This window comes from Prunus avium, chromosome 5 (assembly GCF_965620075.1).
Source record: "Prunus avium chromosome 5, drPruAviu1.hap1.1, whole genome shotgun sequence".
Taxonomy (NCBI): domain Eukaryota; kingdom Viridiplantae; phylum Streptophyta; class Magnoliopsida; order Rosales; family Rosaceae; genus Prunus; species Prunus avium.
Window position 1 is genome coordinate 15444908 of NC_142288.1, and position 72089 is coordinate 15516996.

The 72089-nt window shown below is 37.7% G+C and overlaps 6 protein-coding genes across 6 annotated transcripts; 1 reads left to right on the plus strand and 5 right to left on the minus strand.

Moving 5' to 3' along the window:
• Positions 1–15011: 15011 nt before the first annotated feature.
• Positions 15012–18812, minus strand: LOC110748601 (phosphatidylinositol-glycan biosynthesis class X-like protein). Its single transcript, XM_021948566.2, has 4 exons — positions 18489–18812; positions 16010–16400; positions 15704–15870; positions 15012–15335 (listed from the first exon to the last, which is right to left on the minus strand). The coding sequence occupies exons 1-4, from the start codon at positions 18597–18599 to the stop codon at positions 15039–15041; spliced, it is 966 nt and encodes a 321-aa protein (XP_021804258.1). The 5' UTR covers positions 18600–18812; the 3' UTR covers positions 15012–15038.
• A 77-nt stretch (positions 18813–18889) lies between these two features.
• SAMBA (valine-tRNA ligase) lies at positions 18890–22254 on the plus strand. The gene is made up of 3 exons (XM_021948575.2): positions 18890–19193; positions 19692–19802; positions 22027–22254. The coding sequence occupies exons 1-3, from the start codon at positions 19031–19033 to the stop codon at positions 22086–22088; spliced, it is 336 nt and encodes a 111-aa protein (XP_021804267.1). The 5' UTR covers positions 18890–19030; the 3' UTR covers positions 22089–22254.
• Positions 22255–23293: 1039 nt separating this feature from the next.
• Positions 23294–24325, minus strand: MKK10 (MAP kinase kinase 10). Its single transcript, XM_021948503.1, has one exon. It carries the CDS (start codon positions 24323–24325, stop codon positions 23294–23296), a length of 1032 nt encoding a protein of 343 aa, XP_021804195.1.
• Positions 24326–33048: 8723 nt separating this feature from the next.
• HSFA1D (heat shock transcription factor A1D) lies at positions 33049–37788 on the minus strand. The gene is made up of 2 exons (XM_021948545.2): positions 37200–37788; positions 33049–34700 (listed from the first exon to the last, which is right to left on the minus strand). The coding sequence occupies exons 1-2, from the start codon at positions 37497–37499 to the stop codon at positions 33441–33443; spliced, it is 1560 nt and encodes a 519-aa protein (XP_021804237.1). The 5' UTR covers positions 37500–37788; the 3' UTR covers positions 33049–33440.
• Positions 37789–38390: 602 nt separating this feature from the next.
• On the minus strand, positions 38391–41329 carry LOC110748656 (signal recognition particle binding protein). Its single transcript, XM_021948612.2, has 6 exons — positions 40901–41329; positions 40720–40802; positions 40017–40103; positions 39657–39805; positions 39267–39398; positions 38391–38887 (listed from the first exon to the last, which is right to left on the minus strand). Exons 1-6 carry the CDS (start codon positions 41076–41078, stop codon positions 38698–38700), a joined length of 819 nt encoding a protein of 272 aa, XP_021804304.1. The 5' UTR covers positions 41079–41329; the 3' UTR covers positions 38391–38697.
• A 29671-nt stretch (positions 41330–71000) lies between these two features.
• On the minus strand, positions 71001–71531 carry LOC148294388 (uncharacterized). Its single transcript, XM_088253735.1, has one exon. It carries the CDS (start codon positions 71529–71531, stop codon positions 71001–71003), a length of 531 nt encoding a protein of 176 aa, XP_088109861.1.
• Between the last annotated feature and the right edge of the window lie 558 nt (positions 71532–72089).

Here is a 72089-nt window from a genome sequence, read left to right on the forward strand (position 1 = left end):
AGATATGCATCTGCTAAACTAGGACCCCACGGTGAGTAGCAATTGTAGCAAGAGCATAGTAAATAAGTTCTAACACTACTGGGTCAAGTGAAACTCTGAACCCTCGCTCCATCAAACTTGCCATATAGAAACATTCTGGCCTTATAGCATTATCAAGGGGCAAGACAAAACGGTTAAGCCAAAAGGCTAAGAAAGCAACCAATTGTCCTTCACGTGAGATGTTCAGGGGAAATTTGCGGTCTTTGGCTTTATGTTTGGGAATTATGTTATTGCTATTCCTAGTAGCACCATATATGGCTTCCCTTCCAAAAAACATGCTCAATCCTTTGATCGTGGAAAACTTGCCATTTCTTATGGAAAACGCATAGTTGAGCATGGATTCTCAAAAGTTCCCCAACAGTTGAAGGATATAAGTCTTCACGGTATAATTCTTCATTCAAAGGGATAAATTCATTATATGTGAGACCCAAAATTGGTAATCTGCTAATAACTTTCAGGTCATATGGGAAATACCCATTTGATCGTTCCCATGATGGAATGTGTTGGATAAAGGCCCCCATAACTCGCAAAATGCTTCCCAAACATTAGGGCAAAAATCATAAGAGTACCAAGAAACGACAACAACTCCATATATATTAGCTTGTCGAAGGACATCACCGAATTCAGTCAAGATAGACTCCGTCCACTCCAGTACAAACGCTTGAAAGTTAGCTTGACGAAAAATCTGAAGTTGCTTTCCCATGAAATTTTGTTGCAAAGCATCCTGTGAATAACTGGATAAAATTCATCTCTAGGAAGACACTGTTTATCCCCTTCTATCTCATTATTTACTTTCATCAAAGAGTGAGCTAGAAAACGTGGACCCTTTGCTTGGGAAATTTGAATAACTCTGTCTTCTTCATGTGAGTTGAGCTTGAGATGTCCACTACTCACATGATCTGTGGTGAACCAAGTTGTTCCACTCTTAGGAGGCACCATAAGCCTGATTGAATTCAAAGGACAATATCTCATGTACCCAAGAGTTCACAAAAGAGATCTCTCACATTTAGTCTACAAAAGCCCGACTATAGAAGAAACAAAAAACGAAAAAGAAGAGTGGCGGCTGGAGAATTGTTGGAGAAAAAGAAAGAAGACTACTCTCTCATTTTTTTAGTCTGAAGGGAAGCAAGAAAGCTTAGGTAATCCATGACATATTTTTCAATATCAGTCCTCAATCTTAAATGAGTATGATTCTTGAACCACAATTCTCTATGGAGCCAAACTCAATGCTCTGCTGAGCGATCTTGAATGTGCAATCCATGATATGGGGTGGCAACCCTTTAAATCAAAGGAATGGATAATAAATCTTTGGAATGGTTCCCGTTCAATAAAGCTCTGTTGAGCAAAAAGAAATCCATGGGTATCATGCCCATTCATGCTTTGCTGAGCAAACAAAAAAAAAGTGATATTCTGGGAGTTAATTCCAAAGGGATGGGCTTTGCCCTTGGTTGAGAAAACCACACCAATTCCTTCTCTATAGCTGCAAATAATAAGAGTTGATGAAAGAAACAAAACCATTGGTGTTTAATCTCATGGTAAATGCAAAATGGGTTTATACCTCTTGAAACTCTCTGACCAACTCTCTGTTAAAAAAAGCACACCAATTTCTTCCCTGTCTGAGCAAATTGCACAGACCCTTCTCTCTCAGTTTGAGTATGCTGCATGGAAAGCAAAGAAAAAAAAAAGGAAATTAGTTGTTGCAAATAAGAATGAAGAAAATATGGTGTTGGGAAGATTGCTTTGTGTTTGTTTGCATATAGACAGAACAAGAAGAAGAGGAGAAGTCAGCAAACAAAAACATTGCATAGCCATTTGTGCTTGAACTCCTCATGTTGTGTTTGTCTACATACAGACAAAACAAAGGAAAGTGGCCTATATACAGCCCCATTTGGAAGTTTGTTTTGTGTTATGTTTGTTTGCATACATACAGAAAAAAAAGAAAAAACATGGAAGTCCACAAAAAGAAAGAAAAAGAAGAGGCATGCGCCTCTTTGGGTCCCTGGGCTGGTTTTCAATTAAAAGTATTGTCTACTTTGACTGAAGAAAAAAAGAAGAGATGCTATTCTTAGACACTCTTGGCTTTGTGGCTTGACAAAGAGAAAGGTCATGCATACCTTTTGTTCTGACAACAAGGATGCTCTCTAAGGCCTGACAGTGAAGCAAAGGAAAATTAGTCCGCGGATCCGTCCTAACAAAGAGGAATTCTTGGCGGTGGTGTAATTATTTTCTAAGTCAATCAACACTACAATTCCTTCACGACTTCAACACCTGGTTTAGCTAAAAAGGATGAGCTTCACACTCATGACCAATCATGGGCCAACTGATAAAAAAATGTCAAAAGAAATAGATTATTGGGTTGTTTGCCCATTAATTCTCAAAAGCCCAAAATATTTAATGGGTGATCCAAATAAACACTCATTAAATTTACAAAGGCTCAAAATGCCTATTATATGGTTAAGGGATCAATTTTAAAATAAAATAAAAATCCTCAAAAACAAATTCAAAATTCGTGGGCCACACTTACCCATTAATTTCTAAATTTTCAGACTACGTTGGTTTGATCCCTTCGAAGGGGTACGTAGGCAATCTATAGACTCAATCTAGATGCAACCGCTCAAATCTTAAATCCAAATAGAATTCCTGGTTTATTCTTAATCAAATTCACCCCAAACACAATTCCATATCGAATTCTTGGTTTATTCAACTAAAACCCGAATTCTTGGTTTATTCAACTAAATTCACTCCACTTTTTCGATCAAATTCATTCAAATCCTCCTTTTTGCAGTGAATCATTTATTCATTGCAATTCTTTGAACTACAAGTAGCTTGATTCCCTCTAGGGATATGTGGGCACCCTGAGGTTGGACTTGGGAGCAGCCGCAAAACCAAACACACATGTTTTATTTCTTTATGATAGAATCAAAGGGTGTTCCCTTGAAGTAATTAAGAGACACCGCGTCCCAATTGGGTTGAACCTAAAATAATAAAACCCCATTATTTAAATAGTGGTGGTGAAATTATGTTGCGAGGTTTACAATTTTCTTCAACACACATGATCAGTGTCCAATTGATAATCATATGATCAAGAACATTTAGGAAATGTTGTGTAAGTATGAGAGGTCTCCATATATCCAATCTCATTGCATATCTCTAATACTATTTCATATTCCAAGGACTTGTTGTTTTACTGTTATGATAATAGACCAAATATCATAGTTGAAAACTCATATCTTAACCATTAGTGATGGTGAAATATCCAGAAAGCAACATCACATGTTTGGCATTAGGTCATATTTCTGATAGACTCGACCCAATTCCTTGCTGGGTTTCTCGAATCAACGCCAAATTTTCCAATGGTTTTTTTGGCGAGAAAACCGATTGTTCGAGGCCCTTAAAGGCCAAATTGATCTTCAATGCAGGTAGAAAACTTGCTCCCCTTAGTGTGCTTGATCTTTTGGTGTAGGTCTTGACCGGCTATATGGAGTTTTCCGATCACCAGAAAAGTACTCAAGCCACCCACCTTCATTGGTGGCGCGTGGGCCACCTAATGGTGACCCATTTTGCCCTATAATTCACCCCACGTCATTTCGAGCACGACAGTATGCTCGGATTGGTGAGATTTCATAGTTTGATCGACGATCGGAGTTTCACCTATTATGTACTATTTGATAAAAAACTATCGGACCGTCAGCTCGATTCCATCTTGGAGTTTGTTGTTCTTCATACCACTAGGATCGTGTAGGAACTTGCGGATCTAGAATCATACTTTTGAATCTTCTAGATCGATGATTCTAGGTTTAGGTTTGTCGATCGTCGTCTGATCGTACAATCGACGATGATTCAACTGTCGAATTCTAACAAAACTATTGGGACATAATTAGTGGAACTAAGTTGACCTATAGGAACTTTTGGATAAAATATTGGAGGTCGTGGGCCCCTCGGGCCCAATTGAACTAATTGGTGTTTGTTTTATAAATGTTTTTTTTTCCTGTTATGATGGCTTCATTAAATGTTTTATGAATGATTTATCTATCGCCTTTACTTCCGAGCACGATGTTTGTGGTTTATATTTGGATATCACTTTGAGAATTTGTTCAAATGATTATGCATCTTATTATTTATTGGATGTCTTGGAAGGAATTTGTGAACATGGTTTTATGGAAAAGGGTTTCATGACATATTTAAGAAAGGATTTCAAACCCACCATAGGTACCTTAGTTGTTGCCTTCGGACATCCCAGTTGCCTTCGGATTAGTCTACGTGCATAAGACATTGCATTCACGAGTATTGGGGACACTCAAAACTGTGTTGTGCTAGGAATTTGCCTATCAAGCCGATTACGTTCGACTTGAGTTGTGCTAGGATTTGCCTCTCGAGTTGGCTTGGTTCTATCTGAGTTGTGCTAAGATGTGCCATACATGTGTAGTGCTAGGAATTGATTGATTATATATGGGGTACACCTAGGTGGAGAGTATTTTAGTTTTGAGATGTTTTATATTGGAATTTGGTGATTTTTACCTTGGTTTGATTCGGATTTAGTTTTATTGTTGTTATTGATTTATCTCTTCACATGAGTATTTATATATGTATATATGAAATCTCTCATTTCCGGTACGAATATATAATGAAAGTTTGAATGGTTTTCAAAACACGGTTTTTAAAATGGTGGGATTAGTATGTTCGTATATTATTTTCGAAAACTTTCTTCCACTCACATTTTTATTGTTTTGCGCCCCGAGGTTATAGATAGATAAGGTCAGCAAATCCATGTCGAGGCATCTTCTCCATTAGCTTAGTGACCTTCAAGCCAGTAACCTTCAAGGGAGGGATTTTCTAGTTGTGTTTTGTTTAAACTTTCGTTTTATTGTTATAATTTGATAATAGATAAAATTGCTCTAATATTGCCCTGGTTGGTTTTTGGTGTAAGGCCTCAGGCCATTTTGGGTTGTTGTTGGTGTGTAAACTACCTTGTGCATGCTGAATGCTTGGGATGTAAATTTGTGTTTTCTTTGCATGTGAATTTTGGGTTTAGAGCCAATTTCAGGGGAGACTTTGCCAATTTTCTGGCAGGAGTCAAATCCCCTTGTTATTTTGAATTAGGGCGAGAAGAGTATTTCGGTTATTTGGGCCTAACACTTATAATGTGTCAGACATGTGCAGGGTTAGTTACATATTCCAAGGTGAAATTTAGGCCGGGTCATGTCAACTAACCCCCCACCACCGTAATTTGAGTAGTTGTTTGATCTAATCGATACTGACGTAACCACCTGTGGAGGATACTTGATCAAAAACTACGTAAGCGAAATCTATGGAGATCTAACTAAAGCAAACTGGGAGTAGTTTGAACTTAGTTACATAATACAACCCACGCACGTCAACTCGGACATGTGTCATCATTTAGCTAGAGCAAGCACTAAATGCATTCCTAATATCCACAAGATTACTTGACTTGGCTGGCTCTCCCAAAACTCGGCACAAAAACCCATACCTAAACATTATTCATAATCATGGTGGCAGCATGAGGTAGACACCACATCAACTTGCTTTTAAGGAGATGTGCCTCCTTGAAGCTACTATAAATACCCCACCCATATATCCAGACAAGGGGAATAACTTCTCTTCTCCTAGAAACTCTGGCCATTTATTCTCTTAAGTACTCTCTTTACTCCCTTCTGAGTTTGGCATCGGAGTGGGTTGACTGGTACCACACTAGTATCCCTTTGGTGACCAGTTCCACCCCGTGTTGCAAATCACACTAGTTGAGAATAGAAGACCGACAACTCAATTATGCCCCGATAGAAGTCTGACTTTGACTTAAAGTCCTTGGTTGACCATCCAAAATCGAGTGTCAACAAAAGATTTACCTCAAATTGCAAATATCTTATGGGAACTGCATAATAATAATTTTTTAAAACTCAATTTTGATTGATCAATTTTACCTCTGGACATGCAACAACATAATTTATTTTACGAGACTCTTCTAGCACTGTATAAAATGATAGGTGTATCCTATTGGTTGCATTATAAAAACTCATGGATCTACCTATTGGTTTCTCTTCTGTTCAGACATAAGATATTCGCCATAATTTTTTTTTAGTCAGAAACAAGTTTCATTGATATAGAAAGCCAGAGCCATTTACATCAAAGTGAACACGAAAAAAGAGCTAAAAGATATGCAACACGAAAAGCATAAAGCATACTATAGTCATAAAACTCATTACAAACATAAATCCTACTAAATGAATAAAGCCCAATAAAGGGATAAACCCCACCAAAGGCCAGGAAAATTCAAACCCTAGTAGACTAACAACAGTGTTGCCATAGTCGTGAAGCTACGGAAATCACCATGGCCAAAATGGATGGGGGAAGTTGCCAACACACCTAAAAATACAACAACACAAACACCAAAAAAACACAATACAATAAAACCACAGCCCATAGATCGGCCAGCAAAACCAAAAAAGCCTCACAAAAAAGAAGCACAAAAGCACAAAAACAACCACAAAATAATCACCAATTTAACCAAAATCGACCTTGCCGAAACATTGAATTGAACACTGCAACCAAGGGAAGACACGACCTGACAGTAACAAGTAAATGAAAGAAGGTGGGGCAAGCACACGAGCTAGAGCAGAAACTATATCTTTACACATCTTTTGAGAGGTACGTAGGAAATTAAGTTTTAGCCTAGTTGCTGCGTCTGAAAGGGAAGGCCAAGTCAAACTAGGGGACATAGATTTTGACTGAGAAAAAGAGAAAAGGGGATTTCGGGAGAGGGAGAAGTGGTTAGGGGAGGATTGGGAAGGAAAAGCACAGATTGAGATTTGGAAATTTGGGGGAAATAAGGGCAACATAGGGAAGGATGGTTTTGTGAGAGATTGGAGAAGCGAAAATAACATGAGGCATCAAGCCTCATATTTTGAGCAAAGTGAAGGCAAGATTGAGTTTTTCATAAATTTAAAAAAAAAAGAAGGTTCATTTAGGCATCTAGACAACAAAAATTTACAAGTTATGTAAAGGAAGACTTTAAGTAAAACCTAGAACCCAAAATCAAAACCTTTCAAAGGATCTCAAAGTTCAAGAGGTTGATGCCCTACATAAAACCATTTTTGCAAAAAATAAAGAGAGAAAGATGGAAAAGAACTCACCCTTGGTGCGTAACTTGAGACCAACCCAAGTATTCCACCAAAGGATTGTGGTAGGATCCACTTTCTCTTCTCCTCCCAGTTACAAAGAAGCAACCTCCATTGTCTCCACACCAAGCTCTTCTTTAGAAAGAAAGATGAGACACAAGGGGCTAGGTGGTGCTCACAACAGCCCCTTAGTGGCCGATTTTAGTTTGCCTAAGGAAGGGAGAGTTTTGAAGATCTCTTCCTCCTTACATCTTTGCAAACTTGAAAACCCTAGGGAGAAATGAGATGAGGAGGTGTTTCCCTATGGCCGGTTCTACAAGGAGTGGGCACCTTGGCCCACTTGGTCCAATTTGACCCATCTTACCCTTCTTAAGTCCCTCTTGCTAAAAGCCAATGGGCCTTGGTTCTCAAACCGATTTCTTAAGGCCCATTTCATTTCTCATGTCTCAACCTAATTAATTAACTCTTTAATTAATTTTCTCTTAAACCAATTAATCTAATTAATTAACTTGACCGTCGATTTTGTCATCTTTCATTATTACCCAAATTACGAGTTTTTGAGTGTGCGATCTATTAGGTTCTAATTAGCGAGGTCATGGGTGATCTCGAACTCTTTCTTTATTGACTGTGAATTAAAATTCCCTTTTAATTCTCTATTTTATGAGGACCTAATTACTGAATATCCTCAGGGCTTCCACAAACTGTGAGTGATGTCTAGCAAAATATCATGGCTACCCAACCTAATATAGAATGCGTTAGGAGAACCCGTTCAATTTTATCCTTCTCTTTTATTAGTGTTCTTGATCTCGTTAATAGGATACAAAATTCATGTCAAATCCCTAACGTGATCATTCTTGGATATATGATTCAATTGAGCACAATTAGATACTCTTTCTCTATTGAGCTTCGACTCCAGTCGGAGATTCCCGAATCATATCTTAGAACATTCTCCCTATACTGGAAGTCAACATCCCTTGTTTTACACTCACATAACTCTATAGACTTGTCAAAGTTCCTGATGATATCTTGGGTTGAACCCAGGGATGAGCTCAACCTTATGATATAGGCAAAGATTGACTATGCATTCATAAGAGAACAATGGTATCTCACGTCTAAGGATTAACTTTGCGTTATTGTAACCAATGAAATCTTGTTTGACATGCAAGTAAAACTTCCATAAAAAATTTCTAGCTTGATCACGTTCAGTGAACTCACTCTCTAGCGAGCACCTACACACTTATCTCAGTGTCACTACACAAATGAATCAAGACTAGTTATTCTCCTGATGGAGTATATATAGTGTGTATTGGTCTTTGCGGTTCGTTATTGCCCAATTGAACGATCCTATGATCGGGAACTTTTAGGGTTTGAGTTACAGGGAGGTCTCTCCACATATTACATCTTTAGATCACTTTCCTTATATAACGAATCCATGGACTTGTCAGGCTAACAATAACTGTCTGGACTGTTACCTGAGTTGACATATTTGCCCTTAAGTGTTAACCTAAATGGTAGGTTTAAGTGAAGTTTCCATGAAAGATTTCATCTAATGATTGGCTTCCAAGGCATATTTCTAACACGAAGCTCGATAAAAAACTCACAAATGGGGGAGGCCACCAACAATCAGCTTCGAACATAACAAATAGAGAAGAGCCTACTGCATGCTCACAAAATTGAAGGAGAATAGGAGAGGGGAGGAGCAGTGATCTCCTCCCCCCTCCTCCTCTAAAGGACATGCGGTGCTGGGTTGGACTAGAGAAAAAGGCGCTAAGGTTGGGCAACGCTTTTAGGTTTAATGCAAATACAGCATTTTGGATATAATTAAAATCAGGAAGCAAATCTTGTAGATAATGAACTTGAAAAGGAAGGACACCATCACTCTCATCTAGAGCTGGGTAACTGGACAAAACCAAGTTGAGACACTGGAGCCAAGAGCTGAACTAAGCACTCCAGTTTCACGTTTTTGAACATCAAAGCCGAACCGCAATTCTTCGGTTTGACATGGTTCGGTGCACTGAGTGTCCGATGCGGTTCGGTTGGTTTTAGGGAGTAACCGAGAGAGAAGAAGAAGATGGGGAAAGAAAGGAGAGAATAAGATAAGAAAAGAAAAGTGAAGAAAGAGAAAGGTTGTGTTGATTAGCAGATTAGGTGTGCAGCTTTTAAAAAAAACATATTGCTAAAGTATGAGAAATTATGAGAGAATATGTGTTGGTATGAATTTTCTGTGTATTCTTCTCCTTGTAGGAGGTTATATTTATAGTGCAATAAAATCTTGAAGGCCAAGGAAAGTAATAACTCCTAATTATATTTATAGTAGGAAATCAAAAATAAAAGGGAAATCAATTACAATTAATATGGGAATCCTTGGTGTGCAAGGAAAGTTAATTAGTCCACAAGTCACGCTAACACTCCCCCTCAAGTTGGTGCATAGATGTCACCAATGCCCAACTGGTCTAGTGAATTGTAGAATGCTCTACTAGAAATTGCCTTTGTTAAAATATCTGCCAATTGATCCTCAGAATTCACAAAAGGAAATTGAATCTCTTTAGCCTCAAGTTTCTATTTGATGAAGTGTCAATTCACCTCAACATGTTTGGTGCGATCATGTTGTACCGGATTCTGTGCAATAACAATTGCAGCCTTGTTGTCCCAAAAGAGATTCATTGTGGATGTAGGTTCATACCCAAGTTCAGGGAGCAACTTCCTTAACTAAAGCAGCTCACAAATTCATTTAGTCATACCTTTGAATTCGGCTTCTACACTAGATAGAGCTACTACCTTCTGTTTTTTGCTCCTCCATGCCACCAAATTACCTCCCACAAATGTGAAGTAACTAGATGTGGATCTTCTATGTGTTACATTACATGCCCAATCTACATCTGAATACCCATCAATATTCAGATGACCATGTTTTGAGAACATAAGTCATTTTCTGAAGAATTGCATTCATGTGGTCTTCATTTGGAGAATGCATAAATTGACTGACGATGCTCACCGCATAAGCAATGTCTGGTCGGGTATGTGACAAGTAGATCAATCTTCCCACTAACCTTTGGTATCTTTCTTTGTTAGTTGGAACTTGATCCGGGTATTCTCCAAGATGATGATTTTGAACAATAAGATAGTCTAATGGTTAGCAATCTAGCATTCATGTGTCTGTCAACAAGTTCAAGACATATTTCGTTTGAGAGAGAAATATGCCTTGCGTTGATTGGGTCATCTCAATCCCCAAGAAATACTTAAGTCCACCTAGATTCTTCATCTCAAATTTAATAGCCAAATAGTCTTGTAGCTGAGATATTTCCTATTTATCATTCCCAGTAATAATCATATCATCAACATAGATTATTAAAGCAGTTGTCTACCCCTTATGATGTTTCAAGAACATAGTATGATCTAAGTTACTCTGCCTGAAACCATTGTCCTTCATCGACATGGTGAACTGTCCAAACCATAAGCACGATGACTATTTCGATCCATACAATGCCTTTCATAATTTGCATATTGTTCCAATCTGAGTAGTATTATATCCAGGAGGAATGTCCATATATGCCTCCTCCATGAGTTCTCCATACAGGAAAGCATTCTTTACATCAAACTAGTGTAGTGGCCAATCCAAATTAGTTGCAAGGGACAATAAGACCATGACGGTGTTTAACTTTGCTACTGGAGCAAAGGTTTCTTCATAGTCTATACCGTAGGTCTGTGTGTATCCTTTTACCACAAGCCTTGCCTTGTATCACTCGATAGATCCATCAGCATTGTGTTTTATAGTAAACACCCATCTCTATCCGATGAATCTTTTCCCTTGTGGCAAAGGTTCTAGTGTCTAACTTTAATTTTTCTCAGGACCTTTCATCTCTTCCTTTATAGCTTCAACCCACTTAGGGTCTTTCAATGCTTCAGCAACCTTGGTTGGGGTATGGATAACAGACAACTTATGCACAAAAGCCTTGAGTGGTTCATACAGTTTCTCAATGGATACATGATTCACAATTGGATACTTTGATGTCTTGCTAATATCTGGTGAATAACGATTTGGTGGCTTCCCACGATTCTACATAAAAGGTAATTGATATCCAATAGATTTATCCTCTAAATTCATAAGTGCAGTAGGAGTAGCTACCTCAAAGATATTCTCAGGATATTGGTCTATTGGTTCTGTTGAGTGAGGGGGGTCTTCAGCTTGTTGCTCTAGGTTGTCTGTAGAAGTGGGACTCAAATTAGAAACAACTTCGCAGGGGTTAACCTTTCGATCATCGAGAATGGATGATTGATCGGTTTCTGGCAGAGAAGAACATTGCGTTCCAAGCTCAGGGCGATCGATCGTCGGTGTTGGACGATCGATTGTTTCTTGGTCAAGATAAGACCCATGCTCCAGACCTCGTGGCGATCGATCGTCAAAGGTAGGACAATTGATTGCTTTTGTGCATACACAAATTTCTTATTTTTCCAAGTTGCTCCAATTCTGCTATTCACTCTGTGTCTCTCTCTGAAGCGTAGAATTGAATGCGGGGTCATGGAAGAACATCTTAGGTTCTAGAAAGGTCACATCTAAAGTGACATAAGTTCGGCGGGTAGAAGGGTGATAATATTGATAGCCTTTCTAATGAGTGGCATATCCCACCAAAATACAACGAAGAGCGCATGGATCAAGCTTGCTACGTTGATTTTTGTGGAGATGAACAAAGGCAACACATCCAAAGATTCGAGGTGTGAGCACCAAAACATAGGGGAGGGAAGTCATGCTTGACAAATTCTCCACCATTGTCTGAGTGAAAAATGTGTATTTGAGCATTGAACTGAGTTTGCATTTGTTTGTGGAAGAACTGAAACAGTGAAAGCACTTCATTTTTATTCTTTATCAAATAAAGCCATGTCAGTTGACTAAAAAAAAAAAAAAATCCATGTCATCCGTGTATAATCATCTATGAATGTGATAAACCATCGAATGCCAGAAGGAATAGTGATAAGGGAGGGTCCCTAGACATCATAGTGAATTAACGTAAACAGAGTAGTACACTTGCTCATACTCAACAGATAGGGCACACGGTGACTCTTGGAAAAAATACATGTGTCATATTTGAAGTCGAAGTCCTTGAAATCTAAGAATAAATTTGGCAGAAGATGCTTCATATAACTAAAAGACGGATGTCCCAATCAATGGTGCCACAACCAGATTTGCTTTTGTTTTCTATTAGAGGGATGCGTCACATTGTTAGCCATGCCAAGACTAAAGTCATCCACATAATAGAGCCCCTCTCACTTAGTACCTTGACCAAGAATCTCCTTAGTGTGAATATCTTGAAGCAAACAAAAACTTGGGTAAATTAGTATACAACAATTCAATTGTTCAGTAATCTGACCAACGAACATCAATTTATTGGACAAAAATGGAACGATTAAAGTATTAGACAATGAGTGAGAGGATAAGAGAGCAACAGTGCCAACCCCTGTCACAAGATAAGTAACTCCATTGGCATTAGTAATACAAATTCTTATGGGTTGGGTAGTATTTAAAAAATCATTAGGATCAAACGTCATATGATCAGTTGCACCAAAATTAATTATCCAGCTTGTGGAATTACTCTTATCTGAAGTATGGAATGCATAGCCAGTACCATTACTAGTAGTGTCGTGTTGTGTTCGATCTTTAAGAGTATCCCACCATTCATGGTAGCCATGCAATTTGAAACAAGGCTCACGAGTGTGTCTTGGATCACCACAGTATGCGCAATCTAGTCCATGTGTCAGGGTAATTAGTCGGGAAGTCGTAATCTTTGCAACAGAAGATGCATAGGATATAGGTTGAGTAGGAATCCATATCAGAATCTGACCCGAAGTTGGGATCTTAGTCTGAGTCGGAGTCAGTATCTAGGTCGGAATCAGAGACAAATTTGGATCTGGGTCTTTCTAGAAATCAATTCTTCAAAGATCGGGGTCGAAATCGGGGTCTTCGTCAGATCTTGAGTCAGGATTGGGTTCGGGGTCTGGTTCTGCAGCCGTAGGAACTAAGCCATCTAAGCACTCAATTCAGCTAGAGTTGGGGTCTGGTTTTGCATCTTTAGGAACTAAGCCATCTGAGCACTTAATTTATGCTAAGGTCAAGTGAGAAGGAGAGGAGGGGTCGATGGTACTACCTCCCTGAGGAATGAAAAAATCATCCTCCTTCATGGCGGCAAGGGTTTGAAACTAGAGTCAGCAATCCCAAGATCGTTGCTCTGATACCATGCTAAAATATGAGAAACTATGAGAGAATATGTGTGTGTGGGAATTTTATGTGTATTCTTCTCCTTGTAGGAGGTCATATTTATAGTACAATAAAACCTTGAAGGCCAATGAAAGTAATAACTCATAATTCTATTTACAATAGGAAATCAGAAATAAAAGGGAAATCAATTACAATTAATATGGTAATCCTTGGTGTGCGAGAAAAGTTAATTAGTCCACAAGTCACGGCAACAAATATCAGCCACTTTTTTAAATATTTTTTCTTACTTTGTTGCACTTGTAAGCACTTCTATAATTTCAATATACACTATTATCACAAATGAAGCAGTGGCATAGTGGTTTGGGGCATAGCACTTCTATAAGTTCAATAAACCCTAAGGGCCAAAAAATTGTTAGAGTTTGTATAGGAAAATACACTTTCACTTAGTTCCACAGTGAAAGTGAGTCATTTCCTTTCATGGTTTATAAGCAACACTTTAGAAATACTAAATAGGGTATGGGCCTTATGGAGGCAAAGTTGGACCTCATCTTGGGTTGGGCTTGGAATATATATATATATATAATTGTCAAAAGATGGGCCTTGGGCTCGGTTAATTTAATTAATATTTCTTTTTATTAATTAGAAATTCGTTTTCAAATAAAATCATTATATAAAATTTGAATCTCTTTAAACAGTTATTATAACTGTTGGATGAAGAGGTATCAAACCTCTATATATTGACAATTCGTCCAAACCAGAAGACATAGAATTTGGAATTGCATTATCATTCTCACACATAAATACTTCCTGAGAGAAAGCATATCACTATTCGCCAAAAATCAAAGCCACAGTGTTTAGGCTTTGATTTGTGATAGTTTAATCCTAGTGGGCAAACTCCTATCGAACTACAAGCACAAGGGTAAAGGAGAAATACTATCTAAAGGACATTGCAACTCTGTAGGACTCTATCATCTATCCAAATCAGTATTTTATTTTGTAATTCATTCTATTGCTGTATTGATTTGATTATATATATATAGAATACATTTCATACTGTTTTTATTCTGTTATTTGGTTATATTCTAATTGTTCTCTAACATAACTTTGAGGTTGGAAGTCAGGTGTATGGCCGAGTTTGGATTGGCCGTTTTTCGGTCTAAAATGTCCAGCTCTACTGGAAATGTACACTCGGTAGAAATATTACGCTAATCTATTGAGATATGATATGCTACAAATGAATATTAGTGACAAGAAATGAATCCTAATTTTAGGATGACTGACCCTTTTAATCCAGTCCATATGATGTCCCTTACAGGAGACAGAGGAAATGCATCCCATCTGTAGGTATGAGAGGATTAATGTCAAGGACAAATGATTGATTTACCTATTCAAAGCAAGACTCTCTCATCTGAATATTTGGTTTTTAAATTTCCCTTCTAGTGTTTGTCTCAAAGTTCTATATGATACACGGAATATTGATCTTTGTATCTTTTATTTTGTCATTGAAAATAAAAACGCTGATGTTGTATGATAGGATTAAAGTGAGAATGGGAAATAAGTCACTCAAAAAATAGATTGAATATGGGAGTTTGGTATTATGAAAACAAAACAACAAAATAAATGCTAACTGTAAAGCAACAAACTTGTTTAATGAATTAAGATTCTTTCAAATGTTTGCTCGAGTTGATGTCTGAATAAAATATGGATGTAGCAGCAATTAAAATAGCTGAAACTAAGGCTGCAACAAAAGTGAAAATGGATACAATTCCAGCATGCACCTTCATCCCAGAAGGTATTTTCCAGACAACTGTACCATATGTTAATTTAGAACCAGTAATCTCTGACACCTTGTATAAACAGCTTTCATCTTGTGACTTTCCCTCAACACTGCAACGCATGAACAAATCAGGTACACCAAACTTGACCTCCGAATAGCCATTTGCATCAAGAGGCTGCACCCAGAAAAGCAAAGGTAAAATGATACAAAATAAAGAATATAGCAGCTGGTTCTCTCTACGCAAAAGAATGATACACCCAATAAAATTTAAAACAAAAACAGTGTCCAACGCACACACAAAGGCTCTTCTCAGATTTCAATCATGAGAAAATGCCAACCGGTCTCTGTATATATACCAGTGGACGTAGTCCTCGTCAAGTATGCATGAATAATAATCTATTTGTTTACATATCCCTATTTCAAACCATATATGCAATGCTGAATGAATATAGGACTAGCATAGATGAAAAAATCTTCCGAACTATAAATAACTAAAGGGAAACCAGACACAGTTACAGTTCCACACATAACCTTTTCACTTACTGGATATCGTGCATGTAATGGAATCTCTACGTAGATGTTAAACTCTTCAGCGTGTCTCAAAAAGAGATTATGACCAATATCCATGTGAACTTCGACAGCAGAACGATTGGAAAGAAATGAAGGAGACTCTAAATTGGTATCTCCAAATACAGCTATATTGCTATATACTGCATTACATGGAAAAATTCAATTACAAGAAACAAAATCAGTGCAATATCCCTGGATAGCAGGTTATGGGTAATATTTTGTTTTCATTTGAGGAGGAAGAGGGGGAAGAATAAGAGGAGAAACAAGAAGGATAGATACCACCACGCTGAAGGAGATGTTGAAGCTCAAATGGATCTGCAAATACCCCAGATGGCAGTCTCTCAATGATTATGACCTCACAATGGTGAGTTGGTAACTCAGATATGGACTCTGGTTTGATATTAACTCTGATGGATGAAGTGAGATGACGATGAGAACCATGGCCTATGAGATTCCGATGCAAAATTGAGAGTTTTACCACAAGATTCAGATCATGGGGAAGCACCTCACACATACCAAAAGGAAGTTCTTGTCCTATAAAATCTTGGAAATCTGAATCTAACAAGTTTTCATATTTTTCATAATAAGATTGCATAATATACTTCTTGAAACTACAAAAGGCACTGATCTTTGAGTCACTATCATCATAGTTTGGATCACAGCTTCCCACCTGAAAAATTAAAAGATATGTGTGACAGATCAAAGTCTTTAAAGTAATCTTACAGAAGGAAGATCAAGTCTGCAATATACGATAGTGTAAACTTTCTGTCAATTATGAAAACAAGTGCTTACTTATCAAAAGAAAAAACATAAACTAACAAAATCAAAAAATTAAATTAAATGAGGGAGAAAAAAAGAATTAGTCTCTCTTTAGGTATTTATAATAGGTATTTCCTGCCAAAGAGGAAAATATGTATTCATCTAGACAAAAATACTTATAAGGTGAAGAAGTTTGTATCACAACCTTAATGAACTTGTTAGACCAAAGTACAATTTCTACTAGTTAGCCTTAAGTGCAGTTTTCATGTTGTTGAACTTTCATTGCTTTTACTTCAACCAATTTCCATTATTCATGACATCCCAGAATTCCATAATATAAATTAGAGTGTTGTTGACATCAAAATTCATGACCTTATTTTATAATTTGTAAAGAGAGTAATTTTCTTTGTCAGACAATTTGGCTTGTTATGTTGTTAGATTGTGAATCAGGGCTGTTGAGTCGGTGGAAACATGCGTGAACATGCAGTCTTGATTCACAATCAAACAACATAACATGCCAGATATCCAGCAAAAAAGATTGTTATTATTATTTAGGATATATCATTGATGATGCAACTGGAAAACAGCTTAAAATGCTTCAGAGTTACAGTTTTAGTAGCATACCTAAGTTCCCAATGATGAGTTCTATGCTAATTTGCTGATATCAATTAGTTGTTCTGGTTATAACAGGACGGTAATTATTCAAATGGGGTTCAGGTTGCATTCAGACTTGGGATCAGGCAGGCTCTGCACACCAAACTATCGTTCATGTACTTTGATTGTGGGAGCCAAACAAGAAACTAGTGAGCTGAATGCACATGCCCTTAACTGATAATCCTAATTGCTAATGCAGAAATGCTATCATTTCAAAGATTTCCAGATCGCAACCAAACACAATCCGCCTTATGCTGATACAAAGGCTCTAACAAACTCTTAAATAGTGGAGCCTTGGAGAGAAGAGAGCTTCCAAATTGATGGCATTGGGCATATGGCAAGTCAGCCACTCTATGCAGAGAAAGAAGCATTCATTGCAAATTATCAGATTGGAGCAGAAGATTATATGGATTAAAGTTGATGAATAGGAGCTTTCATGTAACTATGATGATCGGTGTAAAACAAACTCTAGAAATGGGATTCAAGCTAGGGATTAAAGGTCTACTTTCTTGTCTGAAATTTGAACATACCACCAAAACAAGATGTGGAAGTTCTTTCATTAGTTCATCTTTTGTTTTATATATATATATATATTTTTTTTTTTGGAGTAGTGGATTTAAGTTCATAATGGCTCCGAATCTTAGAGCAGCTGGACAAGAGGCAATGTGAATTGATTTTATCAAGGCTTCCAAATTCTATAACTATGGACCATATCCAGATTATAATTGAGTGACATCCTGTTTTAGGGACAAGAGAAAAAGGAGAAAGAAAAGAAATAAAAGATCAGCATTTCAGCATGCGGGTTATGGATACCATGAAGATCTGTAGCAGTAGTCTCATTGAAACAAGAAATTAGAAGGACTCAAAGTTTCCGCATGAGGGGTTGCACACACACGCACACACAAACCATGAACTATAAGAGGTACTCCCCCAATGCTAACTCAAGCTATGAACCATTGTCAATTGCAATGTTTCTGTCCTACCAAATGGTCTTTCAGCACCCCAACCAAAGAAACAAAAAGGACAAAACAAAAGCATGTTTATTCTATGCATAACTCACCCAAGGCCATAACTCTATGAGACCTGCTAACCACAGAATCAATATCGCGTCATTAGACACCAAAGTGGGATTTCTAAAACTATCAAGAAGCTTTCTAAATATGAGTGGCAAAACAGCCCACAAAATGCGTGGCAGATCATGCTTTGTTTGTACATAATAAGAAAATGACCAATTGCAACCCTTGAACAAGAAAATGGAAACAACTGCAATGAAATTACATCATAGATATTATATTATATACGTATAGGTAAAACTTGAAGGGAAAAAGAAACAAAAAGCTCTGACCTCGCTTGAAACTGCAGAAGAATGGATGCAAAAACCAATGCCAGAGAAGAATACCAAGACAAGTCCAACGAACAAGGAATTGGGCAGGCGAGGAGGCCTCTGAGTTTCCATAACAAATATAGCAAGCAACTCAAAGAGAATGCTCAAAGGTGCAAGCAACGATCTCGAAACAAAATGGTTTTCACTTTCAAGAAGAAACTTTGCATCTATGAATTCATTAACCTAATTTCAATTTCAATTTTCGATTGGGAAAGAAAAATGAATCTGTTAAAGCTTTACTTATGCAGCAGATCTTCTAAGTAATCAATTGGACGACCAAAAAAGGGGGCTTCGGCTGGTTGAAGAAGTAATTAAGGCAAAGTTTTAAGGGCGAAAGTGTAATTTACGAGTCAAACGTTGGATAAAGATTAAAACTTTTGGAAGGGAGCCAAAAACTGATAAACCCAAATTCGAAAGTGTATTGAAATTTAGGAATTTTCCTGGTGTGAGTCTGAGAAAGTGAATTTTCCAGGAAAATAACAATTGAAGAAGGAAGGAGAGAGATGAGCAGTTCATCACCAGCACATTCTTCAATATCAACAACAGCAATAGCTGGAGAAAGAGGAGAACGAAATGGCAGCAGCAATCCTGCTTTGTCTACAGACGACTTCTTCTTCCCCATTGATCTGATTTCTATTCAAGATCGCAAAGAAGAGGCAATGCTTGGTTTGTTTCTTTAACCATTGCTTTTTTTTTTTTGGTGTGATTATTGTTGTTAGTGTGTATCTATGTTCTTGCATTTTTGCATTATTGGTAATGGATAAAAGTGGGTTTCAGAGAGCTTCTAGTGATAATTGTGTGGCTTTGGAGAGATGCTTTTATTCTCTGATGGGTGGCTTAAACTTTTATCAATTAAATTTTTTTATGGCAGGTTTTGGAACGATGGCAAATGTTTTATGAACTTACTTTTCTTTACAGTTTGGTTTTAGGTGTGTAAGTCTTAAAATACATGACTGGGTTAAATTTTCATGTAAAAATCATTTCTTGTTTTGTTCTTGTGAATGCAGTAAGAAATCAATCAACTGAAATAGACCAAGCAAGCACCTATTTTAGACAAACATTAAGATTTGATAAATGAGTACTATAGAATGCCTTTTCTTATGCTTCTGTGGCTACCAATGCATATTCTTGATCTGAAATGAGTGTTTATTTTCTAAATTGCAGTTATAAAATCTGATCTGATGGACGCACTTAACAAGGTGGTTAAATCTCTTGATGAAGATAATTGGATCTTTGAAGGACCACGCCACCGTATCAACCCTATATCAAGAAAAGGTTAGTTTAACCCCCAAACTACCTTTGGTTGAAGATAATTGGATGTTTGGATGTTGAATTTTATCATGCCTTGTTTTCCTGGGTTTGTGTCATTGGTATGAAACTCTTGAACTATTTTGAAGAACAAAATAAAACAATAATGCTCCTTTGTTCTTTTCTTATTGGATCTGTGGTCTATAGTTTTCGGTGCATTTTCTGCCTGCCTGATACGAATGTCATACTCCAAGATGTTTTACACTACATTTCATTCCTGATGCTTCAAACTGCAGTAGGTTTTTATGGTCGGTTTCTGGTGACATGCTAGCACCACAGTAGTTAAGAAGACTCCTGAAACCATAGTTAAGACTAAAGAGTATTGTAGATATCTATATCAGGTTCGTAGGGCTGGTAACTCATGGAAGATCATACTTCTCTTAGTTTCTAAAAGGTTCAAAACTAGAGCTTAAATGTAATGACAACTTGGACAAAAATACAGTTAATTTACACATGCATCGATATTCTTGCCTTAAGCTATGTAGGATTCTATTCCCACTCAGTTTATTGAAGCTTTAGCAAACACGTAAGTATTACAATGTTGATCAGAATATTACTAGTGGAGATTGCACTTCCATCTACCCTGGTGGAGTTTCTTAAATTTGTCACTCTTTATATATTCGGACTGGAGCGGTTTTGTTTGTTTCAGAACCACACAACATTCAACTAACCCACTTGATCACACTCCTAAGTATATAACTGAAACAAACCCATAGGATACTGAGAATCTGAACCAACCTGAGAGACTTCAACACTCCTAAGTCTTTTCCTTCTTGTATTGTTTTGGTGGTTTCCTTATCCTCCTTTTTCTCAATACAATGTCTCTATTAAAATAAAATAAAAGAATCTGAACCAACCTGGTCAGTTGGAACCAGTTATTTGAACACCCCTAGTATAAGGAGTAAAGAATTTGCATTACCTGCATTGGATGATTATGCATGCAGCTTTTGATGAAGAAAATTATCCTAGTATCTGGCTCACTGTTTGCATACAGCATGCCCAGTTAATTTTTTTCTATCGAGTATTATGCCCACATCCACATGCGATATAAATTAATTTGGTAGAAATTTACCTGAATGCATTAGTACCAATTTGTGCTTGTTGATGGAATAAATGTTTTTTATTAAACAAAATGTAAGACATTGTAACGTTTAAGTATTTTGTACCATTTTGTGGTTCATAATGAAATGTTTTATTGAAATTTTTACAAATTACCATGAATCACTACTGTTTTTAATTCTTGGTGTTTCCCATAAACTTAAAAGATGCTTTTAGTATTAGGTTACAGATGCTTTGGATTATATTATTATTTTCTGGTTTTGTATTTCCTGGTTCTGTTATTAGTCTATGCTGGTTAAGTGGTTTCCTCTTTGGTTTCTACTAGTTTTAGGTGAACTGGTTATGCATGTTTCTTGGATTCCCCAAAATTAGGAATTTCCAAGTACAGTCATTTTCACACACAGTTCCTGTTCCTGCGCCAAGTTTGTGCTTCTAAGTCCTAAACAGAATGCTACCTAGGGATAGTTGAAAGGTCTTTGTTCATGCTGTTAGAAGATTTTGCTTCACAACAAAATTTGAAGAGGGGTGGGGGGGGGGGGGGGGGGGGCGGGGAGTTTACGAGCACTTATAAAGCTGACTAGTTACAACTCGAAATAAAATAAATTGAAGATATACTCTCAAATCTTTCCCATCATAGTTTTCTTCACCCTTCTGAGATACTCAAACTAAATAGAAGTTAGATGAGATGGCATCCATTGTTCTGCAAGAAGAGGAGATAATGAAAATCCATAAGACACGGGGTGCCTATTAGCATTTCTTTTGAAATGTGAGCAGGTAGTGAACCACAACAAACCACTTGGGAGAAAGCATGGTATTCCATAAAAGAATGCTTAGTCATAGAAGCATAAGCAAGGCATAAGTCCATACAGTGGTGAAGCTACTGTGTTATATGTCCCCGTGTTAGGAAATTTGGTTGGCTACAATAGCATGTAAATTACAACAGCTTCGACAGAGTTCTTCCTGTGTTTTTATTGATTTGTTTAAATTTTCTTCATAACGGAAATAAATACGTTGCTCGGCCTTCTAACTCATTTGAACTCATGCCATTATCTTCATACTGGTCTCACTTTCGTCAGTATTTGTATTGTGAAATTAAATAGTTGATTAATTGCTGTTATTTTCTCTTACTCAGGTGGTTTTCTCCAGAAGCATATGGAAATTTCAAATAATTGGAATTTAGCCCCACCAAAATGATTTTCAGCTAGGAAGGATAATGTATTTGTATGATGTTATGATGTAGAAGCAGCATGTTGATATGAATTTCTGGATTTGCTGCTTTGGCACAAGATTGACAAGCATTTTGTTCTGTCTCTGTTTGATTTAACATCCATAAAATAGCGTGCATTGCAACTTCTCTCTCTCTCTCCTCCCAAAATATCACTTGTATAAAAATTAAAAAATTAAAAAAAGAAATGTTGTGGCTGAAGGAAAAACTTCATGCATGTTTGGTGGGGTGGTTTCGGACTCAACCCTTCATAGAAGCCCATGGAAAGCAGAGAATTTCTTCAAAGCCTTGGTGTTATATGTAGAAACAGATAGCAGATTTATGAGTGTTGCCGTCGTTTTATGTGAACTAGAGTCTCCTTTAGTAGGTCTTAGGTGGGGCGGTCCCTTGTGCGACGACTCTTGCAAGAAAGGGACCTCTGCATTGATTGTGAGAGTGGTTGCACCCATGATGTGGTCAGACCGCCCCACCCAAAACCTTTGAGCCTTGAGATAACGTTGAGGTTGTCGGGGGAGTCTGCAATCAGAACTCACTCCTCTCTAACTAAATCAAAATAGGCTAGAATGCTTCTATCGATAGAGCTTTCACGTCATATAATCGTGATGGAACTTTGTTTTTGGCCAATCAACAATATATGGAGTGGCTGGCTGAGGTCTGTGTAGTAGATTGTAGACCATCGGTGGAGTGATCTTGTTCGATTAGTCGTATGTCCCAAGATCAACACAAATAACATCATATTAAGTTGAGCAAGTGTATTCTGGACTATGACAATGGCAGTTCAACATGGTGTTCCATAATCTATTGTATTATTTGTTGGAAAAAAAAAAACCTGAACAACAAAAAATAAAAAACTTAGACAATCATGCGAAAAGCAAACAAGCCACAATTTTCTTTTACCTTAATTCCAGGTTCTCCCCCACCTTTAAAAGAAAATTTCAGTGGTGAAAGACATAGTTTTAGTTGTTTCTAAAAATTTACCCTTTTTTTTATTTAAATTTTTTGAACTTTCAAAAGAAGGTAAAAGAGAAGTAGAAAAAAGAAGATAAAAGAGAATGTAGCTCGCTTTTAAAAATAGGATAAAATTATTTAAAACTTTTGAAAATCTAGTGGAAGGAAAGATAAGAGAAGAAAAGAACAATAAGAAGAAAAGGAACTAATAAAGCAAGCAAAGCAATTAAACATAATCAACCAAGTCTTCAGTGGAAGGGCAGCAAGTTTTATTGACAAAAGGGTGGTCAAGAAGCTCATCAACAGTTGCTCTCTTCCTCCAATCCTTCTCCACACATCCCCAAACGAAACTCCGAAACTCCGGGGATGCCGTCTCCGGCATCTCCACCCCCTCTCCGAAGCATATCACACACATTAAAGTTGCCCAATCTGGTTTCTGCTCAGGAGTAATCAGTGGGAAACGACCCATGTGACATTGCAACGCCACCAATCCAAGTGACCACACATCACCGGCAAACCCATTCGCATTATCACCACCCCACCGCTCTGGATCAAACCTTTCGGGGCTCATGTACGCGTAGGTGCCCATGTAGGCGTCGCATGCCTCACGGGCACCTGCCACAACATGGCTCACCCCAAAATCTGCAATTTTCACATGGCCTCTACCATTTATGAGCAGGTTTGAGGGCTTGATGTCCCTATGCACTATCTGCATGGCATGCAGATAGTGCAATCCTTGGAGGACACGCTTTGCCACGCTAGAGATTACGTGCTCAGGCAATCTCTGGCGTGCTCGCAGCACATCGAGCAGCGAGCCTCCTTCCATATACTCCATCACAAAACACAAATCACCCCCACCATCATTGTGATCACTAGTACTACTCATGAAGCCATTGTCAAAAACCCCATGGCATCTAATGACATAGGGCGAGTCCACTAGCTTAAGGATCTCCGCCTCACGCGCTGCTTGTTGCAAGATACCGGTGGCATAGTGGTCGAAACGGAGGACTTTCAACGCGTAAATGGTTGAGGTTTTCTTGTGACACACTTTATAAACAGTGCCGCCATTGCCATGTCCAAGAACTTCCAGTTTCTCAAGGTCAGAGAGGTTTTCGACATTGGCTGGAGAGTCAGGAGTAGAAGTAGGAGTAGTAGTCCTCTGCTGCCTGAAATGATCAGCTGCTACCGGAGTAACATCCGGTGGAGGTGGGGAGAGCCTTAGTGCTTGTTGGTGCCTTCTCTCTCTCACCAATGTCATTTACCGCTGATAATCAATGAGCACACATGCACACACTCTTCCTTGATCCTCCTTTGTTTTACACTGGATGAGAAATAATTAATCATGCTAACAAATCTACTGAAATCAGTCAATCTGACGGTCGTGCGTTTAACTACAATATTTGTTGCTTTCAAACTCATAGCAGGGCTGACAAGTGGCCTAGGCTATCCCAAAATTAACGGGCAGCTGAAGTTTATCTCATCTGCACCTGTAAAACGTGGTTAGTTTTGAGGTGAAATTACTTATATCGACACGTATGCTTTTCTTGTTATACTAGCATCTTGGCACACGCTCACACACGTCCTAATCGCCTTTTTTTTGGTTGTCAAAGACTTTTTTTTTTCTTAATTAATATATATTTTTATAATCTTTTATTCTTTTATATATTGGTGGAGAGGTGGAGGTGACTCCCACATCGTTAGTGAGTTTTGTGTTTGTGTTAATTTTAATTTCTTTTTAATTTTTGTATTTAAATGATAAGTATTTTGCCACTTTACCCTTATTATATTAAATTGTGAATTTTTGTTCACTACTTTAATCCAAGGTATACGTGTACCCTCACCACCCTTCCCAAAAGGTGACACATGTCCATGGGTTTAACTATATTTAACTCTTTATTTTTTATTTGTTTGATGACATTATTATGAGAGAGAAACAATGCTTTAATCTTATTCTAAAAAGAGTGCTGCTATTTCCGCCCCCTTGTCCTATTTTTCCACCCACCTTATCTTCTCACCCACCATGTAAATTTGAAAGAACACAAACTTATCTTTCCACCCACCATTATTCCTAAAATACCCTTTAATTATTAATTCTAGTAAATTCTCTTTCCTAATCATTAGTAATTTATTTATAAAAAAACATTAATTGTATTTTCATATTTTCCTTTACAATTAAAAAATTCTTCAATTAGCCCATCCCCACTTAAGTCTCTCCCTTCCCCCGCAACCCAAACCTCTCTTCCTTAAAAAATATAAACCCTCAAAACCCAAATAGAACCCATTGTATTTTGATTCCCATGATCATGAATGGTTACTTTTCTTCTCTCTCTCTGATATTCAAAATAAACTATTTATTTTATTTTATTTTCAATTATTTCTCTCAATCAGGAATTCCTTTATCTTTTGAGTTCTGACGCTAGATATGGTTGAAGGTTCTATTGTTTTTGAAGGAAGTATATTAGGTTTGATTTGAAAACAAATTAGCCAAGTAGAAAAAACTAAAGATTCTAAATTATAGTCTGGAAGGAAAGGAAAAGGGATTAGATTTCAATATGGCATGAAACTAGACAATAAAAATGGATATTTGAGTTTCAGAGTTTGGGTGGGTTCTGTTCATCCTTTCTGAAGAAAGAAGCGGGACATTAGGTTCCCTTTGTTTTATTTTCCTCAAGTAAAAGTGTTGATGTGTCCTTTTTTTTTTTAACCCTTAGATTGAATTTTAATGATGTGTCAAGCTTATATTAATAAATAGAGAGAGTTTTAAATTTGTCCTTAAAATTCATTTTGCAGAGGGATAAATTTGTTTTTAAAAATTTTAAGATAAGTGGGTGGGAAAATAGGACAGGTGGGTGGAAATAGCAGCACTCTAATTAAAAGGGTATTTTAGGAATATTGGTGGGTGGAAAAATAGGATTGTGTATTTTAAAATTTATATGGTGGGTGGGAAGATAAGGTGGGTGGAAATAGCAGCACTCTTAATTTAATTTAAAAAATAAATCAAAACAATGGAAACTGAAAAGGCAGACGTTCTTATTCCAATAAAAACACAGAAGTCCCTTCAATTGAGAATTTATAGTTTTTAGATTATCCACACTTTGGCATTGCTGTGTTGTGAAAATAATCATTATCAGATTTGCTGTGAAGAGAAATCAGCTGTGAAAGAAAGCAGTTTGACGTTTGATAAACTTTTTGTTAAAATTGTTGTTGGTACTGATTCCCGTATAATCAGAAAATGATTGTTTCATAATCATTAAACTCAACGCCTCTTTGAAACTAATTCCTGCATAATTAGAAAATGAAAGCACCTGATTAGTTGTTTTCCCTTATAGCTTTCTCTCGCAGCAATTTTTAACACCAAGTGATTTTTTCATAGTTTTCCAAACAGAGTGAGCTTCCCAAAATTTTTTAAAAATCACTTATCACCCCAGATAAGCAATGCCAAACAGGCACTTAACAGCTCCAAGAGTGCACTGCCCAATAATTCCAAACTGACTTCCTTTGTTCAAGCAAAAGATAGGTATCATCTATGTTGCTACTTTTTTTTTTTAAAGTACTATGTATTGCTTTTTTATTTTTTATTTTTTATACTTTAGTGATTGCTTTGCTTTATTTAGTTTTCTGAGTGTCAAAGCCAAATTCGAATCTTCGTTAAGATTGGGATGCCAACAGTTTCATGGGAAGTGGAAGAATCTGAATATTAAATTTTTTTTAATAATTCTTTATGGATGTAGCATTCATTGAATATTCTCTCTTTTTTCTTTTGTGCATCATTGAATATCAAGTAATATGATACATATGCAGGCACAAACTGCTAGTGTCCTCATGGACCATTAAGAGGATGAATTTCATGTTACAAATTCTAGTGATGGTGAAGAATCTGTTGATTGTGTACACTTAGATTCTGACTCTGAAAGTCTTGATCCCTTGGATCATACTGAGCAAATTGAAGAGCTCACAAGAAAATTTGGTGACGTTCCAACACTTTGCATGAATTTTGATAATGAACAGGAGGCATATTAATATTACAATTCATATGCTAGAGGTGTTGGATTTAGTGTGAGAAAGCTTAGAGTAAATAAGGACAAGAATGGATACATAAAAGAGAATTTTGTTGTTCTTGTGAATGTTTCTATAGAAAAAAGACAACTTCAAAGAAGAAAATAGAACAAAGAAGATTTGGATGTAAAGCAATGCTTGGGATAAACTTAATCGAGATGGAAAATATGTTGTGAAAAAATTTGTAGCTAAACATAATCATGATCTTCCGTATGGATTTCCAACTGTTTCTAGTGTTCAAGGATTCCAAATCACCCACTTGGATACCAAGCTATACATCCAATGTTGTCCAATTACTCGTTTATACTTCCACAGGTTTGTTATCTTAATTTATTGAATTCACTACACATATAGTTTTCTATATTTTTTTGTTTTAAGTTTCATTGGTATTATTTTTAATTGTTTGATTAATTTACAGGAAAACAATCAACCAAGACCTCAAGGACCAGCTCATCAATTGAGTTTTTCACATCCACCAACATATTAGACCAAGTTTTTGCAGCGTAGAAAAGATAGTAGGAACAACATGAAATTGTTCTTTTTTCGTGTGTCCAATGCTAGGACATAATACATGACATAACTTAGCTCTCTATAATTTTCTTTGGAGTATTTTATTTTAAGAAAACCTTTTGGGCCTAATATAAGATTATCATAATTTTAGAGTATTTTTTCTTTTTCTTTTTTTGTTCTATCAATTTTATTTTTTTTGTTTTTTGTTAAATAATCAAAGTATTTGATTCAGCATATCTATAGGGAAAAGATTGGCCTTGCTGAGTACCTTGCAAGGTGGAGGACTTAGGCCCCATTTGGGATTGCTTTTTTTCTCCAAAAACCCGTTTCACTTTAAAATTAAGCAGTTTAAGGTGTTTGGTAAAAATAAAATATCCCGAATATTTTAAAAGTAGTGGCCTTTTGACGGCAGCTTTTAAAAGCAGGGTCTGGGTTGCTTTTCAAAGCTGCTTTCAAAAGAAGCAGAGATGAACCTTTAATGAATTTTTTTGATTCCCAAAATACAATCATTCATTTTAAAAGCACCACCACATCCACTTCCTCATCCAACTCCACTACTTGCACCACCACATTCACTACCTCCACCGCCACCACCACATCCTCCTCCTCCTCATCCTCCGACACCACCACCTCCTCCACCACCTCCACCACCACCTCCTCCATTTCCACCACCACCACCACAACCACCACCACCACCACCATCCCCACCACCACCACCACCACCATAACCACCAACTCCACATTCATCACCACCACCACCTCCACTCCATCACTACCACTACCACCACATGATTAGTACATAACACTTTTAACATCATGTTTATTTTAGTCATTATTCACAGTTACAACAATTTTATATTAAAATTTACCAAACGGTTTTGACACTACTTTTTGTACTAACAGCACTTTAAAAATATTGTTTATCAAACATGGAGCTGCTTTACTTTACAGCTAATTATTTTCAAAGCACAGTATAAGCAACTTTTTTTTAAAAGTGACAGCAATCCCAAACTGGGCCTTAGGCATTTGCTATTTTGATAATGCTCATGTGTGGGCAAATGATGCTCTAGTTGATGACCTTTTAGGGGTCTCTCGTTAGTCAGATTTCCCTTGCTAAAGTGTAGTTGTTTGTTGGGGTTTATCACCCCCATTTCATAAAATTAAAAAAAATTAAAAAAGTATTTGATTTAGTTAGGTTCAATTCGGATTAAAGTCTCCTATTAATCAAAGGATTAAAGCCTCCTATTAATCATAGGATTAAAGCCTCTTAGTAATTGATTTATTTTTTTTTGGGTTATGGACTCTTAGTATTTGATTTGATTTTTGTCAAAGTGTTCAGCAGTGTTGAATGAATCAATTATTTTTTGAGTAATGATCGTCCTGCTGTTGTTAATTATTTGGGTTGTTATTTGCTTCATTGGTAATTAATAGAAAAGTGGAAAGTTTGTTGGGTTAATTAATAGAATAAGGGTAAATCAGGAAAAATCTTAGAGCACTTCCACCCCAAAGGGCAAGGGCAAGGGCAAGGGCAAGACAAAGGCAAGGCAATGTTTATCACTATTCATGTGAATAGTGGCAGCCCTTGCCTTTTTTTTTTTCCACCCCAAAGGGCAAGGACAAAGGCAATTACTATTCACTTTAATTTATTTTCTATTTTTTATACTTAAACCATTAATTTTGATAAGATTTTCGGTTGCCACGCGTAACTATTTATTCTAAAATTCTCACCTAAAATTTCAAATAACATTTTCGGATAACATTTTAGGATAAAATTTTAGGATAAAATTTTCGGTTGTCACGTGTCCATATTTTGTTATAACATTCAGATCTCAAATTTCAGATAAGATTTTTGGATAAGATTCTCGGTTGCCACGCGTTGATATTTATTATAAAATTCTAATATTAGATTTTAGATAATATTTTCAGCTTCTAAAATTGCACCACGTGTCATCTCTATCTTCTAAATTCCTCTATATAACTACACCCCAACTCAGACCTCTCACACCATATCTTCTCTATCCTTTCATTTCTCAGTTTTACAAAACACATTCTACTCTCAATATCTAACTTGAGGAGAGTGTTGGAGAGGCAACAGCGAGAAGATGAAGAAATCAGGCCCAGACGTGCTGAAGAAGATCGTGAGTTGGATAAAGAGGAGGAAGAAGTTGTTTTAGCGGTGGGTATGCTCAATCAATCAAGGCAACACCATCGTGGTTGTGCCCCGAATGTGGACAGACATAGGCACTCTCGGTGTAAGAATCTCTTGGAAGATTACTTTATCCCAAATTCTTTGTATTCTATTTTTGATTTTTGAGGGAGATATAGAATGCAGCCCCATTTGTTCCAAAAAAATCATGCATGATGTTTGCAATTATGACACATACTTCGTTCAGAAGTACGATGCTCTTGGGGTTTTGGGTCTTCTTCAAAAGCAAAAACTTACAGCTGCTTTGTGGATGCTTGCTTATGAGGCATCTGCAGACCAGGTGGATGAGATTGCTAGGATGGGAAATCAACTATCTTAGAGTGATTGGTCAGATTTTGTGATGCAATCGAAACTCTCTACACGAGAGATTACCTCCGCAAACCTATGCCTAGGGACCTCTGAAGGCTTCTATGAAAAGCCTAGGCTCAAGGTTTTCCAGGCATGATTGGAAGCATCGACTGCATGCACTGGCAGTGGAAGAATTGCCCAACTGCTTGGCAAGGAGATTATGGGAATAGGAAGGGCCAAAAAAGTATAATTCTGGAGGTCGTTGCATCATTCGATACCTAGGTTTGGCATGCTTTTTTCGGAGTTGCTAGATCTCAAAACGACCTCAACGAGCTTGGTCAATCCCTGGTATTCAATGATGTCTTGAGAGGTCATTCCCCCCAGATCACGTATCAAATCAACAATACTGTATACTCGAGTGGGTACTACCTAGCCAACGAAATTTATCTGAGGTGGACGACATTCGTCAGAACAATTCTGAATCCCCAATTGGAGAAGGAAAAAAGCTTTACTGCCCATCAAGAGGGTTATAAGAAAGATGTGGAAAGGTGTTTTGGTATTCTGCAAGCTTGTTGGGCAATTATTAGGGGTGCTGCTCGTATGTTTGATGAAGAAGTGCTTCAAAGCATTATGATGACTTGCATCATCCTCCATAATATGATTGTGGAGGATGAGTATGATTATAATGCCCCAGAGATGTTTGAACTCGATCCCATGAACGAGGCATTGACAAGAATTTATGAACGGCCCGTGGGTGCAAATGGACAACCACTGGAGCACGAACCGTTGATTAGGGATGGTCGATACAACAACCCTATGATTGACCGTTATCAGAAAATGCAATCTTCTTATATTCACGAGAGACGTCAAGTTGATTTGATCAAGCACTTATGGGCGATGAAAAGCAATCATGGTGGATGAAGTCAAGTTTGATGCTTTGTTTTTTAATTATGCTTTGTTTTGTGTGTGGTTTGTAATGAGTTAAGGTTTGTTTTGATGTATGAAATGTTTTTAATAAATAGCTATATTATTTAATGCTTTCTTTATTCAATAAAAGAGAAACAATACAACAAATTAATAGATATGGCAACTCTTTCAAAACAACCTAATGGTTTTGATCATTTAACCAATCCATGTTGCTAGGTCCATCGTCATGGAAAAGCTTTATTCTCATAACATCCCTTCGTTTTAGCTTCTAATAGGACTTTGTTTCAGTTGACATATGACTCGTATCCATGGCCATGATTTTTATCTCTCTGTCCTCCATGTCTTGTTCTTGTGCTTGCTGCCTTTCAATTGCATATGCTTCATATCGTGCCTTGTCATTTTCTTCTCTTTTCAAGTCTCTCAATTCTCAGTGCGCTGTTCTTAGCAATTTGCTCCAAAAATTTTACACATTCAGTGTTCGAAGTGCTCCCTCTCTTGGCATTTGTCGTCTTTCTCCCAATAGGCCTCGGCTCACGTTGGATTGGTGAGTCTTGATTCATTGGGGCGTCCAATGGTGAATCGTGGAGCGGTGTCTCATTCAACACAACCGTCGGACCCGTGCAAATAATTTTGAATCTCGAAAAATTCTTCACAACATCCCAACATTGGTGATAGTTAAAACATTTTTTGCCTTTCCCAATGGCACTGAACCACAATTGTGCTTGAATAATCTATTAAAAAAAAAAATGGAAATGCACTAATATTAAATTGAATAAAATGGCAATTAGAAATTTGTTACCTTGTTGCTAAGATTTTGACCTCTTCGAACTTCTCCCTCGCTTTTGCTAAAGCATCTCTCAATTTCTCTAACTCTTTATTTAAAATTTTCCACCTACTAGCCAAGACCATTTCCGTCCAAGGCGAACCTGATCTTTCACAAAATTCTCCATGAATTTTTCTCCACATATGAGAGAACTTCATCTCATTGCTCGTGATCGGGCAATGACCAACTTTTACCCAATACTCACACAACTAAATATCTTCCTGAGTTGTCCACGCGCCTCCGACTTCGATGGAAGAGGCCATTTGTTTTTTGATACAAATGGAAAGTAGTAGAAATATTTGAGTGGAAAGTAAAAAATATTGGAAGGAGAAGAATTTGTATGAAGATTTGGTGTGGAAAGTGAATAATATTGTTAGGTATTTATAGGGAAAAAAATCCAGAATTTTTTGATATTTTTTTATAAAAAATTTCAAAAATTTTTGCAATGTTTTTAGCCAAAAAAAATCACATTCGTCGGATTTCTCAAAAAAATTTGATCCGAGCGTTCGGGAAGCGCCACATGGCTTCTTTTCATTGAAGCTTGTCAGGGCATGACGTCAGCGAGCGGAAATTTTTTTACCATTGGCTCATGGATTACACGTGCCAACGGTAAAAACATTTGATTTCAACACTGCTGACATCAGCAGCCCTCAAGTGCAAGGGCGGGCTTCTCTTGCCAGTGGGCTTGCCTGGGTTGGACTTGGCACGTTGGAGTTGCATTTTGGCCCTTGGGCCCCCTCCTGCCTGGGTAAACCCTGCGCGGTGGAAGTGGTCTTATTAAAGCATTATATCCCTCTCATAATAATGTCATCAAACAAATAGAAAATAAAGAGTCAACTATAGTTAAACCCATGGACATGTGTCACCTAGAAAGGGTGGTGAGAGTACACCTTGAGTTAAAGTGGTAAGCAAAAATGCTTCATACAAAGCAGAGAGACAAGGGCATATGGTAGCGGGATCTCTAGACATCAAGTTTTCAAGATCAGATGGATCCAATATGGAAGGGAAAGCCATGGACTACTAATCCATTATTTTATGGCCGACACGCGATTAACGGTTTATCTACCTACAAATCAAATTTAAATTTCTCATCCAAGGCTGCTAAACACAATTAAGGAAAGGATGCGATAATAATTTCTAGGAAAGGAAAAAGCATGTGAGAATTTGAGTAAATGTATAAAAGGGGGAAATTAGTATAAAGCTTTTAAGAAACAAGCATCCATTAGGAAGCAATTCTTTCAGATCAAAGGCTGTCTCTAACTCTAACTGCAGCAGGACATCAACCTGTACAAACCATCTTTGTCCTTTTTGGAGTTCATTCAACACTGACAAGCAGAGAAAAATCAAAACCAAAAGGGAGGTAGAACTAAAATTGAAACTAAACCTCAGGTCCCCTTCCATATGTGCAAAATAAAGCCAATTTAAACTGATACAGAAGTTATAGCTGCTCTGCTTAAGGGGACATGAGATTAATATGATCATTAGTAGTATGTCTCTGTCTCCGTCTCCAGGGTTCGGGGTTTAGCTTCAAGTGTGAGACTAATGTACATTAGGTAAACAAGATCAAACCCCTTTGGTATCTGATGTAAGAAGTCCCATTTTTTCAGTAAGGTTATCCATATTATGCTGGGTTTTGTTCCATCCATTCCCTGTTGACGGCTGCTCTTCATTTCCCATGGGCACTCCTCCTTCTGCAGAAGTAGAATCCATTTCATCTGGTTCTGGACTTTGTAAAAATTGATCCCAATTCTTTAGCAATGCTTCTATGTCAGGATCAGGAGGAATACTATCAATGTCTATGGGCATTGACCCATCCAATCCCAATATGTCGCCGATAAATCCATCACCTGCGTCAGATGCCATGTTTTCAATAAATCCAACACCCGCATCAGGTGCCATGTTTTCTTCAGGAAAATCAACTAAACTTTCAGGTACCATTTCCGGTATTTGAGAAAGCTCAGGGATGATTACACCTGCCTGAGAAATAGGGATTGATTGTGCCTCTTGTGCTCCAACGAGGGCATTTATATCTGAGAATGGAGCTCCTGTAACTGTTCCAGAGTTTGCAGCCCGTAGAGAAGATTGTACTTCTGAAATTGCAGATGACGAACCAGGCCCTGAAATCAGTGGGACCTCTTGAAGGGTCACTCCTGACGCACGGCTTGAAGAGCTCCCACTGTCTATTAAACTGGATGATGATGATGAGCCATTGCCAATCAGGAAGTTATCAGGGCTGTCATTAAAAGATTCCAGCTGGGAAGAAGAAGTATCTGTTGTCATAATCTGCCTGAGCATTGCCTTTGCTGCTTCATTCACCGGAGGCTGATACTTCACAATCTGTCCATCAGGAGTACCAGAGTGCCCGCCCTCATCCTGCTTGAGCCTCCGTTTTTTGTTGACTTCAATTATGCGCCTATTGCTCTCATTCTGCTGCTGTACAAACTGAGTCAAGAAACTTGGGCTCTGCACAGCCTTTGCAAGGAATGACATCATCTGTTGCTGCCGCTGTTCCATACCCTGAAGACGTTGCACCATTGCTTGCAGCTGGTTATCAGTAGACTGTTGCTGCTGCCTCAACTTGATAAGTTCCTGCATAAGCACATTCTTGTCCCTTTTTAGCCTCTCAACCTCTTCCTCAAGGCCAAACTTCCCAACCTCTACACACGCAGCCACTGAATTCTGTCCTTGTGATGGCTGTGGCTGTTGATGACTATGTCCATGCGCAGGTTTTCGCCGGTTGATACTCTTAAGGAGATGCTTCTGACCCCTCAAAAAGCCCTCATTTGCAAATTCCCAGCGGTCTGGGTCAACCTTCCTAAATCCCTGTTTGAACCAAAATGAAGGAGGGGTTCAATCAACATAATGAAAATTAAAGGAAAAAATGCATGATTCAGCAAAACAATGAAAGAAACAAAAACAATATCAGGACAAGCAGGCAGGAAAACATTGATGAAGAAAAATGGATCAATTATCTACCCACTTATAAGAAAAACGACTACATAGTTGATCAATGGAGTTCAAGAGACTTATCTTAAGCCAATTAACGTATTCCCAACAACAACAAAAAAGTAAGCACATTCAGAAAGGTTCACAACCTAGCTCACCAAGAAACTGCAGGGACTGTCACTCAACTGAAGCCCAACATTTGGGAGCTTCTCTGCATCAACATTCCTGGAAAACTAGTTTTTTCACCCCCAATACATCCAGAAGTGTATAACTAAACAATTATTACCCAGTCCACAACCAAAACATGTAAACCATTACAACACTACCCGGCTCAAAGCAATGTTTACTGTAGAATCTGTCCTTGCAATGCTTGTCCCATTTCATTCGTGATAGTAAAATAGGTCACCCAGTGGTCTCAGAGATAGTAAAAGAGGTCCCCAAGTGGTCAGAGCAGCCCCAAAGTACAAAATTTGAATCTTCTCAACTCAACTAAAACATTTATAATTGGGAACAGTAACAAAAATAAAATGACAAAGGATTAACTGTAAATGATTACAGTCGGAAAAGCTAAAAATACAACTCATCTATCATGTGAAGCCTACCCAAATTTCAGTCCCAATCCAATTTTTCAAGTCCACCGAGAGGTGAAAATCAACAAAGGTTTAAAAAATAACTTCACATCCTTAGTTCTTCCTATGCAGTAGCACTTCCTCCGACTCACCACATGGGCACCTTGTACATGTTAGGAACCAATAGTGTGCTTATACCCAGAGTCTAAGTTACTAGTGACACCACTCAACAAGTACACTCCCCATAACCACCAAAAAGTCTTCACATTGATACCACACTATACTCAAGTTTAGCATCTTTGATTCTCTATTCAAGCAATTTCATATGCAGAGTTACTCAAGTTTAGCATCTTTGATTCTCTATTCAAGCAATTTCATATGCAGAGTTCACATAACTTATAACTAGTACCTTTACAGAATATCATTCGAAATGTGGCTCAGCCAAAATAAACAATGAGTAGCTACGGAGACCTTCTCTACCAGTTCTTTCTAAGCATGTCTTTGATGCAAGCCCACATACCCCACACAACTTTACCAGAGAAAACCATATAGCACAATCAAAACATAAAACCAAATAAAAGCAACCATCTCCCAAACAAGATTTGTAATGTAAATAAGAATCCTGAAATATCTTATCTCACATATCAAAAGTTTCAAGCAGCTTTTGAGTGGTATTTGTTGGTCCATAGTCAAACTTTTATGCAACATTGCGCTTAAAAATTCGGGTTTATGGTTTAGGGTATAGAACATGTTGTGTAAGGCAGTGAGAAGCTCATGGAAAAGAGTGCTTAAAGACATATCCAGACGTAGGGACGAATCAGCATGCACCGGCTACTCTATTATGCTTGGTGAATTAAACACACACAGTCAATTGGTATTGAACCCCAGATCCCACTCTCCACCCAGTTTCTTCGAGTCTTAAACACCCTGTTTCTTTTTCCCCTCACTTTTCCTCAAATCAAAATTTTGATGTTCTCATCAAGAAGCTTTGTACATCAGGAAACAACCATAAAAATAATTCTTGTTCGCTTCGTATAACAATCCCTGCCCTTTTTTCACTCCATAAAATGCTAACAGTATACCATAAAGAATCTCTCTCTCTCAAGGAAATCTCTACCAACAGACTTCCCATTTAGAGTCTTCTTCCTTCATGACCAAATTACCAACCCCCAAACAACATTCTACCTGCTCGAAGATACCACCTGATCAAGTGGTCCTTCTACCTCTATTCAACACAGTCGAAGAATAATAATCCTTCATAATATTCTCAAACCTATTTGCAACTTGAAGTGTTTTGAATCTAAATTACCTTTGGAGCACAACTTTTTTCCACCCTTCTAACATATGCATAGTCGCAAAAAAGAAAGCAAAAGAAAAAACCAAAACCAAAAGCTTTCAACTCCAAAAACAAGTACTTTGCTAAAACGCGAGTTCCTAACATTTCAAGTATCCCTCAAATTTCTGAGGGACCAAATCGGAGATTTTAAGCCATTCACCCCTAGAACAATCAGTATTGACAAAGTGAGTGCAAAGCATTTCAGAATTGCCACTCAACTACACTACTATCTCAAGATTGCCACTGACACACTATCTTTTTCCTTTTCCAATCTTGAGCATTCCCATTAACCACACAATCTAAACGATTTACATTTCAGTAAACCATATATCACACTCCACAGATAAGATCAATCTGTGTTTCCATCAACCATTGAAACAAATCAATCACCAATAAACCCTAAACCAATAAAAGCATAAACCATGAGTAGAAAAGACAGAGAGAGAGAGAGAGAGAGAGAGAGTGCCATACATAGGTGTTCAACTGCCTCACAAAGCTGGAGAAGTTATTGTGCTTGAAGTACTTGGGCAGAAGGTCCCTAGCAAACTCCGGCGGGTTCCAAACCACGAAGCTGTTGTTGGTGGGGCTCCACGACACAACCTGGTCGGTAGCCGGGTCGTCCACCATGTCGTACGTCTTGCTCAGAAACGGCGGCGGCGCGTTCGAGTTAGATAACGGTGCTGGCGCCGGAGCCAAACCCGCCTGCTGGGCTCCGCCGCCGCCGCCGCCTGCCATTGATGCCTCGTCGCCGTTATTATTAGCACCTCCCATATCGCCGTCGAAGAAATTTATTGTAGATTTGAAAATTAAAATAATGGTACAGAAATGGGGATTATTGGCTTGGCTAGGGTTTTGCAGAGGCCATTTCTATGGTACGGAAGAGAGCGCTTAGCTCAAAAACCCTAGACTGCCTCCATCTCTGAGAGAGAGAGAGAGAGAGAGAGAGAGAGAGGGAGAGTTGTGTACGGACAGTGGGATTTGGCGAAGAGTAGGGGAGGTGTATAAAAGGGAGGAGACCGACACCGACCCACGAAACGGGAACGAACAGTTGATGTCCTCGAATTTTGGAAAATAATGAAAATTAGTAAAATTTTCAACATGTTAATTAAATGACTTTTTAACCCCTTTTTTTTTTATTAGTAAAAAGAAGTATAATCTTGAACCGGATCGGAAGAACAATATTTAGTTTGATTCAGTTCAGTGTAGCCTTTTCAGAACCGCATAAATCAAACCAAATCATATATATAAATTTTAATATAGCTTTTGAACACTTTGAAATTATTTATTTATCACCTCCATTTACTATTATATTTCATCAATGTACTGATACAAACCCATTACAAATGACATCATCTCTATCAAAATTTATCAATCTTCCAGTGGCAAGAGGTTTTATCATCTACTGTTGTTCGATTTACGATACAAAGAATTGCTTAATTGTTTATTAACGAAAACGATTGAATGTTTATCGCGACTGACTAACTTGCATTATTGCAACTTTGTTGTGTATGTTACAAAATAGGAATGACTAACTTAAATCAAACTAAACAGGGATGAATTTTTCACGTTTTACTGCAGAATTAAACATTTGTGTAGACAAGTCGATGAGTAAATATTTAGGGCTGACCATAACTGGGGGCATCCTAGAGTGCAAGCACAATCAAAAGCACAAAAATCAAATTAATACAACTTGAGCCATAATCACTTGGAAGATCCTTCAAATTACAACAAAGCCACCATAATTAGCAGTTTGTACCATACCACGTCTCAAGTACTCACTGAGACCACAACAGAAACATGCATTAGTGTATCTGTGCCTTGCTTTCTCTTCCTCTCTTTTCAATGCCTTGCAACAGTTCAATTGGTTCTGTGCATATCTTTGTTGAGTTTTCTCAATCATCAACAAACGATGTTCAACTGACAATTCTCAAAGCAAAAATACCACACTCATGAAATGGGAGGAAACAGACTAAGACTTCACATGGTCCCTGATAAATTGCTCCACCTGAGATATGTCACCCGTTAGACCAGAAGCTTCTGCAACTGTAACTTTGTTCTGGCACTGATAGAATGAAAATGGTTCGCCAGGTACTCCAAGTGTAAAGTCGTTTGCAATATCAGCTGCTGATATTGCACTCCTTGATGCTCGTAATTTGTCACTGTAAGATGTTATATGACAAATGTGTCAAGATAATGAACAACGAAATATATAAATATATAAATCAGAAACAGATGAATATGAATCACAATATCACAGATGAATATAAATCACAATATCACAGAGAACTCTAGAGCAAATGAACAATGCAAGCAATATATTTATGGAAAACACGGATGTTATCACGATAAGATATCTTCCTCATGAACCATGAAGATAGAGGATACATCTATCAAAAAGTGAAGATACATGATATAATTATCAAGTGCATATAAAATAACAAGTAATATAATCCCGTACACACCACTGAAAAACTTAAGGTAAAACTTCATAATCAATCAGAGATTAGACACCTATAGTCAGAAGAAATCAAATCTTACATTTCCTTCTCCAACTGTTTTCGAATAAATTCCTTGCTATGTGCTGTCACTTTGTCTGTCTTGTTGCAGAGAATAAGAACTGGAATTTTCTTCCTCACCACACTAGCCTTGGTCAAAATATCATAGAGGTACCTGTTGCAAACAAAGCGCCAAAGATCAGTCTTTATTAGTGAAAATCTTATGTTGGGTGCAAATCATGCATCTATGTATGCTTACATCACAAAATCAGGGTCTATTTTTTACGAGCATTTTGCTCACTCTATGGCCTTAGACCAGTAGAGCTGGCACCCTTTACCACCCCGTGTGACATAGATGTAAGAAAATATGGCAAGCAGAATAGTCACGTTTCAATATCATATTGTAGCTTTCTACTGAAAGGGAAAAGCTTACTCTGAAGCAGCACGGCAATTTGGTAAGAACTCCAAAGCATCAACCACAAATACTATACCCGCTGCTTGAGGCAGGAAATCATCTAGTTTGGCTCTAAGGCGAGAATGCCCAGGAACATCAACAAGATGAACAGGATTTACCTTTCCATTCTGTCAATGACAACCAAAAGAGGGGTGAGCATGATTAAGTTCCTGAAGGACAATAAACAAGAACATAGTAAAAAAGAAAAGGAAGAAAATGTTTGTGGCTAACATCTTCTACCACATAGAAGGCAGATAAGTTAGATCTGCCCTCATTTAACAACCAATAGTTTTTTAAACATTGATTACTTGCATATTAGCACAAGAGGCTGAGATATACCTTGGATTTTTCAGAATGGAGCACAAAAGTTCCCTCATTTGGTTCCATAGATGTGACAGTACCTTGATGAGAAGAGCCATCCCGAAGCTGGCACATACATCAAATCATGTCGCAAAAGTTAGATCAACATTGCTATTGCATAACTAGATCATCAAAGATACTCAAAACGAGGGGAAAAAAGGACGGACTTAATAAAAGGCATTTAGAATTTCTACCCAAATACTATTTTCCAAGCATTAAACAAAATCTTATCACAAACAGACAGGCATAGAGTTTCACAATATATCAGAAAAAAGAAAAAACGATACAACATAACAAAAGAACCAACATAGTATTTTTAATAACTTAAGACTGTCTTGCAATGTGATCATAGAAGAAACTCAAATCGGTGAATTTCTACCCAAAGGACTTCCTTAATAAAAGGCATTTAGAATTTCTACCCAAATACTATTTTCCAAGCATTAAACAAAATCTTATCACAAACAGGAATAGAATTTCAATTATATCAGAAAAGAAAAACGAAACAGCATAAGCAAAAGAACCAAGAGAAATTTTTTAATAACTTGAGACTGTCTTACAAAATTTTTAACAAAACGCATAGAATTTCTACCCATATGCAAAACCAATGAGCAGAAAGCTTGCACAAAAATCTAACTTCTTAATTGGCCTAAGAAGAACAAAATCCAATAATGCCAGAGCTTACTTGATAGAAAAGAAGAGTCTTCCCACTCCCGCTAAGCCCACTCAGCAGTATGGTATTAGCTTTTGGGCGTTTAAACAACCTAACTACAACACAAAAGATATAAAGAGAATATATCAGAGTAATTACAAATAAAATAAAATATTTAACCAAATAAATAAATAAAATAACAAAAAATTCATACCCAATATGAGTAAAAATGAGGTGAATATCAAGATGGCGATAGCAGCATAAATCTGCTCAGGTGGAACCTGATGAATGTATTCGAGGGCTTGAGACGACCATTTCTCTGCCTGAATGTGTTCAAGGGCTTGCGACGACCATTTCTCTGCTTGTTTTTTCCATTGTTCTAATCCTTCCATTCCTTCTGGGATTTTAAGAGACTTTCAGATTCAATTGCGATGAATCTTGGCCTATTCACTGAAACTAAGACTGAGACCCTCGGGAACGTTTCGAGAAGGAACGAAGCTCAATTACGCAGAAATTGCCCCGCGGAGAGAGGGAGACGGCGATGTCAGGGACTTAGGGTTACAGATTTGGGAATTATGTATTATCAATATGGTTGGGCTTGACTAAATGAAGAAGGAGAAAAAGTGTCTAAGTTCAAGTTTTAGGTCCTAATTCAAACATAATCCTTGCAACTTGATTACTATTATGAACATTTCCTTATTTATTGAAAGTGACAGGTGGATAACTAAACGTTTTCAATTTGAGTAAAATTTGTTTGTACCTAATAAATCACAGTCGTATACTAATCGAAGGAGTTTTCCCTCTCGGCCTTAGCACCTATTCGCGATCCAAAACGCGGTGTTTTTGCCTTCCTCAAAACAAAGGAAAAGTTGCGAAGGCATAGTCATCTCGGCCTTGCAACCACAGTATCATCAGGCCGAGGCCGAAGGACGAAGGGGACACGGCCGAAGGTATTAGAGTCAAATCGTCACATGGCAGCAGGGTCCCACGCTTCATTTAATGAAGTAACGCCTCTGACTAGCAAACCCACTAGCCGCAAAAAAGGGCATTTAATGCACGAGGGAAGAAGGGAAGTGACTAAAGTCAGGATTTGGTGACAGAAATCAGAGTGGTTAGGCGCAAACATACTTACAAATATTCTTACAAATTGAGGTCAGATCACCAACCACCAAACAAGGGCATTAAATGCGTCCCCACGGCCAGAAGCGCAGAACCCACGATCAGGGCGGCGGCCGAGATTTACCAGGATTCATGGGGTCACACCACCATGCTTCATGATCCCAAATGTCGATTAGACTACCCACTTGCTCTGATCAGGCTCCACCATGCAGATTTTCAGCCTCGATTACTTCTCCAAGAGCTCTTCCTATAAATACCAAGTTCAAGCTACATTCAAAGGGTTCAAACACCAAACCAAAAGCCTCCCACGGAGCAAATTATATTTTCCTGTAATGCACTTTCAATATATGACTTGCTTTCCTAGGAGTAGTGTTAGATTGTAAGGAAAATCCGTTCATCAATATATCATACGACCCTTGATTTTCAAGGCGCCGGAGCACCACCTCTGTTACTCTTTCATTCATCCCATATATCATATGACCGTTGCTCCCTGAGCAACGCCCAAAATCCACCATCAACACCACCACTAAACGGCCTTGTAGCTCAGGCCGTGAACCTGACGGCCGAGATCAGTTCCTCTCTCGGCCACAGTCGTTTGATAAGGAGTCGTACCCAAACAGGCGCACCACTTAACCATTTCATCTATATCACCATCTCGACGCACGGTAGACCGTGCTGGCACGCCCGCGCACAACCGCACCGCATCCAAAAGAAGGAAGCCACGTGTTAACGCATATCTCCTCGGCCCGGAACTCCAGGCCGTGAGATTTGTGCTGCCAACAAAATTTTGCGAGGATTTTTTAATAAAGATCTGAAACGGTTTGAATCACAAAATAGATTGTAAAGTGGGCCAAACCGAGTGGTTTGTGCTTTTTATTGTTGTCTAAAAGATGGAATTTCGTAACAATTAGGCACAAAGCCGAGAGAAATACAAAGCACATAAGCAGCAAGGCACAAACGTATAACAAGACATAACAACAACACAGCTGCATAGAAGGAGGACAACTAAAGAAGACGTAGTCATAAGACAAAACAAATACATCAAGAAGCCTATGCAGCCGCAACCATTAGGCATTCCTTGGGGAGCATGGTAAACCATCCTTGTTTAAGAAATGCATTGGAGAGGATGGGGGTCGGTTGACCCATACTTCAGGGCTCATCCTCGAATTGGCAAGCATTGCCAAATGATCTACCGCCTAGTTGGCGGTTCTAGGAATCCGCGTCCAAACACAAGTTTGGAAGTAGTTCAAAACATCCCGAACATTACTTAGGATATGATAGATTTCCCACCTTCCTTTGGAAATAGAGCCCTTCAAAGAAGAGATTATTTCCATACAATCAAATTCAAATGTGACCTGATGATAACACGTCTCAGCAGTGAGCTTAAAACCTTTGAGACAAGCCATCGCCTCAGCCTCTCTAGCAGAGTTCGCCACATATAGGATGGATGTACCTGTGAGATAATCTCCATGGGTGTCCCTAATCAGGATTCCAATGCCAACCCTCCTTGAGTTTGGATTCCAAGATGTATCTGTAGGAAATTTCAAAACATTTTTCCAAAGTTCATTTGAATATTAAACATGCATTTAATCAAATTAATCGCAGCGGAAGTCTAAGGTGGTTGTTTAAATCCAAAAACAAAACTTCTTCCAAGTATCTTAAGCCATGAACATTGATATGTTTTTCATAAATGAAAATTCAAGAGAAAGGATAAGATCTAATTACCCTTGAAGCAATTATATGAACCAATTTGTGTTTGGTCTTCTCTTGATGATTTCCTCTTTGTTGATCTCCTCCTTGATCTTTGATCTTTGCTCCTTGATCTTTCTCCTCCATGTGAGCCACAAAAGTATATGGCCTCTAAGTCTCCACACCAATGGAACCTTGAGATGAGAAGAAGTATATCTTGAGAATACTTGGATGCTAGTGCAAGATTCTCAAGATTGGTTTCAATCTAAACCACTTTGAAAGATGAAAGTATTTCACTCTTGAAAACTCTCTTTTATCTCTCTTTGATCTCCCAAACCCATTTGGTTGATGTTGGATTGTGTTTGTGTGTTAATGAGCTTATGGAAACAATTCCCATACACATTCACTTAAGCATTTTCGGCCAAAACCCATTGGGCTTCCAAAATTGGGCCTTATGACACTTAAACCATAATATTTAGTTGTCTTAAGCCCTTGGGCTTAATACCCAACCATTTGGGCTTCCCGTTAACTATTACCGAGGCCCAAATATGTTTTTACACGTAGTAAATCATCCACATCAAATCAATCAAATTGATTTCCTCATTCTCATTTGTATTACTCAAAGTTAACCATTTAAGGTGTGCGATCCATTGGGTTCTAATTAGCAAGGCAGTGGGAAAATATTAGAACTCTTTCTAACCAACTGGAATTAAAACCCCTTTTTAATTCTTCCTTTATTTGGATCGATCACAATCAATCCTAGGACTTCCACAAGCCAAGAGTGACATCTAGCAATATATCAAGGCTACCCAAGCTAACCAGAATAGATGAAGAACCTATTCAGTTGGAATTGCAATGCAATACGGTCCTTCTCTTATACAATGTTTCAAATCATATTATTAGGGTACGGATTGATTATGTCAAACCCCTAATATGATTTATAACCTCATGTGATTCAAAAGAACATGATTAAGAACAACTTTCTAAATCAAGCTCAAAATACTTTGGCCAAAGATTTACTGAATCACATCTTGAAACATTCTCCTTCTTTATCGAAAGTAGAGATTCCTTATTGTACATTCACATGCCCCTATGATGAATTAAGAGATCCCAACAACACTTAAGACAAATCTTTTACGGCTTGCCTTTAAGAGCTATCAAAGATCAATAACGCATCACAAGACAACCATGATGCCTCAGGTCTAAGGACTAATTTGCATTATTGCAACTATGAGTTCTCATTTGACATGTAGATAAATACTCCATATGAGAACTACGGTTGATCGCGTTCAGTGTACTCATTCACTAATGAGCACCCACATACTTGTATTAGTGTCAACTACACAAATGGTTTGAGACTAACCATCCTCCCAATTGAGCATACATAATATGTGCTAATTAATCTTGACGGTTTATCAATGCCCATTTGATAACCTATGATTATGAACATTTTGGGATACTACAATTAGAGATTAAAGGTCTCATGAATCTAATCTTCTTTAGATTACTTTATCTCTTATTTAGCATACCCTGGACATTTGTTTCTTTACACGATGTAAAAGATAACAAATTAAGTTTGCCCTTTATATATCATATACGAAATGTATTCTAAGGAGATTACATCAAATGTATTGGCTCTTAGGGCATATTTCTAACAATCTCCCACTTGCACTAGAGCCACATAGCCATGTATCTCATACCCATTATCTCTGTATGTCTATCCAGTTGTGACTGTGACATAGGCTTAGTGCGTGGATCTGTTACGTTGTTTGCAGATGCCCCATCTAATGGTAACATTTTTCTATGTGTTTGGATCTCTGATGAGACCTAGGTTCCTTGGCTTGAGCTATCGCCCCATTGTCATCACACAGTAAAGGTACTTGTGACATTATGGTTAGAACCACATTTAGTTCGGTAATGAACCCTTTTATCCAAACAGATTTTATTGTAGCTTCTAAAGCGACAATGTAATCAACTTCAGTTGTTCTCTAACTAACTACGTGTCCATTCAAAATGAAGACGTACCCTTAGGTGGATTTGCAATTGTTGATATTAGATACATTATCCAAATCAGTAAATGCTTCCACTTGCTACTCTGATGTTCCTCCCAGATGAGGAACATGTCCTTAGTCCTTCTTAAGTATTTAAGAACATACTTGACTGCTCCCAATTGATCTGATCATGGGCTTGATTTATATCTTCTAGTTATACTCGTATAACCAATATCATGTCTTGTACATGCTATGACATATATGAGAATCCCTATTGCATATGCATAAGAGATTTTACTCATCTGCTGTATCTCATAATGAGTTTTTGGACACATGCTCTTAGAAAAGTGAAGTCCATGTCGTACTGGAAGTAAAATTTTCTTAGACTGTTCCATATGAAATCTGCTTAGCATCTTATCAGCATACAAGGATTGAGATAATCCAATTATACTCTTAGATCTATCAGGATAAATCTTTATTCCTAGTATGTAAGATGCTTCTCTAAAATCTTTCATTGAGAATGATTTAATGAGTCACAGCTTCACTGAAGATATCATTCCTATATCGTTTCCGATAAGTAGTATGTCATATACATACATTACTAGGAATACTACCAAACTCCCACTGACCTTTTTGTACACTCATTGGTCATCCATGTTTTGTATGAAGTCAAACGATTTGACAACTTCATCAAATAGCATGTTTCAACTCCAAGAACCTTGCATCAACCCATAAATGGATCTATGTAGCTTGCATACCTTATTCTTATCAACTTTAGAAATGAAGCCTTCAGGTCGATCTATATATAGTTCTTCCTGAAGGTGGCCATTCAGAAAAGCCGTCTTCACATTCATTTTGATAAATCTCATAATCATTGTATGCATCTATTGCAAGAAAAATCCGAATAGACTTTGTCATAGTGACAAGAGAGAAGGTTTCTTCATAGTCAATCCTTTCTCTTTGCTTGTAGAACTTTGCTACTAGCCTTGCTTGTAGGTTTCTACTATTCCATCTGAGCCTATCTTCCTCTTAAAGATCCATTTATTCCCTATTGGTACAATACCAAGAGGAGGATCACTAGAGTCCAGACTTAGTTGGTATACATAGAATCCATTTCGGATTTCATGGCTCCAAGCCATTTCTATGAGTCAATGTCTGACATTGCCTCATTGTAGTTCGAAGGGTCTTCGATATCCTTACAATCACTTAGGAGATTCAACTTTCCTTTGTTGTCATGAAGGAAACTATAATACCTTTTAGGCATTCTCCTAACCCTACTTGAACTACGTGGAGTCTGTGTTACAACAGGTTGTGGATCTGGGACTGCATTTAGTTATCCGCATCTTGCCTTTTGACATATGCTGGACAACCCCAAATCTTAATCTAATCAAGACTTGGTTTCTTCCCAAATCACATTTCAAATGGAGTTTGGGGAACGGATTTTGGAAGGCACTCTATTTAGCAAATGAATTGCAGTTTCAAGTGCATATCCTTAAAAGGATATAGGTAAATCAGTACAGCTCATGAAACTCATTTTAGAAACTCCATTACGTTGTGGAATTCCTGGTGGAGTCCATCGTGATAAGATGCCATGTTCCTTAAGGTAATCAAGAAACTATGTGCTTAAGTATTCACATCCTCGATCGAATCTAAGGATTTTAATACTCTTGCCTGTTTGGTTTTCAACTTCATTTCTGAATTCCTGAAACTTTTCAAAATTCAGATTTATGCTTCATTAAGTATAAATACCCTAACCATGAATGATCATCGGTAAAGGTAATGAAGTATGAATAACCGCCCTCTGTGTTTGTATACAAAAATCCACAAACATCTTAGTGAATTAATCCCAACAGTTCTGTAACTCTTTCTCCTTTACCAGTGAAAGGAGACTTGGTCATTTTGCCATGTAGACAAAATTCACAAGTAGGCATAGGAACATGATCAAGTGATCCAAAAGGTTCCATCGTTTGCCATCCGGTGAATTCTATCTTGGCTAATGCCTCCAAGTTTAAGGTGTCACAATTTAGTTGATGTATCCACATCTCTAGGCCTCTCAGGTCTAGTTGCATCTTTATCCATATACAGTTAATGCTACCATTCATTTCTAAAATGAAAAGAGACCATCAATCAAAATTGCATAAGCAACGATTTGATTGATATGTGAAATAGAACAAAGCATTTTGTCAAACAAAACATCAAATCCATCTCTTAAATAATAGAGACGGATATTAAGTTCTTTACACATCCAGAAATGAAATAACAATTATTTCAAATTCAGGTCTTCTTCGGATGGTAGTTTGAGATGTTAGGTGCCTATTGCATTGCCAACTACATTAGTGCTATTTCCCACGGTTAGCACCATTTCTCATTTTCCAAGTCTTCTACTCCCACTAGTCCATGCACACAATTGCATATATGTTGACTAGCTCCTGAATCAACTATTCAGTTTAGAAGCTTTAACTGTAATTACTAATTTTAGAACAAGAGAGTGACCTTCTAAAGGTTTTTCTCTTGAGGCTTGCAAGACATCTCTTGCAATTTCTCTTCCAATGTCCATTCTTGCCACAGTGAAAAACAAATATCTTTCAGTTACTTGTCTTTCTTTTGTATTCTTTCTTCCTTGGGGTTTTGGAAAACCTTTCTTCTTCTTTCCTTTATCCTTACCTTTTGTTTGAATTTGGAAGAAGAAGAACCCTTCTAAAAATTGCAACTATCCTCTTAACCCTTTATCTTTTGAGATATTCATTTAAGCTACTATAGCTATATTGAGTAGCTCATATAGGGTATCATTCATCTTTCCCATATTATAGTTCATAACATACTGGGATTAACTGATGATATGGATGAAAAAAAGAATCTTGTTGAACTTCAACATCAAAGAAAAATCCATATTTTCCAATATCTTATGTAATGATATTACATTGAGATCATGTTGATTAACCGGGAACCCACTTACCATTCTTGTCATAACAAGTTCACATATGGTAATGTAAGCTATGAGTAGCTTCACCTTTTCATGGATGCCAACATGTAACTTTTACCTCGGTTGTCATCCGACACATGCTTCTTATAAGCCTTTGTCTTCTCCTCAATGGCATATGGACCAAGAGGGGTATATGGTGGGGTATTTCTTATACACAACTAATCTTATCCAATTATAGGACAACTTGGTGTTTGTGCATCAAACCGGATAGTTCGTGTCATCTTGGACGTTTGAGTCAAGTATCTTTGAGATCGGGTTTGTGATGGTTAATTTGAAATTCTGCAAAAACGTAAATAGATTTTAATTTAGATTAATCTTCTACCAAGGACTTAGGGTCTTTAAGTAATGATGGTAGCTCCCACTATTTTTGGCAAATTTCATATCCCTCCTGAAATCCGAGAGTTTCCGTTGAAACTCTTAGTGGGGATGGGAGTCTCACTTTCACATAGTTTTCCTCAACCTAACAGTTTGTTGGATTGCTATGATACTAATGAGAGGATACTGATATCCAATCACATCATTAATGTGAATACCCATCACTATGGCCTCTAGAGAACTAGACCTCAACCTAACAGTTTGTTGGTTTCGTTCGTCTTAGTTAAGTTATTCCCACCATGCTTGTGGGTATAGGGTTTCAAGTATGACCTCAACCTAACAGTTTGTTGGCCACACTCGTTATCTATCCGCACTACATCAAGTATGTGTAATAGGCTTCCCTTGGATGGTTACAAGTACTGGATGTTGCCTCACTGAGGTACAACAAGGTGTAAATGTGCCACCCAATAAGAGACTACCACGGTGGAAGGCCACAAAATAGCATTCAAAGTGCCATTTCGCTTATCAACTTAATATTGCTTTGAGGGTAGTTAAATTGGTCTCATTTTAATCCAATTTTAATCCTGTTAAAATTACCTATCTAATCTCATTAAATGGTTCCCATTGCAATATATTAGTAGCACATAATACTCCCACTAAATGTTTTAGAAACCATTTGCTTGAGATAGTGGAAATACATGATACTACTAATTGATTAATTATCATCATTACCGAACATTCCAATTGCATTGGGCTTGTAGGATGATTATGGACTTTCTTGTTGATCCAACACGAGCCACCATGTTGGATCATGGTCTTGGATGGTGATTCATTTTAATTACGCGCGCATAAAAATAAATTAGGCATGAAAGCCATTTCATTATTACATAGCCAATCAAAATCGAATACATATCCAATAAGCGGCCAATCACATAGCTCAATTGTTTGGTCTAAGTCCATAACCATCCTTTAATTATTTAAACGCTTTAAACAATTAAACTAGCAATGTAAAAACATGCTCTTGGGTTGCATACATATATATGGGTTTAATTCAAGTGGTAACCATATTCAAATAAAATAAATTTACCATGGAGTGAAAACATTTTACTACAATAGTAAATGTAATTGTGGAAACCTTTTAGGCATAGTTACATTTATCATATATTGCAACTAGGTCTAAAACTATTCAACAATTAATAATGGATCCAAAGTTGATCCACTAGGGTGTGGGGTTAAAGCATGCATTTGTAAAATACAAAGTGGTGATCATGATTTTTCCAACAAGGTGAATAATCATGAATGTGACTAGGTAGGCCAACCACACTCACCAAAGTAATCAAAATTAATTTTAGTGTGGTAGGTAAATAATTAGTGATAGGAATAATTTGATCAACTTTTGCATTTTATATCAAATCACCATCATTTACATCTAGATAGTCCCCACACACTCACCAAAGTAATCTTATTAATTTTAGTGTGGTGGGTAAATGTTTATTGAGTGGAAACATTTTTGAAAAACTTTTAATTTTATAATAAACATCATCATCATCTTTTGACCTATCTTGGTGGAAAATTCCACTAAACACAATCATCAAAATTAGTCACATAACTTATGGATCAAAAAGATCCCATAACAAGAACATCAAGAACACCAAGAACATGCATATGAACTAATAAGAATGTTCATGCAATTTCCGGAAAATCCATATTCCATTTTAACCATCTCATGCTCTTAATATCATATATTTCATGAAGTTAAAATCATGGGGGTTTTAATGCAACTATGCTCTAATATTCATACATACAATTATGAATACAAAGAGAGCATCAATCATCAAAACACAAATCCGGAAATTCAAAATCCCAAACAACCCCTTTCACTCCATTTGATTTTTATTCAATCAAATCAAAATAAATCAAGTATAACTATTATACTTTTAAATGAATTCACAACCCATATATGCATCTCTAAACCCCAAAAACATGTCAATTTCATGACCTATGGCTCTGATACCAATTGTAGGAAATTTCAAAACATTTTTCCAAAGTTCATTTGAATATTAAACATGCATTTAATCAAATTAATCGCAGCGGAAGTCTAAGGTGGTTGTTTAAATCCAAAAACAAAACTTCTTCCAAGTATCTTAAGCCATGAACATTGATATGTTTTTCATAAATGAAAATTCAAGAGAAAGGATAAGATCTAATTACCCTTGAAGCAATTATATGAACCAATTTGTGTTTGGTCTTTGATCGGTGCATAAATTACATATCATTTTGTACCCTTCTAGCTTATGATTTGGTTATGTTTTTGAGTTAAACTTGTGCTTTTAATCCTTTTTGTGTTTATCTTTCAGCTTTAGGTAACAATGATGGCTTTGGATAGGAAATGATGCAATCCATGCATGTTAAAGCCTGATTTGGATAAAGGGAAGAAGTGCTTAAAGACAAACTCATTTTGGCTACAGCCCCCTGCCAGTCCAGTTTCGTAGGTCATATTGCAAGCTTTGTTTCAGCAACCTACATAGCTCGGATTAGGCCACATTCTTCATGAAAGTTGTTCCAATGGGTGTGTAATATAACATATCCAAAATTCAGCCCCATTGGATAAATATGGAGTCTGTTACCTAGCAAACACAGAGCCATGCTCAGGATGGATTTTATCAGCGCGCAAAATGAGTTAGCAATTTGTTTTGGCCTTAACTTCCTCCTCCGACCTTGGATTGGCCCAAATGATATATGGCTGGAAAGAAGACATTCTGAACTTCAAGTTTGAGTGCTTAAAGTCTTAATTTGCTTAAGTGAAGCCCAATTTGTAAGCCCTTGAAGTTGCTGGTCATGCTGACCTCAGGATGAGCTATTGTTTCTGGTTGGAAGCTTGGTCATGGTGAGCTAGGCATGAGCTATTGTAGCTGGTTGGAAGCTTGGTCATGGTGACATGAAGATGAGCTAGGGCTGCTGGTGGGATTTATTGGTCAAGTGCATCAACCAATTCATATTTTCTAATACAAGTGTTGTATGCATTAGCCATATCAAATTCAGATTTTCACTTCCCCTAGGCCTATAAATAGAGAAGTTCTCTAAGCTTGTAAACACACCCCAAGGGGGGGAGCTCTCAAACACTTATCTAGAGCTCCCCTCCCTTCTCTCCCTCAAATTCTCTTAGTTTTGCTTTCTAGTTCTCAATTCTAGCTTTCTTTAATGTTTTCTTAGTTGTAATTTATTTTTCTTGTTATGTAAATTCTTTTCTTAAGTTTTCAAGTTTAATTAGTTTCCAAGTTTCAATTATGGTTTTTGTTCTTATTCATTATGCTTATAAGTTAATATGCTAGTTTGAATGATTGATCACCATTTAGGCTTGCATGTTAGCTATCTTGGTTTGAATTAAGAGTATACACCATGCTTTAATTCAAATTGAACTATGAATAGGAAGAGTATGTATGGACATTCGACAACAGGGATTAGATACATGCTTGGTTGTTTAAATTGTTCTTCTATGCTTAATGGGTTCCTAATGCTTAATTTTAGGTTAGACAACAAATGATCAAATTAGGGAATTAGGAACACAAGGTTATGACCACACACCATGGCTTAATCATACTTTAGCTAGAATCAATCCATTAATCTAATTGAACTTGGGAACTTATTTGCTTGAGTTATTTCTTTTTTTCTTGTTGTATTTATTTCCTTTCTTTTTCATTTCTGTTTTGTGTAGGGAAACTAAATTGGATCATTCAATCACCAATCCCTGTGGAATCGACCTCGCACTTACATACGCTAAACTACCAACGGTTCGTGCACTTGCGAGTATCACAAGTTGAGGATGCAACTGAATCCATTTTGGTGCAGCTGTATCTACGCAACAGTCTTCTCTTGATGATTTCCTCTTTGTTGATCTCCTCCTTGATCTTTGATCTTTGCTCCTTGATCTTTCTCCTCCATGTGAGCCACAAAAGTATATGGCCTCTAAGTCTCCACACCAATGGAACCTTGAGATGAGAAGAAGTATATCTTGAGAATACTTGGATGCTAGTGCAAGATTCTCAAGATTGGTTTCAATCTAAACCACTTTGAAAGATGAAAGTATTTCACTCTTGAAAACTCTCTTTTATCTCTCTTTGATCTCCCAAACCCATTTGGTTGATGTTGGATTGTGTTTGTGTGTTAATGAGCTTATGGAAACAATTCCCATACACATTCACTTAAGCATTTTCGGCCAAAACCCATTGGGCTTCCAAAATTGGGCCTTATGACACTTAAACCATAATATTTAGTTGTCTTAAGCCCTTGGGCTTAATACCCAACCATTTGGGCTTCCCGTTAACTATTACCGAGGCCCAAATATGTTTTTACACGTAGTAAATCATCCACATCAAATCAATCAAATTGATTTCCTCATTCTCATTTGTATTACTCAAAGTTAACCATTTAAGGTGTGCGATCCATTGGGTTCTAATTAGCAAGGCAGTGGGAAAATATTAGAACTCTTTCTAACCAACTGGAATTAAAACCCCTTTTTAATTCTTCCTTTATTTGGATCGATCACAATCAATCCTAGGACTTCCACAAGCCAAGAGTGACATCTAGCAATATATCAAGGCTACCCAAGCTAACCAGAATAGATGAAGAACCTATTCAGTTGGAATTGCAATGCAATACGGTCCTTCTCTTATACAATGTTTCAAATCATATTATTAGGGTACGGATTGATTATGTCAAACCCCTAATATGATTTATAACCTCATGTGATTCAAAAGAACATGATTAAGAACAACTTTCTAAATCAAGCTCAAAATACTTTGGCCAAAGATTTACTGAATCACATCTTGAAACATTCTCCTTCTTTATCGAAAGTAGAGATTCCTTATTGTACATTCACATGCCCCTATGATGAATTAAGAGATCCCAACAACACTTAAGACAAATCTTTTACGGCTTGCCTTTAAGAGCTATCAAAGATCAATAACGCATCACAAGACAACCATGATGCCTCAGGTCTAAGGACTAATTTGCATTATTGCAACTATGAGTTCTCATTTGACATGTAGATAAATACTCCATATGAGAACTACGGTTGATCGCGTTCAGTGTACTCATTCACTAATGAGCACCCACATACTTGTATTAGTGTCAACTACACAAATGGTTTGAGACTAACCATCCTCCCAATTGAGCATACATAATATGTGCTAATCTTGACGGTTTATCAATGCCCATTTGATAACCTATGATTATGAACATTTTGGGATACTACAATTAGAGATTAAAGGTCTCATGAATCTAATCTTCTTTAGATTACTTTATCTCTTATTTAGCATACCCTGGACATTTGTTTCTTTACACGATGTAAAAGATAACAAATTAAGTTTGCCCTTTATATATCATATACGAAATGTATTCTAAGGAGATTACATCAAATGTATTGGCTCTTAGGGCATATTTCTAACAGTATCCACATTAATCTTGACAAAAGGGGAGGCAGGGGGGTTCAAAAGATGTTGTTGGTTGCCATTAAAGAGGGTGGGAGGCTCAGTTTGACGTCTACCATGATCAAGGGTGCCAAGGAATTCATTGATGGCAATAGAGGTAGCATGAATAGTTCTAGCTAGTGAAAGGGAGATGTGTTCCAGTACCACTTTGCACCGATCTTTCCAAATCTGCTAGCAGAAGTACGCGATAACAGTTAGGCATTGTGACCGCCCCTGTAGGGTCTTCCCTTCCTCAATAATATTCCTTAACCATTGGCTAACCATTGGCTAACCATTGGCTAAAAGATGTCACAGCCTGTCGATTGATACGAAGGTTGAGAGAGCATCCGAACCAGACAGGCTCCACCCAAGGGCAAAGAAGGAGGATATGTTCAGCCGTTTCCAGTTGATCATTACATAGAGGACACATAGGCGATTTGGAAATTTTATTTTTGTGCAAGTTTGCAGATGTAGCAAGGAAATTTCTGAGAGCTAGCTGTTCGGTTCATTTTTACACATGATTTTTCATGTTATTCACCCACTATTTTGAGTTAGTTCTTGACATTTTATAGCTTTTTACTTCCTTTTTATGTTTTCTTAGATTTTACCTTGGTTGGAATGAAAATGAGCTAAAAGTGCATTATTGGTTATAAATTCTGTTTTTGTTCATTTTCGTAGGTCAACTTCTTGGCCTGGGATCAACATGCTCTGGTGCTCGGATGAGGTCATGATCTTCATGAGACTTGTTCCAATGAATGTTAACTACAACATATCCAAATTTGAGCTCCATTGGACAAGTATTGCCTATCCATCCAATCCAACATGTTACCACAGCTCTGGAAATCCGGAATTGTCCAGCTTTTACCTCCATTGGGTCACTTGATTCTTCTTGTTATCATAACACTTGGTAACAAGAATTCACCTTAGTAAAAGAGATATTTTCTGAAGCAATTGGCATCTTATTGAGGACAAAGCTTCATCATGGCAAGGGGACAATGGGCTAAGGCTTTATCAAAGGTGGTAGTTTAATATTAAAAGGTAAAAGCTGGAAAGGAGGAGAGAGGGAAGAGAAGTCAAAAGGTGCAATCTGATTTGGGGGAAGCTTGAAACGGGAGAGAAGAGGATTCTATCATTAGAGACAACTAGAGAGCAGATTTTGGAGAGCTTGGAGCTAGGAGAAAGCCAAGGGGCAGCCAAGAAAAGTGGAGAAGAAGACTTCCACCATTGATGATCTTGAAGCTTTCATCATTTTCTGAAAATCTGTAAACTCTTTCTAATTTCATTTTGAATTTGTGTTTGAAATGATTATGAGGAACTAAACTCCATAGCTAGGGCTTAGGTTGAAGCCCTAAACATGAATACCTTAATGTTTTGATGCTTGAGTGTATGAATTTCTGGATATTGTTGATGAATTCCAATTCACCAAATTAATCTATCCTTGATGTGTGTTTTTCCTTGGTTGGCCATCTTTGAAAGCATGCTTCTTGAGATTGTTGGGGTTATGTGTATCTTCATGTTATCCTAAGCAATAAATGGATGAAGTAAGAATCATCCATGTGAATTGGTTTCTTGAATACCTAATGTAAACACCATGCTATTAGGATTCTTGTGATGTTCATATTCTCTTTGAACTTAATGGGTTCTCCTTGTAATTGAATCAAAGTACGAACCATACCTAGGTTCGGTTATGGGGAGGGCACAAGTATTGTAGCACGAACCATGCACTTTACATACATTAGAGAGAATCAATGCGTCTTGAGCCACGAACCATGGTCTTGATTGCGAACATCTTCATCAATACGTTTAGAGTTCATCACTTGAGTATGTATGAACATAGGTAGAATTGTTTAGGGTGGATTCCGAAACCCTAGTGTGTGTTACATTTTAATTTCACATCTTGATAATTCATCTCTGCCATTCTTGTTAAATTTAGAGTTCATTTACATTCATGCAATAGAAATAGGTCACTTGAAACAAATCAAAACCCCCCCCCAAAATGTGTGTGTGAGTTGCGTGTTTGACACGTTTTGTGTCTTTGTTACTGAATTTTATTTGTTTCTGTAATTGTTTTGGACTTTTGGTCCGCGCTGTGTTCTTGCATTTTCTGTGCTGAATCCAACCGTATAAAGAACTTGAATTTTAGACATACGGTTGGAAAGTTATAGGTCAAAAACTGGACAGAGGTCGAAACTGAAAAACAGAGAAAACAAATCTGCCGAAAGCGACCGGTCGTCACTGTTCACGCGACCGGTCGCTCATCACACGTTTATTGAAATTTCGACTCTGCTTCTAACGACCGGTCGTCACTGTTCATGCGACCGGTCTCCACTGTTCACTGTTCACGACACTGTTCACAGGTGATAAACAGGTGATAAAATGGCGATAGAAAATGCTGTTTGTGTTTTTGTTTAGTTTTCTTGTGTTGTTTCATTTCTTTTACACTTCTTTACTCATTTTTAGTTTCCATTTTGCATTTTTGCATTTGTGGTGTGTCAATTAAGTGTTCTTTACGTACTCAAATTAGAACTTATAGGAAGCCGACAAGTTCTTCGTGAGATCGACCTCGTACTTACATAATCTATACTTCAATAGATTCGTGCACTTGCGGGTATTTTTAATTGGTTGTTTGCACATTAATTTGTGTCCTTTTAGGAATGCAACACTAGCCACAGGAAGTTTCGAATTTTTGGTGGGACATCTGCTTTCCAAACCTGCTTCCAAAGTCTTGGATCAATCGCCAGTGAAGAGGAAGGGCATGGATTCCTTCGCCTCAATTCAGTGTTGTGAAGCCAATAGTAACTGGAGTGCACAAAGTAAGATCCATTCCTTTCCATTGGCCAAATCAGTTGATCTGGCAGTCTGCTAGTACCAGACTTGATCTTTGTAATTGCACGAGCATCACTAGCAGAAATTGTTAGAAATGTGCCCTAAGAGCCAATACATTTGATGTAATCTCCTTAGAATACATTTCGTATATGATATATAAATGGCAAACTTAATTTGTTATCTTTTACATCGTGTAAAGAAACAAATGTCCAGGGTATGCTAAATAAGAGATAAAGTAATCTAAAGAAGATTAGATTCATGAGACCTTTAATCTCTAATTGTAGTATCCCAAAATGTTCCTAATCATAGGTTATCAAATGGGCATTGATAAACCGTCAAGATTAGCGCATATTATGTATGCTCAATTGGGAGGATGGTTAGTCTCAAACCATTTGTGTAGTTGACACTAATACAAGTATGTGGGTGCTCATTAGTGAATGAGTACACTGAACGTGATCAACCGTAGTTCTCATATGGAGTATTTATCTACATGTCAAATGAGAACTCATAGTTGCAATAATGCAAATTAGTCCTTAGACCTGAGGCATCATGGTTGTCTTGTGATGCGTTATTGATCTTTGATAGCTCTTAAAGGCAAGCCGTAAAAGATTTGTCTTAAGTGTTGTTGGGATCTCTTAATTCATCATAGGGGCATGTGAATGTACAATAAGGAATCTCTACTTTCGATAAAGAAGGAGAATGTTTCAAGATGTGATTCAGTAAATCTTTGGCCAAAGTATTTTGAGCTTGATTTAGAAAGTTGTTCTTAATCATGTTCTTTTGAATCACATGAGGTTATAAATCATATTAGGGGTTTGACATAAACAATCCGTACCCTAATAATATGATTTGAAACATTGTATAAGAGAAGGACCGTATTGCATTGCAATTCCAACTGAATAGGTTCTTCATCTATTCTGGTTAGCTTGGGTAGCCTTGATATATTGCTAGATGTCACTCTTGGCTTGTGGAAGTCCTAGGATTGATTGTGATCGATCCAAATAAAGGAAGAATTAAAAAGGGGTTTTAATTCCAGTTGGTTAGAAAGAATTCTAATATTTTCCCACTGCCTTGCTAATTAGAACCTAATGGATCGCACACCTTAAATGGTTAACTTTGAGTAATACAAATGAGAATGAGGAAATCAATTTGATTGATTTGATGTGGATGATTTACTACGTGTAAAAACGTATTTGGGCTAAGTAATAGTTAACGGAAAGCCCAAATGGTTGGGTATCAAGCCCAAGGGCTTAAGACACCTAAATATTATGGTTTAAGTGTCATAAGGCCCAATTTTGGAAGCCCAATGGGGTTTGGCCGAAAATGCTTAAGTGAATGTGTATGGGAATTGTTTCCATAAGCTCATTAACACACAAACACAATCCAACATCAACCAAATGGGTTTGGAAGATCAAAGAGAGAAAAATGAGAGTTTTCAAGAGTGAAACACTTTCATCTTTCAATGTGGTTTAGATTGAAACCAATCTTGAGAATCTTGCACTAGCATCCAAGTATTCTCAAGATACTTCTTCTCATCTCAAGGTTCCATTGGTGTGGAGACTTAGAGGCCATATACTTTTGTGGCTCACATGGAGGAGAAAGATCAAGGAGCAAAGATCAAAGATCAAAGAGGAGATCAACAAAGAGGAAATCATCAAGAGAAGACCAAACACAAATTGGTTCATATAATTGCTTCAAGGGTAATTAGATCTTATCCTTTCTCTTGGTTTTTTATTTATGAAAAAACATATCAATGTTCATGGCTTAAGATACTTGGAAGAAGTTTTGTTTTTGGATTTAAACAACCACCTTAGACTTCCGCTGCGATTAATTTGATTAAATGCATGTTTAATATTCAAATGAACTTTGGAAAAATATTTTGAAATTCCTACAGAAATGGCATGCCTAATCAGGGCCAAATTCCATTCATTGAGCTCCCTGTTAATAATAGCTTCAACTCGTAAGTTTCGATCAAAAGTCTCAGTAGAAGGTGGGCGAGGACAAGCGTTTGGAGAAGTCGGCAGCCATTGATCAACCCACAATCTAATATGTGCCCCGTTCATAACTTGCCAATGTGCACCATGCAGCAAGATATCCCTGCCCTCGAGCAAGCTCGCCCAAGCCCACGAAGCACGACCACTCTTTTTAGCTTCCAATAAACTGACATTGGGGAAATATCTACCTTTTAGAACTTTAGCCCTTAGAGATTGAGGCTCCATCAAAATTATCCAGCATTGCTTTGCAAGAAGAGCTAAGTTGAACTCGTGAAGGTTGCGAAAGCCCATTCCCCCCTCATGCTTAGGTTGCCCAAGGGTGTCCCAGTTTGAGCTACCGAGTGTTTGTGCTTGAGCGCACTTTATATGTACATTCTCTTTCTATTGAGGAATCCTCAAAAAAATTTACTCTGAATGACATCTTTAAACCCCCTACGAATTTTATTTGAATGATTCAAACATTAAAATAACAACCATCTAATTGAGTGATCAAATGGATCCATATTAAGTGATTTTTTGCAGAGATGATATTTGAATGAATTCCTAAAAAATAGATTGGATCATTGAAATACAATGCAGGATGGATCCTACAAGGGTGTCCCTCAAATAATCCATCAATTGAAGCTCTCATTATGTATGTATATTGAGTGCTTAATGAGGTTGAGTTATCACTTTCCTTAGAGCACTTCTAGCACGCAAGTTTGGCCCGGGCAGGAGGTGGGTCCCAGCAAACCTGGCAAGCCCAAAGACAAAACGAGCCCGAGCTCGTGCCTGTCATCAACACTTGCAGTTTAAATTTTTTTACCGTTGGAGCATGTGGTGCACTTGCCAACGGCAAAAAAATTTAAACTTTCGTGCACTGACGCCAGGCTGGCTTTAGCCCTGATTTTTCGCCAACGGCTAGAAGTCATGTGGTTTGTCCGATCGTTTTTTGTCCTCCATTCCAACAGCTGCCTTTTTTCTTTTTTTTTTTTATAAAGAAATTGTAAAAAAATTCGAAATGTTTTTTCAAAAATACCAAAAATTTCTGAATTTTTTTTCTATAAATACCTACCAATATTCTTCACTTTCCACACCAAATCTTCATACATTTTCTTCTCCTTCCAATATTATTCACTTCCCACACCAAATTTTCTTCTCTTTCCAAATTTCATTTTTGTTATACAAATGGCATCAAAGCCGGAGGGGCGTTGACAACCATGGAAAATGTTTTGTTGTGTGAATGTTGGGTCCAAGTTGGTCATTGTCCGATCACAGACAATGAGATGAAGTTCTCTCATATGTGGAGAAAAATTCATGCCGAATTTTGTGAAAGATCAGGTTCCACTCGTACGGAAATGGCCTTACCTAGTAGGTGGAAAATTTTGAATAAGGAGTTGGGGAAATGGAGAGATGTGTTGGCAAAAGCGAGGGACAACATTCAAAGCGGCGAAAATCTTGGCAACAAGGTAAATTATTTGTAATTTCCATTTTATTAAATTTAATGTCCTTTTTTTTTTTTTCAATTTTTCTTGCATTTCCAATATTTTTTAAAATAGATTATGCAAGCACAAATGTGGTTCAGTGCCATTGGCCAAGGCAAAAAATATTTCAACAATCACCAATGTTGGGAGGTGGTGAAAAATTGTTCGAGATTCAAAATTATTCCCATGGGTCCGATCATTGTGTTGAACAAGACGCCGCTCCATGATTCAACGGCATTGGATACGCCTTTGGATTCCCCGATGAATCAAGACTCACCAATCTAAAAGGATTCGAGGCCTATTGGGAGAAAGGTGGCGAAGGCCAAGAGAGGGAGTAATTTCACCAATGATACTACGAACATTTTGGAGCAAATTGCTCTGAACGACTGTTGTGAATTTATTGCAAGCGCACAATTCGCACAAGTAATACAGTGATAAGTGAAGTGTCGTTCCCACGAAGAGTGATTTAATTTACTAAGTACCGATTGTGATTAACCCAAGACTTTATTTGAACAATTGAATGATGAGATTTGGTTGATTAATTAACTAAAACAACGAATAAAAGCAAGCATAGAAAAACAAAGTAGTAAGATTCAAGTTATGACAGCACTAGAGTTCCGATTTCACCATAGCCAATTCTACCCAATTCCCTTAGCATGTTAATCCTAATTATTCTCCACGTTGACAGTCGATTTTCCCTATTTTATTCGATACTCCATCCCTAGTTATACCAAAAGTATTCTTATCACCAACCCACTCTATCCCTAGTGATGGAATTAAGATAATAAGAACCCATTAAACTCCTTGGAAAATCTGCAAAACAACCACATAAGTCATGACAAACATCCTTGTCTAATCATGTAACTCATGCCATCTATTACAAGAAGCAACCCTAAATTGGATATCCCTATCCTCAATTTAGCATCAAAACAATTAAATGTTGGCCAAACATTCAAAGCATTAAGCATGGTAATAGATACTCAACATGGAAAAATACTTGGAATTAACATTGACTAAAGTAATTGAGTATTCATGGCTAGGCTACATCGTAGCCCTAGCAGAAGAAATTAGTTCATGACAACTTTAATAAAAACCATGATAAACAGTGTCATAGGAAAGAAAAAACCAATTGAAGATTTAATCTTTGCACAGCAGCAACTCTAGCTCCAGGTCTTGTTCTTTGTCTCTCTAAAACTCTCTCTTGTGCCTTTGTGGTCTATGGTCTCCCAATAATCCTCCGAACTCCCCAGCCTTAGGTTAAAGCTAAGTATTTATAGGTCAAAGGGATTCTCCAAAAAGAAAGAAAAATAATAATTAATTAGGAAGTAGATGATTAATAGGAAAGCCCAAAAATTAAACCCAAACTGAGGAGGAAAAATAGAGATAGCTGGCGACTAAGGAAGACTTGGGAATTGGCTTTCGGGTAAAGTGAAACAGGAAATAATGGAAAACAAAAACCCAATTTAAAACGGATAAAACAAAGTCTTGGTGTTGAAAGGAATTAACTTTCTCCAACTAAGAAGAGGCAAACATCACGCGGCTTCAGTAGAGAGGATTCTTGGCAAGAGTAATGCCTCAACATCAAGCCCAACTAATATTCATTCAGCTGCTACCACGTGATGCCTCAACACATGCAATCCAAATTGCACATATTTGCACTGAGTCTCCAACATCAGCCAATGTCTACAAGTCCACCTTGGTAGTTACTTTGGCAAGCTCGACCTTCAACATATTCAATCTGGATGTTTTCATTTTCATTTGCCTTGGTATTTATTTTCAGTAGATTCGCACCTACTCTACAACAACCATTTCTGCACGGCATGCCTTTTCTAACATCAGCAACTGACAACAAAGCCCACATAAACGCAGCCCATGCTAGCTTCGCATGATTTCAGGTCCGACTTTGATGGTAAATTGCTCTAACTCTATCTTTCTGGTACTGGTCACTGAGACCAGTTGTGGGTAGAAATTGACACTTGCACAGATGCACTCCAGGTGTTTAATAAAATGACAGAATGAGTTGCTGGGATTTTGTTGAGTTGATAATTCTATCCATTTTGGTCCCTTAGGCTTCAAAAATCATAGTTTTAGCTCCAGAGCGTTGCTAGGAACGAAGGCCTACAAAATCTTCACTAAACACATTAAACTAACCAATTTCACATGAAAACAATGCAAAATAGAGATAGATTATATATGCAAAATATTAATCTATCAACGACACAATGAGAATTAAGAGAGACATGAAAAGAGATGCAGATGAGAAGGCAATGCATGAAGAATTTGCAAGAGAAAGGGAGTATGTACGCAAAAAAGACATGGAAAAGAAGGATCAGGAAACCATGGCCATGGATACGAGTCATACGTCCCCTTGAAACAAAGTCATTTTGGAAGCTAGAACAAAAGGATGTTAAGAGAAGAAGGGTTTTCCGTAACAATGGACCTAGCAACACCGATTGGTTAAATAATCAAAACCATTAGGTTGTATTGCTTGTCTTTTATTAAATTAGTTGTATTGCTTGTCTTTTATTTAATGAGTTATATTTCTTGTCTTTTATTTAATTAGTTGTATTTCTTAATTAGTTGTATTGCTTGTCTTTTATTTAATGAGTTGTATTTCTTGTCTTTTATTTAATTAGTTGTATTTCTTTTCTTTTATTGAATAAAGAAATCATTCAATAAAATAGCTATTTATTTAACACATTGCATACATCAAAACAAAGAATAATCCGATTCAAAACACAAAGAAAGCATAATTCATTACAAAACACAACCAAAGCATAATTCAAAACAAAACACAACCAAAGTATAATTCAAAATAAAACACAAACAAAGCGTAATTCAAACAATGCATACATTAACACAAAGCATAATTAAAACCAAAGCATCTTCACTTGACTTAATTCACTGTCATTGCCTCTCACCGCCCATAAGTGCTCCATCAAGTCAACTTGACGTCGTTCATGAATATAAGAAGATTGCATCTCTGCATAACGATCAATCATACGGTTGTTGTAACGACCGTCTCTAACCAACGATTCGTGCTCTAGTGGTTGTCCATTTGCTTCCACGGGCCTTTCATAAATTCTTGTCAATGCTGTGTTCATGGGATTGGGTTCAAACACCTCTGGAGCATCATAATCATTCTCATCCTCCACAATCATGTTATGGAGGATGATGCACGTCATCATAATGCTCCGAAGCACCTCTTCATCAAACATACGAGCAGCCCCCCTAATGATTGCCTACCGAGCTTGGAGGATACTAAAACATCTTTCTACATCTTTCCTATAACCCTTTTGATACGCATCAAATGATTTTTCTTTCTCCGATCGGGGATGCGGAATTGTTTTGACGAATGATACTTTTTTGCCCTTTCCTATTCCCATAATCTCCTGCCACGCAGTTAGGCAATTCTTCCATTGCTAGTGCATATAGAGCATTGATATGGTGTGAGAGGTTTGAGTTGAGCCTCTGGTTTTATAGAGAGATTTAGAAGATAGAGATGACACGTGGCGTGATTTTAGAGGTTGAAAATCTTATTTGAAACCTAAGATTTGTATTTTATAATAAATATCGACACGTGACTGTAAACATGAAAATTTTGCGACAAATGAGACAAGAACACGTGTACAAAATAATATTTGTATTAATGAAATTTTGGGTTACAATATCTTTATGAAATCCTTTGATTTGATCTCCAAAGTGTTTAAAGAAAATTTTAGTTTGATACAAGGGTCATAGAGACTTGATCTTGATCAAATGGGTAGCACAAGGCTTGTTTGGTGATTGGATGTTTTCTAGGGTGGAGGAACCGGCACATATTTGTTGTGCTTGGTGGCTCTTCCAAAGTGAGGTGAAGAATGTAGAGAGTTTTCTATTTCCTTTGAGTGCTTGGTCTATCTAAGCTCCTTTCCTTTGTCTTGAGGCCTCCTATTTATAGGCTCCTGCAGGATGCTTGACCTAAATAGCTTTCCTTCTTTAGGACCTTGCTTTGTGGGATTTTGATTTGATTTAAAATCAATTCTGATAATTTGGCAATTTAACCAAATTATCTTCGATTGATTGACTTGATTAATATTTGATTTAAATCAAAGTCAATCACAGAAGATTCTTCCCTTTAATTTTGTCTTCACTTTGAACCGTTTGTTGCACTCTGTCGGATGTCAACATGTGTCACCTTTGACAACTAATCCGATTTTGATGAGTCGTACGCCACATGGGTGGATTATGGGGCCCACAATTTAATCCACCAAACCCTAATTATTTTCTTATTTAACGGAATTTATTGTGCCAAAATTTCTTTGTCTACAAATTGCCCCCACTTCACGATGCAATGTAGATATGTGCTTGTCACATGTAGGAGGTGCAGCTTGAAGTGTTCCCTTCTTTTTTCTTTTTCTTTTTCAATAATTTGGTAGAATCACTCTTCCCTTATGCTATTTCCAACGTTGGCTTTGACCAACGAATTCCTCTTATATATATATATATTGATCAGCGAATTCCCTTTTAGCCACAAGGAATAGGAGACCCTAGCATATATATTAGCCGTATTCTTTAGCTATATTTTGGGCATGTAGATTCTCCAATCGGATTGGCAAGATCTTGTGTGGCAAAAATCCAATACTTTCTTACCTTCATGTTTAAGCAATTTCATAATTGGGCAGCTCCATATAGGCAAGTAACTTGATATTGCCTTTGAATATCTATGAGATCCAATAAATATTCAATTATAATTTGAGTGCAAGTCACCCAATTTTTTTTCTAAACTAGGAATAGGAAACCCTATCACCACCAGGAGCTTTGATGGTCTTTGGCTTCTTTAAATTGCGCTGCACTCATGGATATTGAGATTAACTAAATAGAACAACAAAGACTCCTCCTCTTGAGAAGAACCCGCAAACTTGAAGTCACTTGCACCCTTTGAACTCTTTCTACAATCAAAGTGGTGAGATTTGGCTTTCCTCTCTTCTTAATTGGAGCCACATGTACCTCCACGTTCATATATATATATATATATATATATATATATATATATATATATATATGTATGTATATGTATATATCACATACACTTGTATATTTGATTGTCTGTATGAAAATTCTTGCTATAGTTCGCGCATTTGGCAAAGGAAGGTATACCCGCATCGGAAGGGGTGCACTGTATCTGTGCTTGGTTGTTTCTGTAGTTCCCACACTTTTGAACCACTTTTGGTTTGATTCTTCTCTTTGTGCTTGCGTCTTTTTTTTGTTTTTTTTCAATACAGCCGGCGTTAAAAATTAATATTCTCGTGCTGATTTTTTGACAACACAGTGTTATGTAGATTGGTACCATAAGGCGGCCCCACCATGACTTTCATGGAGATTTTTTTTTGTCTTTTGCTTTGATTGAAGGTAACAGGTGTGCATCTCGTTCTTGGCATGCATTACTATCTCTGCATAGCTTTTGCACATCATATATATATATATATATATACCTTTTTTTTTTCTTTTTAAATAGGTACTTTGAGAGAAAGTGAAGAATGTAGACGTCCTATACCGCTTGGGTTTGATCCATCTCTCCGACTTGGTGATATCTGCTCAAGCGCTTAGACTTTACGTAAGTGAAGACGAGTGAAGAATGTAGACATCCTATATCGCTTGGGTTTGATCCATCTCTCCTACTTGGTGATAATCCGCTCAAGCGCTTAGGCTTTACGTAGGGGAAGACGAGCGAAGAACGTAGACGTCCTATACCGCTTGGGTTTGATCCATCTCTCCGACTTGGTGATAAACCGCTCAAGCGCTTAGGCTTTACGTAGGGGAAGACGAGCGAAGAACATAGATGTCCTATACCGCTTGGGTTTGATCCATCTCTCCGACTTGGTGATAATCCGCTCAAGCACTTAGGCTTTACGTAGGGGAAGACGAGCGAAGAACGTAGACGTCCTATATTGCTTGGGTTTGATCCATCTCTCCAACTTGGTGATAACCGCTCAAGTGCTTAGGCTTTACGTAAAGGAACACAAGTGAAGAACGTAGACGTCCTATACTGCTTGGGTTTGATCCATCTCTCTGACTTGGTAATAACCCGCTCAAGCGCTTAGGCTTTACGTAGTGGAGGACGAGTGAAGATTGCTTCTTGTGGCATTCCATCTTTATCCGGATCTCCAAGCTTGTACAAGTAAGCGTTTCCCCTTGGTTGTTCTAGTTTCATTTCCATTCTCCAAGTATGAAGTCATTAGCCTGATACTGAATATTGTTTCATGTCGTTCACCTTATAAAGATGACCTTCTTCAAATGTTTCAAGAAAGTCACCGTCACTATTCTTAAGGATGAAATTGATAACCAGGACGAAGGTACCACATTGCTTGTAGGTGCGCCTCTCCTAGCTTCGGAGGTATTTGTTGTGGACAATTCTCGCCATATCCCGTCTTGGTCTCAAGAGGTGTTTTGTCAACTGAGAAGCTTCAAAAAAATTCAAGTCTACGAGTAGGGACCTTCATTCCACTGTTTGACAGTTAAAGTCCTCTCATCATGTAGAGACCGATTCATTAAGGGCATTTGAACTTCCTAGTAACCGAATCCATAATTGAGCAGTGAATTGGAATTCTATTCTCCTGACGACTGGTGAATCTACATTTACCAAGTATTACTGGGAATGGCTTGAAGATGTGCTAAGTAGAAATACTCAGGTTCTTAAGAGCGTCGGTCTGTATAATGCAGTGTTTGCCTCATTATTTAGCTATGATTGACACGCTCCAGTTATCCGAGCCTTTTGCGAGTACTGGTGTTCTTCATACATCGCAAGGGGAAATGTCTATTTCCCTTTGGGATCTTCATGAAATCTGTGGTCTTCCTCTTACAGGTCGATTTTATGATGAGGTCATTCCAAGCACTGAGAGTCTCAACATGAAAGACCAAAAAGGAGTGCCTTATATCCCACACATTTGTCGCGACCTGTTCTTAGCATACCACAAAATTTTACGGGATTCTAAAGGAAAATCTGGAGTAAGAATGACTACTTGGATAAAATACTGGTATAGAGGGCCGTTCAAGTACAAAAAGCCTTCAAGGAAAACCATACGGAACAAGTGACAAAAACCAAAGGAAGACTTTTCTTCGTCTGGTATCATTGTGGTGGCACCGAAATGCACTGAGGAGGAGGAAAGGGTTTTTGAAGATTTGGGTATAACTGATCAAGATATGGAAAGATTGTACTTGGCCACTTTCCTTACTTGCTGGTTATGCAAATTTGTATTTCCCAAGGACGACGTCACTTTGATCAGACCGGGGGTTTTCAAAGTTGCCAGTCGAATGGGGCACGGTGTATCATTTGGCCTAGCAATTCCAGTATTGGCTAGCATTTACAAGGGATTGAACGATATTTCTAGCGCAGATGATCCAGGAAATTGTGCAACTGTTCTTCCTTTCCATTATGTGTATGGGTGGTTGGGCGAATACTTCGACACACACTTTACATCATCTTCAGAGAAGTCTACTTCTACCATGGCAAGGTTCTCAAGAAGACTTTCAGCAAAAATTTTTGAAGATTCAATAGCTTGAGCTTTGTTCCAGACTTGTCATAAAGTGGAGATGAGCTGTCGGGCAAGAATGTTTTCAGAGTGCCAACGACTGACTGATGAAGATCATATTTTCAAAGAAGACTTTGCGTATTTGATATGCCTTCGTTCGGGACACATTTCTCTACGACAGGAAAACTACCTAGTCATCCAACCTTATAGCCCGCACTGGTTCAGTAGATAGTTCTGCTATGTACAACATTTGCCAGGAGAACTTAAAGATGACATCCGGAATGGGACTATGCTATCAGTGTATTCACATTGGAAGTCATGCTTAAATGTTGGCAGTGCATCTACAATAACCCTACCCACTAAGGACAATATTCAGGAATTTGAGGTCACCTCCGATTATATTGTTGGTGGTCAAAGGTGCATTGCTTTGAATCAACGAAGTCAAAGACAGTCTCAACTGTAGGCAATTCGTCGTCGTTATCTCAGTCAAAATCTTTTAATAAACTCATGCGTGATAAAGTGCATAGAGTTCATCCAGAAGTTAAAGGTAGTTCTACTACTCCCGCGCCTCGAGTTCAACATCCAGTTCCAGTTGATGTTCCTCCAACTCGGGTCCCTAATGATAAAGGAGAAACATAAAGTGTAGCAAATTCACGTGAAGATTTCGTTTCCCTCGGTCGACGAATTCGCAACTTGAAGTGAGGGCATATAAGTAGCAATGAAGACAGTGAAGTCAACTTTAGGCATAAGAAGACAAGTGTCAGACTCTATTGCGATCTGGACATGGCATACCCACTCGATGACACATTTTTTTGTGACGTGCCCGCTATATATCTTCAGAGAACCCTTCGCAAAGTAGTTTCCTTCATTCAAAGATGAGCTTGGCAAGTTGTTGACTACCCTTGACAATGTGGGGGCGGACGTCTCATCTTTATGAGCTATGATCCATGCACTTATGGTGACCGCAATTGACTATTATTCTGCACACTCTACTTACTCCCAAAAGCTATCTCCTGAGGTTCAAAGCGATCGTTTAGCTGATGTTGACTCTTTACTTTCTATTGCTTTGGCTTTGCAACAAGCTGAAGAGGTTCATCAGTTTTCCATGCTTGAGTCTATTAACTCTGCCAACACGCATATGGAGGAGTTGAAGAGAGAACAAGAACAATTGGAGTTAAGACTGCGTCAACTAAACAAATCACTCTCAGAGAGTGGTGCACAACTTTCATATCATCATGGTGAGGTTACCCGCTTGAGAGAGGATAAGATTGCAGTCAAAGGAGCTCCTGTATTATCAGATGCCGATGTTGAGACTTTAGATGCACTACGAGTTTCTTTTGAGAGATTGTGTAATGCCTTTAGGGACTTGTCTTGGGAATAGCAACTTTATTTGTTGTTGTAAACTTTCTCTGCTTCGTTCATATTTCTCTTCGAACTTGTCAAAGTGTTGATGTTTACTAGTTAACTTTCGTAATGAAATAAAAGCATTTTCTTATTTCATTATTTCTTTCAAATGGTTCGGATTGATGGGGAAACCCTTAAGCCGTCCTCGGCTACGATCTTGTAAGCGCCACTTGTGTATACTTCTTGTACTACGTAGGGCCTATCCCATTTCGAAGTAAACTTACTTCCGGTTTTGTGTGTTGTGATGATAGGTCTACGTAATGCAATGACAATATCTCCTACCTAAAAAGATCTAGGGCGGACTTTCTTATTAAAAGCATTCGAAAGCTGAGCTTGATAACATTCTAAGCGTTGTTGCGCTTCGAGTCTCTTTTCGTCTAATGCTTCTAACTCTTGGAGACGCAGCTTCGCATTCTCTTCATCAATCAATCCCTTTTGTATGGCCATCTTTAATGATGGAATTTGACTTTCTAGAGGCAAGACTGCTTCCACGCCATACACAATTGAGTACAGTGTAGCCTGAGTAGGTGTCCAGTATGTTGTCTGATAAGCCCATAATGCTTCGTTTATCCTTTCATGCCAATCTTTCTTGGTTCTCCCGACAACTTTCTTCAACAGGTTGCAAAGAGTTTTATTGAATGCTTCTGCAAGACAGTTGGTTGGGGCATTGTACATTGAAGAGTTGTGTTGCTTGAAACCAAAATCGTCACACAGTTTATCCATTAACTGATTCGAGAATGCCTTTCCATTGTTTGTTATGATGTAACGCGGCACACCATACCGATGAATGATGTTTACTTTGATAAAGCTCACTACGTTTTCTTTCTTCACTTCCTTTAGAAGTACAGCTTCTGCCCATTTTGAAAAGTAGTCTGTGGTTGCAAGGATGTAAGAATGACCGTTAAAAGATTTGGGTGCTATCGGTCCCACCACATCAAGACCCCATGCATCAAATGGCCATGAAGTAATTCTGGGATGTAGCGGCTCCGACGGCTGGTGTATAAAGTTTGCATGGAATTGACATGCCCAGCATTTCTTCACATAATCCATGCAATCCTTGACCATAATCGGCCAATAGTAGCCCATCCTCTTTATTTGGAAATGTAGCTTTGGCCCTGATTGATGAGCTCCACAAATACCTGATTGAGCCTCTTCCATCGCTTTGGATGCATCTTCTTCTCCCAAGCATCTTAGAAACACGCCTTCGAATGAACGACGACAGAGAATTTCTTTGTAATAAATGAATCGAGGTGCCCGATGTCGTACCTCTGATCGATGTCTCAAATCATCTGGCAATTTCCCATGCTCAAGATAATCAATTAAAGGTTGTCTCCAATCGTCAACGTCAATGGACAATACTGAGATAACGTTGACTCCTTTTTGCGATGCTCCAAGTGCTAATGGAACGACCCAATAGTGGTAAATTGGAAGATTCACTGCTTCATCTTTTGTCAACGCCAAGGTAGCAGCAAGGTTGGCTAAGGCATCTTCCATTTGGTTATCTTTTCTTGGAACTTGTTCCAACGTCACGAAGTCAAACTTTTCAAGTAACTACGTGGCCATTTGGTGGTATGGAATCAAATCATCCTTCCTAACCTCGTAATAGGTCAATAGCTGGTTGATCACTAACATAGAGTCACCATACACTTCTAAGCTTGATATCTTCATCTCCATGGGCATTTGCAAGCCCAAGATCAAAGCTTGGTATTTTGCAACATTGTTTGAGCAAAGTTCACTTAAATAGAATGAATAGGGTAATACGTATCTCTTGGGTGATACGAAGACTACGCCAGCCCCTGCCCCATCTATACGAGCCGATTCGTCAAAGAACATCATCCAAGCAAGAGAAACGTCAGCGAAGAAGACTTGTTCGTCAGGTAAGTCATTTGAAACTTCCCAGTCTGCTGGAATTGGATGATCGGCTAGGAAGTCTGCAACAGCTTGACCCTTAACCACCTTTGCTGGAGTGAAGATGATTTCATATTGATTGAGAAGTAACACGCACTTGGCGAAACGCCCCGTCAAGACTGGTTTTGACATAACATACCTCACCGGGTCAGCTTGTGCAATTAGATGAATCATGAACGCTTGCATGTAGTGCCTTAACTTTTGAACAGCAAAAACAAGTGCAAGACACGTCTTTTCTATGGGCGTGTAGAGTGCCTGCTCTCTATGGACGTCTTTTCTATAAACATGAAAATCCTGCGACAAATGAGACAAGAACACGTGTACAAAATAATATTTGTATTAATGAAATTTTGGTTACAATCTCTTTATGAAATCCTCTTATTTGATCTCCAAAGTGTTTAAAGAAAATTTGTGTTTGATACAAGGGTCGTAGAGACTTGATCTTGATCAAATGGGTAGCACAAGGCTTATTTGGTGATTGGATTTTTTCTAGGGTGGATGAACCGGCACATATTTGTTGTGCTTGGTGGCTCTTCCAAAGTGAGGTGAAGAATGCAAAGAGTTTTCTGTTTCTTCTGAGTGCTTGGTTTGTCTAAGCTCCTTTCCTTCGTCTTGAGGCCTCCTATTTATAGGCTCCTATAGGATGCTTGACCTAAATAGCTTTCCTTCTTTAGGACCTTGCTTTGTGGGATTTTGATTTGATTTAAAATCAATTCCAATAATTTGGCAATT

Coding starts and splice junctions, on each gene's coding strand:
- LOC110748601 (XM_021948566.2), bottom strand. CDS start 18,599: ATGGAAACTCAGAGGCCTCCTCGCCTGCCCAATTCCTTGTTCGTTGGA. Junction 15,871..16,009: donor ACATCTCCTTCAGCGTGGTG/GTATCTATCCTT, acceptor CATGTAATGCAG/TATATAGCAATATAGCTGTA. Junction 15,336..15,703: donor CATTACATGCACGATATCCA/GTAAGTGAAAAG, acceptor TTCTGGGTGCAG/CCTCTTGATGCAAATGGCTA.
- SAMBA (XM_021948575.2), top strand. CDS start 19,031: ATGAGCAGTTCATCACCAGCACATTCTTCAATATCAACAACAGCAATA. Junction 19,194..19,691: donor CAAAGAAGAGGCAATGCTTG/GTTTGTTTCTTT, acceptor TCTAAATTGCAG/TTATAAAATCTGATCTGATG. Junction 19,803..22,026: donor CAACCCTATATCAAGAAAAG/GTTAGTTTAACC, acceptor TCTCTTACTCAG/GTGGTTTTCTCCAGAAGCAT.
- MKK10 (XM_021948503.1), bottom strand. CDS start 24,325: ATGACATTGGTGAGAGAGAGAAGGCACCAACAAGCACTAAGGCTCTCC.
- HSFA1D (XM_021948545.2), bottom strand. CDS start 37,499: ATGGGAGGTGCTAATAATAACGGCGACGAGGCATCAATGGCAGGCGGC. Junction 34,701..37,199: donor TGAGGCAGTTGAACACCTAT/GTATGGCACTCT, acceptor TGGTTCAAACAG/GGATTTAGGAAGGTTGACCC.
- LOC110748656 (XM_021948612.2), bottom strand. CDS start 41,078: ATGGAAGGATTAGAACAATGGAAAAAACAAGCAGAGAAATGGTCGTCG. Junction 40,803..40,900: donor CTCATTTTTACTCATATTGG/GTATGAATTTTT, acceptor TTTGTGTTGTAG/TTAGGTTGTTTAAACGCCCA. Junction 38,888..39,266: donor AAACAGTTGGAGAAGGAAAT/GTAAGATTTGAT, acceptor AACATCTTACAG/TGACAAATTACGAGCATCAA.
- LOC148294388 (XM_088253735.1), bottom strand. CDS start 71,531: ATGATTCATCTAATTGCACAAGCTGACCCGGTGAGGTATGTTATGTCA.